We start from the raw sequence: 70057 nt of genomic DNA, 5'->3' as shown, positions 1-70057 counted from the left end.
GTCTCGGTACAATCCTAAACATCCACTAGTCCGATTACGTGGCTAATATGTCTGTTCTAGAACAAGCAACAGTTACAAGTATTGAGGCCGTGTTGTTGAGAACACAGCTGCGTTGGGCAGGGCACGTCTCAAGGATGAAGGACCAACCACCACCACCCTAAGATCCTGCTTTATGGTGAACTTGCCACCGGCTGCCACAAGAGAGCAGCCCCGAAGAGGAGATACAAGGACTCCCTGAAACAACATCTCAGCCTTGGCCATATTGATCAACACAACTGGTCTACTCTGGCCTCCAATTGGGAGGTCTGGAGACACACTGTCTATAACGCTGCTGATGCCTCTGAGAACTCACGCAGGATCACCCTTGAGGAGAAAAGACAATGCAGAAAGAATCGTGTCTTGCAGAATATACCACCTAAGGAGTCTTTCTGCTGTGCCTTTTGCAGTCGGACGTGTCTATCTCACATTGGCCTTTTTAGCCACCAGTGTGCTTGTAACAAACGTGGTTAGAGCCCTCCCCAAATCTTTGTTCGCGAAGCCGAGCCATGATGATGAGAATGGTGCAATGCCAATGTAATGTGGGCACAAGCTGCCACCACAGCAGAAAACACCCTTATATTCCATTCCCAGCACCTCCATTCGTCCACACCACAGGGATTTAGTTGGGACACCCCCCTTTGTGGTGACACTGGGCAGTGGCAGCTGTGTCTGCAGGACTTGGGATATGGCTGAGAACAGCCTGGAGTTTGTCTCCCGAAATAAGCGTGAGGGCTGCTGTGCTGGGTTCCAGGACCTTTCGCCTTCCCAGAGAAGGCTCTGCTTGGAAAAATACCAGCAGTGATTTTTGTGCTGATTTCCTTGCCTGAGCCCTAAATCAGCACTTGTCAGAAGCTTGAGCTCCATGCCTGTGCCGGGGATTGATGGAGCCAGCTGCCAGCAGGAATTACCAAGCAGCAAACTCAAGTCTGAAATCATTGGTTTAGGCCTCAGAGCGAGCTGAAATATTCAGGTGATTTATACAGGAGGAAATGGCTTTATGTCCTTTGCAACAAGAGTCCTGGATCCTGCCAAGAGACCTGCAAAATCTCGTGGTCTCAATCTTATGTTTGGTAAGGACAGCACCAGTTTAATGAATTTAAGCTCTGAATTCACCACTTTGATCGGTTTCATGGGTGAAATTCTGCCCTTGGTGGCAGATTTTGCCTAAATCTTTTTCACAGCAATACTTTACGCAGCCCATCCTTCTTTTATTCCAGTTTTTACATCTATTTTAGATATTGTCTTTGTGTCACACCCACAAAAAGCCTCTGCAGTGCCTGGATGAGGAGCAGGACCAGATGGAGAGGAGCTGTTTGGCTGTTCAGTAAAGCAGAGCTGGCTCCATTTGGAAAAGGACATCATGTGTCGCACACAAATAAATCCAGTTAATAAATCAGATGCCAGCAGATGATGCTCGGTAATTTGCAGCATCCTGGCTGGGATGAACTGATCCATCCCTGGAAAAAGGAGGATTAAAAACCATTTGTTGCACCAAAAGAACCACTGCAAGCTGAGTTCCCGTCTATTGCTTTGTACTGACTTTATTTTTAACACATTTTGATATTTAACAAGAAAATCACCTTTTTGTTGCTCCTGGTGCTTGTTTGTATCCCCAAGGTTTTGTTTGGTCAGAAAATATATGGACAGGGAAAAATAACATGAAAAAAAGACATTGCAGTTCAGTTTCAAAAGAATCCCTCAGTGCCCTGGGAAGATCAAACTCCCACTCATGCCATCGGGTTTATCTCCCTTGGATGTTCCACTTCCATCTGTTCCAGCAGTTGCTTTGACGTTTCTCATGTTCAAATGGAAAACGATGAAATGCAATTATTTGGATGAGCAGGTGGCCTCGGAGTCAGGAGTTGAGGGGTTTCCTTTTTTCTCTTTCTATGGCTTAAAAGCCGGTGCTTTCCTTCTCAAGGCCAGCTTGGACGTGCTTGGAGCAACCTGGGATAGTGGAAGGTTTCCCTGCCCATGGCAGGGGGTAGAACTGGAAGAGTTTTAAGAACCCGTCCAACCCAAGCTATTCTGGGATTCTATGATTACTGGATGTCCCTTTGCTTGGGACACCTGCATGCCTGTCCCTGTCCCTGCTTCCATAACCTTGTCCTTGCCCACCTCCTCCTGGATTGCCCCAAGGTCACACAGGAGCCATCTGTGACACTGAATTTCTTCCCTGCTCCAGCCTCAAGCATTTCACAACCCACAGATATTTCAGGAAGAGAAAGACACTAACAAATCCATCTCCCAAAAATCCCAGACCTCTCTGGGTTCTGGGCATAGGGACCAGGTACCATGAGGGCACCACTGAAGAATGCTCCAGCCTGTGAAGCACCACATGATAAAAAAACTGTGCAAACAACTTTGAGTAGAAATGCACTTTTTGGACAGGGCTGGTGCCCGACCTGCCAGGAAAAATGGTGTTATCCCAAGGGAACAGTGTCATTAGCTCATTTCCATCAGCACAGGGAGCAGGCAGTTCCAATACAAGTGAGATCAGTCAGTGTGGGGCACCCCATGGGCATCCCATCTCTTTGGATGGACCAGCATCCCAGCTGGTAGCACAGCAGGGGCATCAGGTGCAGGGATTTAGGCAGGAAACTCTTTCTTAAGCTTAGGAAAAGCTGAGGTTTCTGGCAGGTTCCCGAGACATTCGGTTTGTCCCACAGCTCTCCACTGTATAAATTGTGGAATTAGTCAAACATGAAACCAGAGCAATAGGCCAAAGGCAGAGCTGGCAGCTGGGAGGTCGAGTTTAACTCCTTGCAAGCTTATCCAAGCCAGGCCTTCTGAGGAGAGAAAGGTGGGGAAGGGGGGAACAAAAGAGAGGGGAGCCCAGGGAAATGAGGATGGAAATAACCCGCAAAGGAATAGGGATGGAACAGCAAGAAAATGAAGAATTTGGTCCAGAGACTGAATAGTGGGAAGCATCTGCGAAGCAAGGCAGTCTGAGCCAACATCTCTCTGGGAATCGTGTCCCAGGTGGGTGCCACCAGACCTGGCACTGCTCCTGGGTGATACTGGGTGCTGTCCCACTCACTCCTAGGGCCTCAGCTCTGCTGCCCTGCCAGGGGGAGGATGTTTCTGTATCCAAGTCCGATATCATTGCTGGAGATGCAGTTGTGCTTTTCATGATCAGGACCATGCACTGGGTTGACCTCCAGTGTTTTCCTGTCATATGGTTTGTATTAGCTGACTCATTGTTTATGGCCAGGTTTCAGGGGCCTTTGGTGGGGCCAAGATGTAAAAAAAAAAATCATCTGTGCTGGGCACAGAGGGTGATTGTCTGCAGAGCATTAGGGTGATGTGAGATAGGCAGGAAAGCACATTTTTCCTGGGAGTCTTGGAGAAACCTGTGATTTTTCATAGAGAATTTCTTATGTACTGCAGGTAGCCCCTGGGACTGAGGGGATAAACAGATTCTCAGCACTGGAAACCTTATCTCCATCCTCCCAACTCTTGTTTTCTCTCACCAGTCATCCAGACGTGCTGGGGATAGAAGTCAGATGTGGTCTGAGCAGACATGAGGAATTCAAGTGGGGAAAATCATACCACGTGGATGAAGCAGGAATTTGGGAACAGAGATGTTCTGTACTGGCATTGCCGCCGCCTCCTCCACCTCAGGGTTATCTAGTAAGGGAGGGCCCCGTCCTTTAATCAGATGCCCCCCAAGCTCAGCAGTGGGGAATCTGGGGTTTTATCAACCTCATCAACCCAGGATTTCTCCTTTTGGCCACACAAAGCATCAAGTCACAGTTCTTGGTGGTGCAACCTTCCCAACAACAGACACACTCCTGGTGGTCATTCCCTGAAGCCTGGTGGGATTCTAGGTAGGGTTTTGCTGAACAGGCCCACTCCTGTCTGTAGCAGCTGGAGGTTTATTCCTCCTGGAGTGAGTGACCTCAGCTGTGGCTGAGGGCTATAGAGGACGTCAGGTCCATGTCCAGATGTCTACAGGGTCTGTGGGTGTTTAGATTGAAGATTCCTTCTGACCCAAATCCTGTTCCCATTAAAATTTGCAGGAGGTTTCTGTTGACTTCACCATGCACCAAACACCAAAAATTCAATAAATGCAGCTGTTGTCACTGATTGCCCCACAACCTGGTGGCATGAGGCTCCTAAATAACCAGGGAGGCTGAGGCTGTCACCCCCTAAAACTGCTGTAACCTGTGGAAGGGCCTTGCCTTCACTCCTCGGTGTACAAACATGCACCACCAAACCTGAGCATCACTGATAAGTTAATACTGGCTGACTAAGACCCAGTTTGGGTTTGGCTTATGACAGAAACAAGGGTAAAGTAGCAAAATTCAGATCAGACCCATATTTTGGCTCTGAACTGCAACATGGAGTTGTTCCCAGTAATGTGCCTTCTTGCAAACCATCCATGAGTCCTGGTCCAGAGCAAAGGGCTTGGCAGCACTGCCAGAGTCCTTGAGCATCATGTTGTGTCTTCCATCGTGCTCATCCCTTCCTGATGGAGCAGCAGTGTGAGCTCCCTGTGCCTCTGCTGCCCTTTGCCACCCCAGAGAGATCTGTTCCTGTTCTGGAAGATGTCTCGAGTACATTGAGCTCTTTCGTTTCACAGAAATTTCACAGAATATTCTGAGTTTGGAAGGGACCCACAAGGATCATGAAGTCCAACTCAACTTCTTATCAAGTTTTAATATTCAATACTGGTGCTTGGCAACTAAAAAGCACAAGGTGTGCTGGAATGGGATGAAGATGGAGAGGGTTAAAAACCACAAGTGAAGTACTTTTGGGTCATCTTTACGTCCTTGACTCCCCTGCCACCGCTCCACGCTGCTCTGTGCCACCCGGAGCTCAGAGCTGACAATATCCATTGAGTGTCTGAGGAGCTCATGCCAAGGGAGAGGGTCATGCTGACATTCCACAGTGTCACCAGGCCCTGATCCACCCTTGAAAATGCCTCACACAATGCCCAGACTGTTCCTGCTGGCACATCATTGCACCGATACGGCATCGTCAGACCATCAGCAGCACAAAAAGGGGTTTATGGTGGTGGGGCACAGGCGTTCCTTTCTCGGGGCCATGGACATCATTGATTTATTCCCTTTTCTCACTGGAAACAAAATGCCCTTTAAAAATAAAGCAAAAGAGCGGAACTGGCTCTGCCTTGGGTCTGAATACCACCCGTCCCCCCTCGTGTGGCCTCTCTGGAGGGTGCTCTGCCCGTGCTGATAATCCTGGCTCGCGCTGGCCCAGCCCCCAGGGAGAAGGGAATTAGCACTTCATATTTCTTTAGGAGCAGAATTCCAGCCAGACACATCCAGGCTACTGCTGTCCCATGCTGAAATTCCTCCTGCTCCTCTCAAGCAGCCCCTGGGTTTTGTCTGAACCCTTTTCCCTTCCAACATCGGCATCACCCCGAAAATCTCCCTCCTCCTGGGAGCTCGTTAGCAGAATGTGAGGAATTGGGACAAGGTAAAATACTGAGGAGAGCTTAGGTCACAACATAAACCCTCCTGACCATGAAATTTGGGCAAAGTTTCCAAAGGGCTGGCTCCTATTGGGGTCTCCATCCTCCAGCATCATCCTCGGGGTCATTCAGGGGCTTTGTCCTGGGTTGTTGTTTGGTTGTGCTTGTTTTTTGGAACTTGAATACCACATTATTTTTATACAAGCCTGTTTCCTAAGCATGCCCTATAAAATCTTCAAGTGATGTCTCCTCTCCCTGCCCCTTCTTCCCCAAGTAAATATTTTTAGGTCTCATAAACACAAGCCATTAAGCACTCGAGAGTGAAAAGCAAAGCTCTGGGGAGGCACTGCTATAGGGGCAAACCTTCTTTGTTAAAGCACAACCCAAAATTATCCCCTTATGAGGGGGTTCCTGCACTTCCAGAGGCTCAGCACCTCCAGAGGTTCAGCCCTTCTGGCTGGACTCCGTGGTGTGGGTTTGGGACCCACCAAATGCTCAACTTGGTCCCTTCTCCCCTCCATGGGGAGCTGGGAGAAGGCAAAGCTCTACAAAGAAGATGCTAAACTGGGATTTTTTCAAAGGAAACCTAAAGGAATGAGCCAGCCAGAGGTCAGGAGGTTGAAGCAATCCCCAGAATCTCACAGAGCATGGAAGACTCTCATCCCTAGCCTTAATTCTCCTAAGCCTTTGATGGATACTCTGCAAGGATGCTTTGCTACCACTTGACCTTGGATCATGTGCTTTGATCACAGAATCCCTACATCCCTCACCAAATGTTCCTAAACTTAGTGGAAAATTCAACCTTTCCCACTCCCCTCCTGCCCCCCCAAGTCAAAATGTCCAAAGCTGGGGAAATCTGAGCAGCCCCATGCTTTCTGTGTGTCATGCTGGAGGCCAGCACCCTGATTTTATACAAATTGCACAAGGGACCACAAAGGACATAAATAAATTCCCTGAAAGAATTGCTCAGAGCAATCGAGGGAGAAACGCTATCCAGTTCCCAGGTCTCAGCATTTGACCCGGGTTGTGCAATGAACTGGGATTGTACTAATGAGTGCAAGATGTCCCCAGCAAAGGGGCATCCAGAAGAGGCTGGAGTGAGCTAGCAGTGCCGGGAAACGACACTGGGAAAGCCTTTGATGGGAGCAGAGATGACACTGGCTTGGATGCAAGAGTCCTTGGAAGAAGGAAGGGGGTGAGGACGTGGGTTTAGGACAAAAGCAGCTTTCTCTGGATTGTTGGGGTCTGCTCTGTGGGACTCAGGGGAGTTGTGCAGAGCTGGACTCACCAAGGCAAGGGTTAGTGTCCCGGGCTGGAAGAGGCTTAGTGGCACAGCTTAAATGGAGCAGGATTGGAGCTGGGCTCTGGTCCAAGGTCCAGGGCAAGGCAGGACTCTTGAGTTTCCCAAGCTGCCCAAATCTCCTGGGTTCGCAGCTTTGCAGCCTCCCGAGACCACATTCCCATGATGGATTTCCAGCTTCCCCAAAGGGCCCAAAGCCTATCTGCTGCACAGCCTCCTTCTCAGGCTATTTGTGATATTTGGATTTCTGAAGAAATCAGTGAACAAGGAGGAATTTCTCCCTACTTTGAGGCTTCTGTTTCCTTCCTCCGTGGGGAACCTCCATCAATCTCACCTCTCACAATCCACTGTCCACAAAAGCCTCCTGCTGGGAAACTGTCCTGGTGCCATCAAGTGGAATCAGACCTGCTTTCCTCCTCCACCAGGCATTTATAGGATTTGTTGGGATGTGATTTACACAATTTAGGAAAACATGCATTTTTTGAGCTCCTCTAATCTCTTAAGCAGGAGCACCCCAATTTGTGGTTGCATGTCTAGACTTTTTCCATTAATATTCCTTTCCCTCCTGCTTTTCTCCTACACCCGGACTTCCACCTTTACAGGGGGAATAGTGTCGTCTAGGAAGATTTGTGAGCTTTGCTTTCCAAAGGGAAAGGGATGCTGAGCACCTTTTCTAACCCAGTAGCTGAGCCCTCAAACGTAACTTTCCCTCTCTTCCAACCCTGAGATGGGATAGGTCTCATTGCCAACTGGTGTAAATGGGGGGTGACATCAACTGGGAAGGATATTCCTCTCCCTCCTGCATGATAAAATCCATATATCATCCTCCTGCACCATTTATTTACCTTTCTGTTTTATGTGACACATGGATTCATGAATTCCAGGCTGTGGACTGGGTTTGCTGTGCCTGCTCTGAGGTGATGTCAGACTTGAGAGGAGGGGATTTTAGCTTGTCCTGAGTCATAACTAACCCACACACATCCATTCTTCTGTCAAGTGGGTTTTAAACAAGCCTGATGTGAGTAAACATGGAAGTGCAGACTGGGGAGCTGGTACAAACACTCCCAGCTACCTGGATTATCCCAGGCAGATGTACCTGTTTCGCAGGCAGGGATCACAGAATCACAGAAACACAGAATATGCTCAGTTGGAAGGGACCCACAAGGGTCATCAAGTCCAACTCCTGGCCATCCCCAAGAGTCACACCCTGTGCCCCAGAGGATCAGCCAAACGATCCTTGAGCTCTGGCAGCCTTGGTGCTGTGCCCACTGCCCTGAGGAGCCTGTTCAGTGCCCAACCACCCTCTGAGGAAGAACCTTTTCCTGAGATCCAACCTGACCCTGCCCTGACACAGCTCCAGCCATTCCATGGGGTCCTGTCCCTTGTCCCCCCAGAGCAGAGCTCAGTGCCTGCCCCTCCTCTGCCCCTCCCCAGGAAGTTGTAACTGCAATGAGGTCTCCCCTCAGTCTCCTCCAAGACGATGAAGTAAAAGGCGAGCAAGGAGGGAAAGATGATGTGGCCTCTCGAGCTGGTCCTTCTCGGTGGGCAAGACACAGGTTTTGGGATGCAGGAGGAGCAGTGCAGCTGGAGCATCCTCAGACCCACTCCCCTGTGCCTGTACCTTGTTTGGCTCCAATTCAGCACGGAGCTAAAAGCTGGTCTGTAGCTGCCCATCAGGAGCTGAGGGAAAAGGGCATTCAGCACCTCTAGAGCTGTAAGAGCCAGGTCATAAACATTTCCCAATGTGCTGGGGAGGGGGAGGGAGCCGTGGGACTGGGATCTGTACTCTGGCCCGTGACTGCAACAAAGAATGAGTATGAGAGATTTGACTATATGAGGAGAATGGAGGAAAAAAATCTAGTGAGATTAGGGATTGCAGGAAGAGGTGGCAGCTGTGTCTGATTCTGTCAGTTCATGTACATTCATGACAGCCTTGTCCCACTGCTGATTTGAGGAATCCATGAAATCTGACAGGTGCTTTTTTCTGTTCTCAGCTGCATTGAAGGATTCTTACCTGAATATTGTTACTATGAACCCCATAGTACGGCCTGTGGAAAGTCACAAAGATGATTGGGGGTCTGAAGCATCTCTCTTATGAGGAGAGACTGTGAGATCTGGGCCTGTTTAGTCTGGAGAAGACTGAGAGGGGATCCCATCAATCCATATAAATATCTCAAAGGTGGGTGCCAAGAGGATGGTATCAGACTCTTTTCAGTGGTGCCCAGCAACAGGACAAGGAGCAATGGCCATAAATTAAATCACAAGAAGTTCCGCCTCAACATGAGGCAGAACTTCTTTAAGCTGGCGGTGGCAGAGCACTGGAACAGCTGCCCAGGGAGGGCATGGAGTCTCCCTCTCTGAAGACATTCCAAACCCACTTGGATGTATTTCTGTGTCACCTGCTCTGGGTGACGCTGCCTTGGCAGGGGGGTCATCTCCAGAGGTCCCTTCCAACCCCAACCATTCTGTGATTTTGTGTGATTCAAATCACCCATGGGATGTGCAGGGACGGAAATCACCTTTGCAGGGAATGCTGCAGGGTTTTGGGAGGGGCTATTTATTATCTGTTGGAGCTGTGGCACGTGTAGGAAAGCAGCCATGATCCTGAAATAATGTTATCTTAGCAAAGGGCTTTGTTATGGTTGTTGGCTTCCTCCAGGAGCCTTTTTGATCTGGGAAAGCAACAGGCCCAAGGAGGCAGGAAGTTTTTCATTATTGGCTCCGAGGAGTTTGGAGATGAGAGATGAGGGGGAAAGGCACAAATCCACTGCCCCGGGAAAGAAAAATATGGGATTGCTCTTTGGTGGGATGGGAAAATGCCTTGGAAATAGTGGCTGCATCCAGAGCAAGATTTTTGCTCTATTTGCATTGTATTATTATATATAATTGTATATTATTGTTATATATTTTATATACTATACATTGTATACTGTATCTATTATGTATAATACATTATATATTATTATTATTTAAAATAATAAAGTTGTTATTGTTGGAGTTGTTGTTCTGATTATTATTGTATTATTTGGACTTGTGGGTCTTTTGGTTCCCTTCCAACACAGAAAATTCAGTGATGCTATGATTATGATTCTATTATCATTGTGTTGCATTATTAAATATTATTATAAATATTACATAGCACCTTTATATATGCTATATAGTATCTATAACATGGTATTGTCAGCTTCCACGCCACAGACACAATCAGGACCTGCAGCCTGGACGTGACAACAGGGTGCATCAGGAATTTCTCAGTGTCTTGAGGTGCACCCACCAACCTGATATTTTTTTTCCCATTTGGGGAAGAACAAAAGTGTAAATTCTTTTGTGATATTTGTGCACTTTTTTTTAATGTCTTTTTTTATTTGTGATTTTGTTTTTTGCTGCAGGATCTCTTTTTTTTAAGAGGCACCCACTTAAATGACTTGAAAGAGGAGTTTTTGTGCATCCCTTGCAGCTGGACCATCTCTGATACAGCCAAGCAATGTGATTTCTTGTAAATAGACATTTGCTCACAGTGCAAACCCGAGCCCTAAAACAACTCCAATGGGTTTGGAGTCTTTCCAGCAGGAGTAACCATGGCTTGAACAGGGATTGAGAGCAACCATGGCTTGAACAGGGATTGAGACTCTGCAGCCTGGATTTGAGCAAGAGCTAAGGTTTGATTCTGGGTTTAGAGGTTGTTTGGCACAACAATCTACAGCCAGGGGAGGAGAAAGGGTATATATCTATGTATTTATATATCTATATGTGTAGATGAACCAATTTGAGGGAGAAAAAGCCAGTGGAAAAGACTAAAAGGTGACTAAAAGGGATGGAAATAGCAGTACATGGGATGCAGAATGAGAAGGTCCCATCCCATGGGGGTTTCGCCCTCATACAAGCAAATTGAAATATCTCACTGCTGCTGCATGAAGGATTTACCCCCAAAGATTTGGGCTCTCTACCCACAATAAGGAGGATTTAAAGCCTTGTCCTAGATGTCTGTGCTCACATCTCTCCCAGCTGGCAGTGCACTGCTGGCATCCATCAGTGGAGTCCCATATCCCCCACCCATCTGTCCCTCCTTTCCAGACTCTTCACACCACAAGGGGAATGTTGTCAGGGTTTTTGTTCTCTTATTCCCACTCCAGCTTTATCAGTTGGTTATTTATCTGGGTTTATTGCTTTCCTCGTTCGTTCTGTCGTTTCATTTACTCAGTCCCCCAGGCTGCTGAAGTGAGGCACTGAAAAAGAAAATATAGGACAAATAATGATTATTTGCGTGTTCTCTGGAACAAGCCAAGAAAGTGTCTCCAGGGAGAGGGTGGGATTCGCCTCTGTTTGTTTCTTCAGAGGCAATATTAAATGGAAAAATGTGGAAAGGCGGCTGGAAGAGTTAACCCTTGGATGGAGCCACGTCTCCATACCATGGAGGAGGCTGAGAGCCCCCAGCAGCTGAGAGGAGACAGACGATAGATCAGAAACAGGTTCCCTAAAGCTTTTGGTTCCCCATCAGCAGAAACAATGGAAAAATAAAAGGCAAGAGGAATCCCTGGCAGCGAGCAGAGCAAAGCCCTGCAATCTGGGCAAAGCCAAGGGTAGGGTGATTCCTTTCCCGTATAAATTCACCTCTCCCAGGAAAAATATATATCCCTCCAATGGTATTGTTGAGTGAATCCCACATGGATTTGGTCAGCAATTTCCAGGGCAGGGTGTGGAGGAGTGTGGCACGTGCCGGGGCTGGGTAGGATGCTCAGCTCAGCATCACCCTGGGGACCAAGGACCGCCCCATGTGCCTTCCCCAGGGGCAGCTCCAAGGAAAATATTTGGATATCCCTCACTTTGTACCAGGCTTCAGTTTTTCTTTACTAGAAGGAAACAAAGCATTGACTCCTGCACATGCGACACACTGCTTAAGGCAAACTTTGCTTTTTCAGGTCCAAATAGGAAACATGGGTTGTGACTGGAAAGCCAACACTTCCATCAACCATTTGGATGCATTAAGAACCAAAATCCCTAAAGCTTTTCTAACAGCATGTAATTGGAAATGTGAGGAAGGAGGGAATGATGGAGGGAGAGAGAAGAAGAAAGGAAGGAAGAAAGGAAGGAAGGAAGGAATTATGCAGATTCATTTATACTGGAAACAGACTTTTTTATAAATAAAGAACAGCTTAAATGCTTTATAATTATGTGCTTCATCTTTCATTCAAGACATCATGTCCTTGCTCTTGAGGAGATGGTCCTAAGGACAGGAAGAGGCAGATATGTCCTCTCTTCCTCAAAAGTAGAAAAAAATAAGCTTAGAAGAGACTGAGCCACAGCTCTCCTTTTCAAAAAACCACACATTTCAAACTGTTTTATACACCCCAAAAATGTACAGTGGGAACAACATAAAAGGGATTTTCCTTTCCTCCCCATCCCATTTTGGCAGCCCCTCAGGAGACGGTGTAGCTACGCAGGCAGCGACTCATGGAGGGGCTCTGACTGTTCTGAGATGCTCCAGGGATGTGGAAAAAGTTTAAAAACCCAAGATTCAGGTGGAATAACATCTGCTTTGCCTTAGCATTTCCTTCTTGAGGTTTCCCTTGTTTTCCTTCTTTCTCCTCGTTTCCTTTTCACTCTCTCCTTTTTCTCCTGCCTTTGGGAGAGAACGGCCCAGCCCAGGTTCTCCCTGCCTTTCAGTGTCCGTCCTCCTCCATGTTTGTTTTTCTGCCCAGTATTTCCTCACCCTGAGGGTAAGTGCTGAAGGCTGGGGGTTAATGGGCAACTTGGGAAAACTGTGATCAAGGCCATCCCTTGCCCTGGTAACCACAAGCAAGACACTGAACCTCAGACCCTGCTTCTCCCTAAATCCTGGAGGCATCTGAAGATGGATGAAGACTTGGCCTTTAGTTTCCCTAATTTCACTTCACATCTAATGTGGGGATATTGCCTTTTCCCCCAAATTCCCTGGGGTTTATTTAAGATTTCTGGATAGACCAGTTTTAAGTAGACTCATTCTACTCCTTACTCATCATGCTGCTGCTCCTTCCTCTCCATCCCTGGTGCAGATGTCCTTCCCTACCTCTCACGCCTGGGTTTCTATAGGATATGGGGCTGCTTCTGGAAAACATATGTTGTGGAAAACACAGTGATAATTAACTATCTCTGTCGTGGTGATTCCCTGTAGTGACCAGAATTTTAGGGAAGATGTTTTTATACTCTCCAGAGCCTGGATGCCGTGCTTTGAAAACATTCTGAATGATACAGAGCTGCAGAAAAGGTCGACAGAGAATATTAGTAAGAGAAAACCTTCTTCTATGAGGTGGGGAGGGATATTTTTAGGATATTTTCTCCTTTCTGTGCACCTCAAAGGCTTTGGTTCAGCCTCCATGTAAACTTGCAGCTTTGCTTACAGGCTGTATCAAGCAGGGAGGTGCTGAGGTCCTGGCTCAAAATGAAGACCATGCTTAAGGGCTGAGAAAAAATGTGCAGTATTTAAATAAAAATAGCAATTAAACACTAAAATGTGGCCCTGAGTGCCTCAATGGCTCAGAGGCAGTGTTGCTTATCCAGCTCTGGCCGTGCCCAGTGCTTGGGCCACCTGAAAGTGTCTCAGATGTTCTGGTGAATCTCCATGGTCTCTACTTTTTAATTTAGAGTAAAAAGCAGCTGTTACTGCAAATAATTACCCTTACATCTGTATTACACACAATGTTGTTCCCTTACAACTCCAAAACACAGTTCCTTGAGGGCTTATATTTCCAGGGTTGTCAATCCAACACCTTTCACCAGCGCTAAATTCATTTACAAGTGGGGAGAAAATAAAAATGTGTAAAATATAATCAAGCCACATTAAATAACCATTTGGGAGCCCAGGCTGGCTTGGCTGAACTTGATATTAATTAGGCTAAATCCAAAGGCAGCACCTTCCCCAGGAGTCAGCTGGAAAGCTTCAATTTCCAAGGGTTTTACCTAGTTAAGGATTATAATCTTTAACAGCTGCCTGATTTACTCAACTCATTCCCTGGGAGATGCTGACACCATCAAACACCATCTTGCTCCTTCTGCCATCACTTCTCCAAGGATTATGCATTTATGGGAGTGAGAATATTTGAGGGAGACCTCTAAAAAAATAAAATCCTGCCCCTCCTGCTGGTCAATAAGGAGGTGGGAGCTTTCTTGCCGTAAATCCACGAGCTTTGCTTGCCAGATTAGCGTTGGCCAGATAAATTTGGCACTGAGAGTCTTGTATAATTAGGAAAAAAAACAAAAACAAAAACCCCCCAAAACCCAAAAATAACCCAAACCAACAGAAATGCTTGTGGGAACGTGTCAGTTTGCTGGCTGGGAGGACAACAGGGGAAGTTTAGTCTGCTGCAAAGGGTCAGCATTGCCAGGGGGTCAGCATTGCCGGGGCTTGGCATCCCTTCCCAGCCTGTCCCATGCTGGAGCTAGGCTCCAACCCCATCAGAAAAGCCGCTCAAGCCTTCCCTGAGTGCCTGACCCAGAGTTCAGATCATTCTCAGAGGTGCCAGAGTGGGAAAAAGGCCTTTTCTGCTTGGAGAGCAGGATTTTTCCTGCCAGACTCAGGAAGAACCGTGGTTATCGCAGTGTCGGCGCCAGGAGAGGTGTTGGAGAAAAGCAGGGAGAGGGTCAGGGGTCTCCCACTCCTGCTCCATGTCAGCATCTTGTTTTACATCCCCCAGCCCAAGTGAACGTTCCCATTTTCCCAGGCACAGCAGAGCCCTTCCCAGTTTATTTCTCCTCCTGGTAGAGGTTTCCTGCAGGACATGTGTTATCAATTAGATCCATTCAATGTACGTCTGGTTTTGCTTTTGTCTCCTGGCAAAGGCCAGTAATTAGAATTATTATTAACAGTAATGGCAATTATATATATATATATATATATATATATATATATATATATATATAAAAAGCAAGGCAGTATCCCAGTCTTAGGGAGCTGATCCACAGCCATGTCAAAGCCCTGGACCAGATCAAAAAATGAGGCAGGAGCGTTTCCCTCACCTTTGATAGCTTCTCGCCATTATTGCACTCCAGGTAATCTTTATTTTTAATCTTTTTTTTTTTTTTTTCCAAACTTCTTGATTTTCAGCATAGAGCAAATGAAAACAAGCAGATTTGCAACCAGTCCCAGAGGCAGGATTGAGGGTGTGATCTGCCCGAGCCATCTCCAGTGCTCCAGCTCAGCCAGGGATGGGTTTGGACCACAATGGAGACTCCTGGGCATGACTTCTTGGCCTGAGGGGATGAATGTTATGCTCATTGCTCTATTAGACCATTCTCCACCTTCATTTCCCTTGTTGTTTTTAACCCCAGTTTAACAGCAGCAAAGCTGAGGTTTTGAAGTTCCAGATTTTCTCCATATTTAGGATGGATGAAGGATTCAGGTGAAGATTCAGTGTTCCCCAAAGAGAAAAGCAAGCAGCTCAGCCTTTTATTAGATATCGGAGAATCCAAAGAAGTTGGATTCTGCCACAGTGAAGATTCCCCTCCCCACAGTGAAGGGAAGAAACACACAAAAACTTTCAGTGCTGGAAAACAAGGAACCCTGAGAACCACCAATGGGAGCATCTCATGACACTGGGAAAAGCCACCCCTTCCCCAGTGACACAGTATATGATGCTCCATGTCATTCTTCTTGTACCAGGAGCCTATTCCTGTGGTTTCAGGCCTAATATGGATGCAGAACATCACCTGTGTCATCTACTTGCTGCCAGGTGTCAGTGTTTGTCTCAGCCCCATTAAGTCACCATAAGCTTTCCCCGTTTAAACCAGCCTTCCCTTTGAGTAGGTGTTTCTGGCACCGGGGTTGAGGACTTTTCCTTTCTTTTTGGGTAAATACTTGGGGCTTGGCGTTTTTTTGTCTCTCTGAGTGATTTTTAAGGGCATCTGGTTAAAAATGTGGCTGTCACCTGGTGCTGGAGGAGCCAAGGTGATGGTTTTAACTTGGTTTTCTGCTCCTGAATAGATACATGAGGGGAAAGCTATGGCTGTGCTGGGTGGAAATCTCCCTCTCTGTTCCCAGTAAAGCTGTTTGCAGTATGGGATATATTGGGGTTGAAAGTGAGCTTTATTGTGGGGGGAGGCACATGCAATGAATCCTTGAAGGAGCTGGTGAGGGGGAAGGTGCTCAGTCGTGTCGTGTTTGCTTCTTTATAATGGGATATTAGGGAGAAATTCTTCCTTGTGAGTGTGGGGAGGCCCTGGCACAGGTTGCCCACAGAAGCTGTGACTGCCCCATCCCTGGAAGTGTCCAAGGCCAGGTTGGATGGGGCTTGGAACAATCTGGTCTAGTGGAAGGTGTCCCTGCCATGGCAGTGGGTGGAACGAGATGATCTTTTAGTTCACTTCCATCCCAAACCATTCTGTGATAACGGAAAGCAAAGTGAGCTTGCCCCCCAATAAAACACACGAAATTTGCCAAATCAGTACAACATAACAGAGAAATAAGTTGCATTTGCTGGGGGAAAATAAAATCCCAGGCAATCTGCTGAGAGCTGGAGGGGGCGACATCAGGCAGCCCTGAGCTGATGTGTCCCAGTAAAAGGGCCCCAGGGGAACAGGGAAAGAGGGCTCTGACTCAGGGAGGGTGTGCTGGGAATTTCAAGAGAAACACACAGCCATGGTTGTTCCAGGATGTGAGAGTGCTGCTTCAGTTTACATCAATCCTTTTAACTCTGTATTCTCTGACAAAAGAAGAGCCTGATTTCAGCAAACCAGACTTGTTCATTTAACATTCTGCTGGTGGTGACTGTTGGGGATCCTTCAGCTTGGGTTTCTTTTTTACCAACAACAAATCCTATAACAGAATCAAGTCAGAATAAACCTGTTGGGCTTTCAAAGGTGTTGTTTTGTTCTTCAATTAATGAGCCAAGGCTTTAAAAGGTTGGGTTCCCAATAAGACTTGAAATGCCCTGCAGCCACCAAATAATAACTGTGGCAGGACCATGTGCCACCGGGAAGCAGGTGTAATTTTAAATACAGTTTTATTTCAGGTTGCTATTGATGCACAAACAGCAGAGATCAAGGTTCAGTATACATGGTATACACAAAGCAGCCAGTTCCATTGGCATCTCCGTCCTTTTGCTGTACTCAGCAAAAGAACCTCACACAAGGAATCCCTGCCCTCCCCGGGATCAAGGGTGACAATTGCTTGGTGGCTTGGAAACCAGCTGTGGGATGGCAAGACACTAAAGTGCAGCTCCTCAGAGCTCTGTCCCCAAAGGAAAGCATGGCAGGCTCGGCGGGAAAACTCTCCAAAAATGGATGGTATGCGCACGGGAATGGAGACCTGGGAGGGATTTCCTAAGAATGTTAAATCCTCTTCCCTGCTGTGCAGAGCAACCACAACATCTGCTCCTGGCTCTGTGGAGCAGTGTGCAGACGCAAAATATTATTGTGTTGAAAAAGGAATTACATCAATCCAGGGAGGATGGGCCCACAAACATTGTCATATGTAGTTTGTGAAGCCAGTGGAAAGATCCAGCAAGGGAACCCTCATGCCACCACTGTCCTGACTGTTGTCATCCTTCTTATCTTGCCCACAGCTGGAGACCTTTGGGAGCCAACCAAGGGGCATTTCCACACTGCACCTCCATGGGACTGAGCAAGATAAGGTCCAAGCCTTTACCTGCTGAGACAGCATCTTCTGCCTACCCAAAATCTGTGTCTCATCCATAAAATCCCTTTCTGATGATCCCAAAACTGTGTAGGTCAACCCAGATGCTCTGGCTTGCTCCCAGTCACAGCTAATTTAATTAAGAAGCACCTTCATCAGTGATGAAGCAAAAAATTAAATGGTCCCTGCTTGTTTCATCTTGGCAAGAGACCTAAACAATGGTGAAACGGTTTTTGGAGGGAGGTAAAACAGCCTCTGACCACAATGGGCACAACCACCAGAGGTACAGAATAACCACTTGCACAAGACTCTGGAGTGAGAAAGTGGTTGTAGATGCTCTGCAGCAGTAAGAGGCTCAACATTCCCTCTTTTCCTGCACTACTGAACTCTACTGAGTCTCTTTGCCCCCAGGAGGGCCTGAAACCCAAATTAATCTTCCCTTTCTGCAGCTCAAAAGCAATGCCAGGCAGTTACCCCAGCTCTGCTAGAGCTCAGGATATCTCAGGGGGGCTTAACACAGAGGAAAAACATCCCAACCTGGCCCAAAGGTCAGAGGGCAGTGGGATGTCTGGGCATGGCATACTGGTCTCATTAAGCATCAAGCACCATTTCCAGAGTGGAATGAAGCACCAGTGACTGCTGGGGCTGTGTCTGACCCTGTGGTACTACAGTACAGTTGCTTGTTGCTTTTTTACAATGACAGCTCAAACCTCAGGTCCACAGTGATCCCTTTTAACCCTGAAAGCCTTCAGGTGGGCAGGTTACAAACTGCCCTAAACTGGGGTGTCAAGGAGCATCCGGATGCTCACAGAGCCCCATCCCAAAGCACCTTAGAAAACCCTCAGGCAGGTGAGATCCCACTGGGAACAACACCGGCCCTGCTACGCAAGGTTTCCATCCATCAGGAGAGGAGGAAGGAGGTTAAAGAAATACAGAGTTAAGCACCATAAAATTTACACTGGTCAGGTCATAAACATGACGAGAGAACAAAAATAAAGCCACCACCTTCCAGCCTGGCCTGGGGACGCTGCTGGGACCATAAAGTCACCACCAGCGAGCCCTGGAGCCCTCAGTCCCAGCACCTTGTCAGTCATTGCATTGGTAAAATCCTTCTGATCCCGCTTAGCACGAGTGTTGAGGGAGTCAGGGGAGAGGGGAGGTAGGCTTGGCCCTGGGAAGGTGGGGAGGGGCTTCAACTGTGCAATTTAGGGGCATCTCCCTGCCTGTACATAGATCCATCTCTGGCAGTGATGATGCTCCTCGTTTCCATCTGTCCCCCCAACTCCCATTGCCTCCACTGGTGGTTTCCGTGTCAATCAGTGGCTTCGAGGTAGCTGTTCATTCCTGCTCTGTCTCTGAGAGACTTGGTTGGCAAAAGCCCTCTCTCCCAGGTGTGTGGGGTGTCCCAACACCTAGCTCCTTTTTTTGTCCCTGTTTTTTCTTACTTTTCCCCCCATTTGCTATGTGCTATGGACATCTCCCCATCTCCCAACCCCTGGCTGCTGCTCAGCTGCACCCAGCTAGAGGAACACCGTGCCCTTCCTCCCAGACACCCCTTGACCTGCTCAGCACGGCCTCAAGGTGCAGAAATCCAGCTCCTGCGGCTTCCTCCGAAAATTGCAACTCTCCCGGGGTAGGAGGCGCCCAGTCGGGACCAAACATTTCAACGCCCGTCTCTTGAAGCCCCGGCCGCAGCTCTTGGAGCAGGGAGACCAAGGTCCAGCTTCCCAAGCCGGGCAGGGCTCCCCACAGAGCCGGACGTCAGGGGGTCTCTGCGCCGCGTCGCACTCAGCAGCCGGTTGCCCGTAGGAATCGCGACAGGCCACTGAGCGCTTCTGCAGCCCATCGCCGCAGGTGACGGAACAGGCCTCCCAACCACCTGCCGCCCACTTGTAGGAGGGACGTTTGTAGCTTGGTCTCCCGCCATCCAGGCGGTTGGACAGGCTGAGCACACTGTTGTTGAGGTCTGGTGGGGTCTTGCCCTCCTTCTTGTAGGAGGCCTTGTCCTCCTTGCTCTCCTTGGGGAGGTAGAAGGAGTAGCGTACCCGAGGAGGGGTCATCTTCCCCACAGAGAGCACCTCCAGAGTCAGGGGTTCCTGGATGGGCTTGAAGGCTTGGAGGCTCTCGATGGCGGTGCCGGTGCCGCTGTAGCGCAGGACACTGCCCTTCACCATCAGGTCTCTCTCCACGGCCGAGACGATGAAGTGGCCATTCAGGAGGTACTTGCCCTGCGCATTCTTCAGAGCCAGGTAGTTGTCATCGCTGATCAGCCCTTTGTAACCCCGCTGCCGGACATCGATGTTGGAGGCACCTGCAGGGATGACCACCACGAAGTTGTAGCCGTGCCTGGAAGAGAAGAGCAGTCAGGGCAAGACATCAGGGACATCATGCTACACATGACCTCAGCCCCCTGCAGCTACAGCCCTGAGATCCTCTCACCCCTACGGTTGTCTCCTCCTTCCCATGAAGGCCATTTTGAATCTCCTCCCTACACCGAGTTTTGTCAAGGCTAATGTTGCACAGATACAAGCAAGATGCTTCAGCTCAACAGTTCCAGGGATTAACTCCATCATCAGGAGCCAGTAGCACATTTAATGTGTCCTGCTTCTCCTTCAGAGCCAGCCCAGGTCTCCATGTAGTGATGTACATGAGCATTGGCAGATTTTACTTGGGATGGACTTATCCCCTATCATCCTCTTCATGACCTTCCTGCATCCCCCCCCCCAAAAGCACAGCTGGGTGTAGGGCAAGCACATGTGGTCACCAAACACTCACATGGGTTTGGTGAACAAGCCCGAGACTTTCTTGCAGCTCTTGTTGTCTCCTCCGCAGACACTGCATTTGTCGAACTTCTTCTTGGAGCCCAACTTCCCGTCACAGCCCGCCTTGATGCATTTGCCCTGGACACAGATGGAGGTGGAGTCCGGGGAACAAGGGGTACCATCCACAACCTGCACCAGGGTGAGCAAATCAAGCTGCTGCATTTCCTTCTGACACTCCCGAAACTTCCCCCCAACCCATCCAACAGGTCTGAGGAGATGCCAGCAGGCACCATGTCACCCTTTGCTCAGGCTCTGTTTTTCAGTCAGGATTTTTGGGGGTCTCTGAGAAGAGATGGATGAGGCTACATCCCTTTTCTGCTCTGTCTACAGAATTTCCTGTCCTTTCCGTTGCAGGGACACCATAACATCACCCCGCTCAGACCCATGTCCGGATGCCCACCCTGTCCTGCACATCGCTTCCCCAGCACCATAATTATCATCCTCTATTCCAGGACTGTGGGAATATCCCAGAGGCACCTTTACAAACCCAGAGGAAGACCCTCTATGGATCAACTCTAGCCCTGACGTAAAGCAGACACATACAGTTGATTCATAGCAGCCTAGTGGATTCCCCTCCTCTACCACCTCATCTAACACCATCCACTCACCAGACAAAGAAAATTCATTCTTTTCCAGACACACTGGAGTTATCCCACAGCCCAGGTGCTGACTCTGGGGGTCTCTCACCTACCTTGGGTGCCAGCACGTAGAAGTAGCCGGTGCCATTAGCCCGGCAGATGAGCTTGCACTTATCCCGGGGTGAGACTCCGGAGTATTTGGGGACCCAGGAGACAGAGGCAGTGAGGCGGTTGGTGCTGTGACTGTAGCCATTGAAAGCCTCACATTGCTCCTCACGGAAGCTCTTCCCTGGCACTGGAAAAAATAGAGATATGGGGCTGAGTACCAGCCTGGACCTCCAGCTCTGGTTTTATGGGGTTGTCACAGCTCAAGCTGAGCTCCAGCTCCTTACCTGCAGCAGGGCAGGGCTCCAGGTTGCAGGAGCGGTACTTGACGCGGATTCCCTCACAGTAGGAGCCCCCATTGGCCGGCACCGGGTCAGTGCATTCCCGCTTTGCCAGCTGCACCCCACCGCCGCACGTCCGGGAACACTGCCCGTAGGGAGCCCACTTGGCCCAGCCACCGTCCACCTGAGGGGATACAGGGGATGAGATGCTGCATCCCCTTCACCATCTCCATCCCTTCACCAGCAAAACCTCCAGCTGCCCCCAAACCTGCCCAGGGCTGACCAGAGCAGAGCAGCATCATCACTCTTTGAGAAATACCACAGAATCACAGAATGTGCTGAGTTGGAAGGGCCCCCCCCACAAGGATCATTGAGTCCAACCCTCAGCCCTGCACAGACCCATCCCCAAGAGTCACACCCTGTGCCTCAGAGGATCATCCAAACATTCCTGGAGCTCTGGCAGCCTTGGGGCCATGACCACTGCCCTGGGGAGCCTGGTCAGTGCCCGACCACCCTCTGGGGGAAGAACCTTTTTCTAAGATCCAACCTAAGCCTGCCCTGACACAACTCCAGGCCAATTCCTTGGGGTCCTGTCACTGGTCACACAGAGCAGAGCTCAGGGCCTGCCCCTCCTCCACCCCTCCCAAGGAAGTTGGAACTGCAGTGAGGTCTCCCCTCAGTCTCCTCTTCTCCAGCTGAACAGACCAAGTACCCTCAGCTGCTTCTCACACGGCTTCCCCTCATGGCCCATCTCCATCTTTGGACGCTCTCTAATGGCTTAATATCTTTCTTATATTCCAGTGCCCAAAACTGCCATAATATTCAAGGTGAGGCCGCACAGAGGATGTCCAGTTCATCCCACATCAGTCACCTCACGCTGGGTTCCCAGCACCAGGAGGTGGAGGAGTTGCTCAGCCAGCAGCCACTCGGAGCGACCCCATGGGATATTTTTGGGGCTCCTAGCACAGGTACTCACCCTGTACTTGCTGATGTTGTGCCTCTCCACGCAGGCTCCCTTCAGGCAGAAGCGCCCATCACCACAGCCAGTGCCATCGGCCCAGGGGAAGTGCCGGGTCTGGCACACGATCTGCCCACGTGCCTTACCCGTGCACCAGAGCTTGGCACAGTACTGCATGTAGGGGCAGGGCTTGGAGCCCACCCCGAAGGCCAGCTCACACTGCTGGTTCAGGCTGTAGCTTGTCCCTGGCAGGTCTTCGGGCAGTGGGATGGGTTTGGTGGGCTGGTCCAGCAAGCAGTCCCCTGCAGGAATGGAGAGGGAGAGAGGGTCTACCAGGTCCTGGGGGAGTTGTATGGACCAGTGTGGGGAGGAAGAGTGAGGGATGGCTGCTGGAAATTTGGCCAAAGCTATCCAGGTGCTAGCCCAGGGTTACCCTTGAGGTCAGCTGCATCCCAGACCCACGTGACTTCATCTCCTGGTGATGCTGTAGAGCTGTGCCAGCAGCCTCAGCACAGACGTCACTGCTGAAGGCACCCCAGCACCTAGGAAGCCTGGATGGTACAGAAATGCTGCCAAACTCCCCCTTTCCTTCTGAATTTGTTTGCAGAACCAGGAGAAGAACTGCTCTACAGCCCCTCATGTCTCCCAGTAAACACACCCAGAGATGGACCCTGCTCCCACAGGGCAGAGACACAGGTAAGAGGACGAGGGGCACAGGAGGGCTCACCGTGGCCACTGTCGAGGAAGTCAGTGATGATGGCAGCGCTGCAGGCTGACCAGGGGTTGGCCCGGTCGATCTGGATGAGGGTGGGGGACATCATGTGGTTGGTCTTCAGCCGGCCGAAGACCTCCTCACAGGCCTTCACATTGTCATGGGGCATGTTGAAGACGTGGCCTGGGGTTGCACAAAGGGGGCAGCATGAATAACCGTGCAGGCCAGGCAGAGCAGGGCCCCCACAGCTTCCTGCAACAGGGGAAACTGAGGCACGGAGTGGGGCAGACCCTTGCAAGGATTACAATGGCTGTGGGCAGCCCAGGAGAGCCAGTGAGCTTTCCAGTTCTTTCCCAGCTGCTTTGTGCATAAGGAAAGCACTCAGGAAAGGAAGGACAAGGGAAATTGCAAAAAGAAGGTGACTTCAGCACTCTCCCCCTTCCCTCCTCCTCCTCCTCCTCCCAGCTGTGCCCTCTGCCCGTTATTTCAGGATTTCTGAATCCTGGAAACCCACTGTGGTAGCAACCACAACAGCAAAGCCTTTTCCTTCCTCAGCTACCCTTTCCCACCTGGCTTGGGCGCAGTCTCGTGCCCCGAGGTGGAGTTTCCTGATCACCCAACACCGGTCATTGTCTCATCTTCCAGAAGATGAAACCAGGGTTATTTTGAGCCCTGCCAGCTCCTGGAATTCCTCCCAAGAAGGAGAGGAGAGCAGGGAGCCTTACCCAGCTCATGGGCGGTGGTGAAAGCTGAGGGCAGCCCATCGTCCTCGATGACAGAGCAACTGCGCTTGGGGTCACACATGGTGCCCACATCTGCCATCCCCAGAGTGTCACAGGTGGTGGCACCACATAGGTCCTGCCAGGTACAAAGGGTAGAGGTTAGTTCTGAGAACGGCACAGGTACTACAGTTCCCCATCCGCACCCCGTACCTGGTACCCCAAGGGGAGCTCCTGAGGGGGAGAAAGCACAAAGGGATGGGAATCACACCAGGATGCAGAGGCAGGAAATTTGAATCCTGACCCAGACCAGGCTGCAACGGTGTGTTTGTATTTAACCCTGGCACCAGGGGTGTGTCTAGCATCCTGCTGTGCCTTCAGCAACAGCTTTTCCCACCCAAACAGTTCCTCCAGCCAGGGTGGAGCTGGTTTCAGCACGGAGAAGCCAGTCTGGCTCCCATCTTCTTAAGTGTGAGCTCAAGGACCAGACCCAGGTGAGTGGATGGGAATACATCTGGCCTTGGACCCACAGCTGACCCACTTCCCAACCTCATTTCTCAACTTTTTCCTAGGAAGAAGAAGCCACTGGTCCAGGGCCAGAGGTTTCCAAGGCTAAAGGAAGTGCTTCTGCCTCTCCAAGACACTCCACAGCCATCCCTCAAGGAGCAAGCAAGAGGAATTAGCCCAGCCTTCCACCCCCAAACTGAGGACAGCCTGACCCCACACAGATGCTGCCAGGGGAGAGGATGGAAAGGATCTTGTTGTAGGTGAATCTGCCCTTCTCCAGGATCCAAAGGTGCTTGTGCAAATAAAAAGTCCATTTAAGACACACCATTGCTGCAGCTTGGTAATAACCTTGCCCTCAGGTGCTCCCTTCCCCTGCTGGGGTGCATCAGTGTTTTGAGAGGGCTAGAGCATCATCCCCATCCCTCAGTCCTGTCCCAAAGCTGCTGGGGGAGGCTACACGGGGTGCAGGGAGCTGCTTTCCACATGAAAAGAAAACGTAAGGGACTCAAGGGGCGCTTCCATGCTATAAATAAGTGTGATTCATGCTCAACGCTTGCCCAGCCAAAGAGCCTGGGCTGCTCAAAATCCTGCAGGAGCTGCTCTGCCAACATTTCCAGCAGGGTTTCCAAGCTGAAAGGCATTCCCGTGCAGGCAGGTTCAGCTGCGGGTAAATAACAGTCCTGATGACTTCAGAGAGCCCTGGCCAGGGCTGAGATGGCTTTAGCAGGAGACCTGAGGCACAGGCAAGACCGTGATCTTCAAAGAGGTGAAGAAATGCCTGGGTCTGGGCTGGTGGTGGAACACCCCATCATAGAAGTGGGTTCAGCACTTTGCTCTGCAACACTTTCCCCATCAGCTGGGACCCTGCTGCATCCCTGATCCCACCCCCTGCCTCAATGCTTGCAGGGACAAGCAGGTCCAAACCCACAGCCCCATACAGGGCCACCACCAGTGGGCATAGGGTGATTAATGGTGCTGACAAGCCCAGGCACAGGGTCCCCAGCCCCAAAACACCACCGAGAGCCAGTGCCATCACCATGCTGAGCTAACCCAGGGATGCAGCTGGCCCAGGCCCCCCCACCCATGCTCTCCCCAGCGCTAGGTGTTTGGGGGTAGGGAAGGTGCGTGGGGAGGGATGACAGAGCATCACGGGGACAAGGTGGCCGCTCTTTGAAGAGTTCCCTCACAGGCGCAGCAAGATTTTGGCTCCCGGTCTAACACCTGCACTGACACACTGACCCACTTCTGGCTCTGAACCTCACCAGCTGGGATACACGACAAGCAGCTCTTCACGGGGTTTGCCCTGATTCCCCCACCACAACCTCCTTGGGGCAGCCAAGGGACGCCAGGCATCTCTGGGCTTTAATGAGGGGTGCTGAGCCCCATAAAACACCTCCTCCAGCCTTGCTGGGCATAAGCCTGCTCAGGAGGAGAGGCAATGCAAGGATGGAGCTACAGAGGGGAGGAGAGAACTGGAAGAGGTTTAAGGCAGGAAAGTGTGCAGAGTGCCGGCTCTGCCTTTGCTCACCATCCCTGATATCCTCTGCTGCCAGCACAGACACGGGGAGGATGCTCAGTTCCCCAAAGGGCTGCAGACAACCTGCTGAATGCACCATCAGCACTCTCCTGACAGCTTGACTCTTCCTCTGTGGGACCTTCCAAGGCTTTTCCTCATCCCCTGTGAACTTCAAGATGTTCTCCAAGTCAGTTGGGGGGATCCTTGTGGCTTGTGCATTAATTCACCTACCCAGAGACCAGCTCATAAGCTCTCTCTCTCCCTTCCATGGAGGTTTCCTTGTGGGCATCCAAAGCAACTCCAAAAAGCTGAGCCTTGAGCTACAGCATTTCCAAACTCCCCTGCAGCATCTGCTACAGTGCAGTTCCTTCATGCAGCACCCCTTTGGTTTTACAGCACAGCAAAGATGTTCAGCAAACATCTGTTGGTCCAGGATGGGTGGGAAGAATGGCTGAGCTCTCTGCTGTGCTGTGCAAGAATATTTCCAAGAGGCAGGAGGGCAGCTGAAGGCTGGATGCTCTGCAGGACCCTCCAACAGCACCAGCTCAGGTGGCTCTGCACTCACCAGTTGATCAGGACTGAGCTCCCCAAAGGCAAATCCACCATCCAGCACAACTGATGTTGGGAGGGAGCAAAGCCAAGCAGGAAAGGACAGCCCCATTCATCAGCAACTCGTTGACATAACTGGAAACTGCCTATCAACTGGGCTGGAGGTGAAATTTGAGTCAGGGGCTTATGTAACAGCTTTTTGGCAGGGAGATAAGCTTCAAGGTTTCAGGGGACCACAGATGGATGCACTCAAGAAAGGCAGATGTCTCATCGATCGTGTGCCTGTGCACGGAGCTTGCTTTGGGATTTCAAGAATGGCTGGTTTAGCAATGTGTGAAAAACGCAGCCCAGCCATGATCGACAGCTTTTGGATCACTGGGACCGGCTCTGTCCCACCTGCGGCTCTGGTGACCTCACCAGGTTCCCACCAGAGATGGAGCTGGCTCATCCCTGCAGGGCTGTTAACAGTGTCCACTTCTTCAAGCCTCCCCATGTAGGCAGGAGCTGCTCCAGCAGCCGGGCTTTCAATCCTGCCTGTGCTCCTGCAGGATTCACAGCTGGCCCAGGGCAGGGGGACAAGAGGAAGGGAAGGACAAGGTCTTGCACGTCCTGCACAGCATCACTCCTGCTCCAGGGCCATTGTCAGCCTACACTGACCTCAGCCTAGGGACAGCTGAACTGAGCGGGATGTTATATCCTTCCCACTCAAAAGTGTTTGACTTGCAAAGATGTTTTGGGAATGGTCTCCCTGCCATTGAGGGGAGTGCCTGTCCCTAATCCAAAAACATCTCGGCAGGGCTAGTGAAAGGAGAAGTCTTTGCTGCCAAAGCCTGCTGCAGCCAGGGTAGGATGTTACTGTACTCTCCAAGCTGGGCTCATCCTCCTCCCATCCCATCAGTGATTTCGGGATGCAGGCACTGAATGTCCACGCTGGAACAGGACCACAAGGAAGGAGGAGCATTGGAAGTAGGTTGTTGGAGCAGTATCACCCAGTTTGTGGGGGTGGGAGGAGGCAGAGTTCATCCCACAGCCCACATTGCCTGCAGAGCCTGTGCCAAAGGAAGCTCAAAGCCCCTCTCCCTCCACAGGGATGTGTCCAGCCCACAGCAGACGTGGGGGACGCTTTCCCCCGTCCCCCCTCCCCTGTAGCACATGGCTGTAGCACTGGCTGAATCTCTGGTGCTTCACTTCCAGCCCTGAACCGGGTCCATGCAGCGCAGCCAGCGTGGAGGAGAGCTCCGGGTTCTCAGGAGGACCTCATGCATTAGTCAGAGGAAGCAGGGAGAGGTATTTTTCTTGGCAGGTGGCACCAGAAGCTCTTCCCAACTGGGGAGGGGGAAGCGGGGCCATGTTCCTCCTCTTCTGGGTTCAGACCCCTCATTTCAGAGTGGTGGCTGCTGGAAGCCAGAGCCGCAGGGCACTGGCTGCCAGGAGACGGGATGAAGCAGAAGGTTTCTCCCCGTGGGGCAACCTGTCTTTGGGCACCTCCTGGCCTCATTCACCCCCTGGCAGGGATTGTTCCAGACTGCTGGCCAAAACCTGCCCAGGGGACAGCAAGGGCTGGCTCCATGCCTCTGCTCCACCCCACCACAGCATCTGAGAGTGGGGGTTCCCTTGGGAAAGGGGAATCGGCCAGAAGCACAACCTCCTCCATCGTGCAGCACCACAGAGGTGGGGTGCAGATGGCAGAATGCCTTAGCACAGTGCAGGGCTCCTTGAAACGGGGGACAGTTCCTCCGGACCACCCCCCTGCACCCACCTGCTTGGTGAAGAGGATGGCGGTGTCCCAGTACTCGGGGTGCTTGTCGCTGACTTTGTTCCACTTCTTCTGCCAGGCGCAGAAGTTGCGGAGGGTAAGGGCAGCGTTGCTGGTGACCTTGGGCCCCTTGTCATCCTGCCCAATGAGGAGGAACTTGACCACGGAGATCTGAATGGGGTTACGGATGCTGGGGTGCTTGTAGAGGCGGGCGGCTGTGGCCATGAGGGTGAGCAGGTAGTGCTGGAGGTCATCTCCGTGGAACTTCACCATCGACTCGTCAGCCACCACCAACGTCTCCACGTAACGTGGCACCGAGGCAAAGCGCTTGGCCCGACCCCCTTTTCCCCCCGCCCGCCCCCGGTACTTGTCGAGCGCCTGCAGCACGCCAGGTGTGAGCCCGGAGCCCACGGCGCATCGGGATGCTCCAGACCCGACGGGGCGGCCGGGGCTGCGGCGCTGCAGGTGATGGACTCCTCCGGCCGCCCCCCCCGCCAGCGGGCTGATGAGGTACTCGGCTCCCCGGTAGCCGAAGGCCCCCCGGAGCCCCCCGCAAAGGCTGAGGGCGGCGAAGGACTCGCGGTCGGCGTTGACATCCCCTGAATAGAAGCAGTGGCGGAGAGCGGGGAGGGGCCGGCCGGCCGCCCCCAGGTAGTGAACGGCGAAGGAGGGCGCGATGAAACGGGCGTCGGGAGAGAGGTGGAGGTAGAAATCCTCCCCGAAAGCCGAGAGCTGGATCACCATTGCCTGCCCTCCCCGGGGGGGCTCGGCCGGCCCCCCCCTGAAATAAGCCGGCCCATTGATGTCGGGGTCCAGGCGGAGAGGGGTGACCAGCGCAGTGTCGGGGTCTGGGGGTCCCCCCGAGGGCAGGCTCAGCCCCGGGGCGCCCAACAGCAGCAGCGGCAGCAGCGGCAGCATCGTCCCGGCGGGCTCAGGCCGGCGGCATCGGGGTTCGGGGGAGGCGCGGGGGGAGAAAGCAGGACCCGGCCCCCCCCTTCCTCCCTCCTCTTCCTCCTGGACCCGCGGAAGCTGGAGGGAGCAGAGCGACCCCGCCAGTACCTGCCTTGCGGGGCGCGCCGGGGTTTTATAGTGTGGGAGCGGGGGGAGCGGGGCGCGGCTTGGCCCCGCCGCAGCCACTCCGGGGCGGGGGGCTGGGAGCGGAGGAGAGCTGAGCCGAGCGTGGCCGAGCGGGGCCGCCGGAGCAGCCGAGCGGGGCCGGGACAGGACCGCGCTCCGCCCGGGGCTGCCGCCACCTCCCTGGGGCGGGGCGGCGGGGGGGCGGCACCGCCGGGGGGGTGTGGAATGGTGGGAGAGGGTGGGGTGGGGTGGGGATGGGGTGGGGTGGGATGGGATGGGGGCTCGAGATGGCGTGGGATAGGGGGTGTGATGGGATGAGGGGAGATGGCGTGGGTGGTGGGACGGGATGAAATGGAATTAGGTGGGATGGGGGGCGCGGATGCGGTGAGATGCGATGAGGGGCTGGGGTGAGATGGGATGGGGGGTGGGATGGAATAGGTCGGAACGGAGTGGAACGGGATGGGGTTGGGTGGAATGCTATGGGGGCTCGAGATGGTGTGGGGTAGGGGTGGGATGAGATGGGGTGAGATGGGGTGGGTGGTGGGATGGAATAGAATGAGGTGGGATGGGGGGGTGGAATGTGGGAGGGTGGGAATGGGATAGGATTGGGGGAGGTGGGAGCAGGAGGGCTAGGCAATAGGATGGGATGGAGGGAGACCCTCTTCACTTTTATTCCTGCAGTTTAGAGGGGAACTCTGCAGCTCCCTAGGGATACTCCCATCTGCCACTCTCCCTCCTGCCACTCTGGTTGTTCTCGGTCCTGCTCTAAGCGATGGGAGAGGATGGAGTTCTGTGACCCCATGAGGGGAGGGGAGGGCAGGGGGGGTACTCTGGTTGCAACGGGGGTGTGCAGGGAAGATGAAATGTCAGAGAATCATTGAATCATGAAATAGTTTGGGTTGGAAAAGGACCTTTAAAGGTCAGCTAGTCCAGCCCCCCATCCTCTGCTCCGTGCTGGTATTTGGGACGGTTCAGTGTAGTGGAGGACCTGCTGTTTGGAAGCAGAGGGCTTAGTTCCCAGATTTATCTGGGAAGACATTAACATATGTTTTTCACAGCCTGGGTGATTTAGCAATGAGGGCTGGGCTGTGTTCCTTCATGCACCTCCAGACTTGCCAGCCCAGCTAAATGGTCCCTGTCTACAGATCAGGGGGACCCCAGAACTCTTCTTCCCAGGGAACCAGCTTTCATTGCATCCCTTGCTACTCCACCCCAGTCCCATTCAGTGGCTCCAGCTGTTGGGGCAAAGGTTATTTCCATTTCTGAGGAAGAGCTCAGCCTCTCTTCAACCCCAGGGTCACCAAAGGGAGCACTCCAGAAGCATTAACACCTGCAATATCCTCTCCTCTGAGACACCCAATGGAGTACATGGGAATTTCCCTATGCCCACCAGAGTGATCACCAGAACAGTGTCTGGAGGATGCTGGGGCAGCTGATGCTCTTGGGAGGTACAAAGATGTCACCATGGGTAGGATTTCTGGAAGCAGGACAGTTAAAAGAAGAGCAATGAAGAGTCCTCAGCAACCATCTATGGCTGAGGAACAGATTTATAGGCACCAATAACCCCCACAGGTTGGTTTAATGATAAAAGTAAGGCCTTTCATGGATAGGCTGGCTTTGATGTGATTTCAAGCCCCAGCAAAGGCTGCAGGCACAGCTTAGGAATGTGTGCATGTGTGAAATAAAAGCCAAGGCTGTTGCCTAAGAGGCAGAGCCCACAGCCTGGCTTGTTTTGATGCCAACATGTCCCTGTGCTGTGGTTTGCTTGGTCGCGTGCCTTGCAGCTGAACTTGTGACCCCAAATAACCAGCTGACTGCACTGGGTTGAGGGAATCAGGGATTTTGTCTGCTGGCCAAAGTGCAACATGGTCAGGGATGTGGATAAGATCTGTGGTAGTTTAGGCTAGGCCTTCCTTGGTGATCAGTTTGTAGCCAAGGAAGGGTCCAGATTTACCCAGTATTCCCTACGATTTTTACGTAAGCCAAACTATAAGAAGAAAGGAGGGAAGGCCTTCGCTCTCCTTCCTTCCGGCGGCTTGGAGGTGCAGGTTCCCTGCTGTTGAGTCTGCCGTGTTGGGGAGCAAGGCCTGGTAAGGCCTTGCTGACCTTGGGAGGCAGAGGTTGCCGGCGATCGTTCCAGAGCGACTCTCGGTTGTCCTAAGGAGAGTAGTGAGCTATTTCTTTGCTAACTTTTTTAGTTGCTAGATATTGGGCTACTAATCGGGATATATATATATTTTATTTTGGTTTTGTTCCTTTTCCCTTCCCCCTTCCCTTTGCCTTGTGAAATTGTATATATATTTCAATTGTATATACCTGTAACATAAATGTAAATATATTTATATATGTATTGCTTTATCTGTCTCTCTCTCGTTTCGGGTTTTCTTGGTTGTTTTTTTTTTCTCCCTCTTATCCCTGAGGTTTGGCGGGGGGGGGGGACGACTTCTTGTGGTAAGGTTTGAAGACTTGGCAGGGAGCCAGCTTCAAACCATATCAGATCACAAAGAGAAAATGGGCAGCACAGGGAGCAGAGGGGAAAGGGGAGAGGGACACAACCTTGAGCATCCTGAGGTGCCAGGAGGGAACTTCTTCCCTTGGCATTGCCCTGTTCAACAGCATGAGTTTATGCAGAGACAACAGCAGCATACAGGATGGCACATGGTCGCAGAGGTGCCACCAGGTACCTCAGCCGAGTTAGTCATTGCTGCCCTGAAGCTCCAGCCCCTCCATTTGGGACATCTCCAGCAGCAGAGGATGAGTCAAAGTGAACTGGCAGGACTTCATCTCCAGCCTGGAGAACATCTGATTGCCTCCTGATGGGGAAAGACAGGCAGAAAATGCAAGTGGTTTGGCTGTGCCTGAGCTGAGACCCGTTCCATCCTATCAGGCACAGGACTCACTGTGTCCCATGACAGTGACGCTGTGCCAGCATCCTTGGGGTGGAAGTGTAGGGATGGATCAGCTGCTCCATCACAGCCTCCCCAGTCCTCACTGTCTCTCTGAGCAGCTGGGAATCACCTACCCCAAGGTAGGTTGCTTTTTTTTCCAAACCAAGCCATCTGGTGCTTCATTTTCCTGCCCACGGTGAGTAGAAAAGCTGAGGAGTACGTGCAGGAATATTGCTCACCCTTTCCAGGCAGCTCCAGGGGGTACAGGAATGTCTCAGAGCACTCCAGACCAGAAGGGAGGCACATTTTTATTTTATTTTTCTCTAGCTCAAGGATGTGATGTGATTTTTTTTCTTTGAGGACCAACCAGCAGTTGTTTGCACCCCACAGCCCTTTACACCTTAAGGAAGAAGCTGGTCCAAGGTGGCACCTTGGTGTCACTCCATGTGGCTTTCCAGGTGTTCGGGGCTGCTCCTCACTCCTGTAGTTTGTCTGAATTTGATGGAAATGGGACGGATATAGGTGATTGGAAGGAGAGCACACCCTAAGCAGGGAATGGAGAAGGAAGATGCCTTTGAACCTCAGGGCAGCTACAGATAACAAGGTATATTAAGATATATAAGGTAAATTTGGCTCCTACTTTGATTTTTGCCTAGAAACCACTTTAAGGTAAAACTTATCTCACCCAGACCTACTCCATCACTCACCCTCATCTTGAAATATCAGTGCGAGATGGTTTACAGTGTGGATTCTCCTTCTCCCACCTTCCTCCTGCTTCATCCCAAGCATCTCCAGGAAACAATGACAAGTTATTTTCTTTCTTTTATTCACCATTGTGATACCAAGAGTCTGAGTTTAAAAATATAAGAAAAGAAACACACCTCCTCCTCCCCCAGACCTCACATATCCCCTGGATGTTTCAGTTCACCAAAGAAATAGTTTTAAATAGACCATCTGAAAATTTTAGGCCAAAGATTGAGTGCAAAGGTGGTTAAGGCAGGGAATAGCTGGAGTTTAGGCTCTTCACTTGACTTTGGTTGAAAGGTTGGCAGATCTAAAGCTTGGGCTCCCTCCCAAAAGTTCAGGCTGTGCTCTCCCAACTCCCCACCACATGGGCAGGAAGGAGGATCCTCTCCAGGGATTGAGGATGAGTCAAAGTGCATTGTTAGGCGGTTTTCCAGGAAAGAAAAGCTTGGAGAGAGAAATCTGGCTGTGTCTAGGTGAGGTTATTGAAGGTGAGATAGGCAAGAAACCTGAGCACATGGAGGACTTTGTAAGCTAAAACCTGCACCATCTTTGGTTCAGGAAGATGCTGGATTTAATTAGATTTGTTCTGGCTGGATGACGGGATGAGAGGTGGGCAAGATGCTCCTCCTGGGGTTTCCCATGTGGTTATTCTATGCAACAGGGATGGCAGCAGCACTTCAACCTTGTGGTAGAAAAGGATGTATGATTTAAACATCTTCAAGCACCTGTCTATGTGTGCCACCACAAAAATCAAACCAGCTTGCTCCCCACATGCAGAGGTGACACAGGAGAAGGATCCCTGTGTTTTGTGCATCTCTGCTGCCTTCTCACATGGTCCCAATACATACTGTCTCCACTAGAATCTCGCAGGGATTCCATATGGGAATAGCATGGTATGCTGAAAGAACCATAAAGCTTGATTTTGCCCAATTTCCATCCAGTATTGCAGGTCCTGGGGTTGCTGATTGTTCCTTTACCCTGAAAGCATTCAAAATTCCCCTCTCTCTTCACTCCTCTTGGTATTTAAGGCTCTCTCATGGTTTTTTTTCAATAGTGTTTTTCCAGGATGTTTTAAGGCAGCATGAGAAAATTTAGAGGAGCTTGATGGTGGTCCCACATATCCCAAGAAACAATATCACGGGATTCTGATCACCTTCAGCCTGGAGATTTATGACCCAGGACTCATAGCTCTGTATTGTTCCCACCTGAGACAGGATCCACCTGTGACTAATTCCCTTTATGGGATGATCATGGTGGGAATACAGGCACCAAAGACACATAAATTCACTGAGGGGGAAGCTACAGGTCTGGGTAAGCCTGAAAGTTTGTTTAAATGATGCACATCTGGAATAAACGTGGGAAGATGGAGACTCCCCAAGCCAGCTGCTGAGGATGCTCATCACTCAGGCAAACCATTATGAAATTCATTCGTTTTCATCAGCCCACAAACCATGTTAGAGTGCAAAATGGAGGAGGGGAGATTTTTTCTTCCAAAACCCACTATTTTCATTATAACTTGCCCTGTTTTTTTAGAGCTGTTTATGGGTTGGTCCATAGGAAAAGCAGCTCTAGGGCAGGTCTGGAGGTCTTTGTCAAATTCAGAGGGATTTAACGCCAGATCAGACACAGGTTTGGGGTTTGAGGAAGGACCAGGTGATCTTAGGAGGATCTTTTCGTTGATGTGCTGGTCTCAGGATACTTTGGAAGCTTCAAGGCCCATCTTAGAAGCAGCTCTCCAGGGAGGAGATTGCGGTGCTGGAATTAGGACTTGGCCCTTAACTTTGGAAAGCCATAAACCTGCTTCCCTTACAACCACATCTGGACACAACTGGAGCTACAAACCCACCCTGAAGCAAGGTTGCCCTCTGGTGCCACCTCCTTGCTCTGTAAATCCAGGTATGAAGCAGAATTAAATCCAGGTATGAAATGGAATTGAAGGCATTACAAATGATGGTGTTACAAATCAAAATACAATTAAAAATAGAGAAAAAATATGGGAAAAAGAGAAAAAACCTAAAGATGGTTTAGAAATCAGAGATGGAATCCTTTCAAATAATATAAAATCAAATTAATTAATCAAATTAATGACCATGGCTCTCGACGTTTCCAGCATCAAGGGCACCAAGTATTTCATCAACATCTGATAAACCGAGACCCAGCCTGGATGTCCCTGCCTCCTAAAAATCTGCTTTTCCCATGTTTCAGGGATCCAGGAGAATCAGTGTTTGCCCAGCACCATTCTCAGAGCTGCCAAACCTCCTGTGCTGTTGATGCACCATCTCCAGGGATGAGCTGCTGCACGGGGGGGGGGGGAGGGGGTAGGGTTAGGGTTAGGGTTGTGCCAAATATTGCCCTGAAGGGGAAGAAAACCCCGGGTTCTATGGGGTACTTAGGGTTTGGAGGCACCAAACCCTAAATCACCACCACTTTTAAGGCAGGGAGGCCCTCTCGTGGCTGTGACCATGCAGTGGGAAGGGGCTAGGCAGCGATTACTGATTCATACTGACACATTTGCTGTTTAATTCACTCACTGGCTCCAAATCAAGCCCAAATTTCCCCTTTCCCTGGAAACCTCAGGCCAGCAACCATTTTCCTGACTCCCACTTGTCAAACTTTGCAGGTAGGATGGTTTCACTGAACATAACTTGGCTGGACACTGATTTAAAACCCAGCTGCTTTGCTGGGAGAGATTTCCTCCCACCTCCTTACTTTAAAAGGAAAACTAGTGGAAGTGCTTGTTTTAACATCAGGTGGTGTTTAAGGTGGCTGCAGAACCACTTCGCTCTCTCAGAAAATTTCCAGGGATGGACTTAGGGTTTCCCACAGCAGCGTAGGGCGGCACTGACACCTAGTGGTCTCATTTTTGGGGACTACAGTTGCTTCAGTGATAGCTCAAATAATTCTCCCAAGTGTTTTCCCTGGGCTGAGGGCAAGTGGGAATACCTAAAACTCAGACTGACACTCAAAGTTTGGATGTGAACCCGTTTTCAGAGCAAGGAGGTGACAACAAAACACCTCAGAGACCCCCGACTCCCTGCTGCTGAGCAGGAACAGCAAATGCAACGTAGGGCTCATCCTGGCAGCCCAAAGTCCCTTGGGAAACGGGTGTTCGGCGGCGGGAACCCTTCGGGAAGGGTGCAGGAGGGACGTGCCCCCTGCCTGGCTTTGCAGAGCTGGGGACACACAGAGGGGAGCGGGGCAGACGTTTTCAAGCTGTTCGATCAAAAGGGTCTTTAAATCACACTGACTGGGGAGTTAATGGCTTTCACATGCTCAGACAGCCCCTAGAAGAGAGAGGAGGACAAAGTTTGGTGACAGCGCGTCCTGCAAGGGGTTAAGAAGCAGGAACCCCAACAAGCCTTGGGGTGCCTCGTCCTCTGTAGGGAGGAGATGCAGAGGTGCAGCCAGGTGAGGTTTTACTCCCTCCCAGCGTGTCTTCGAGCTGGTTTGTAACGAGCCGACGAGGCTGCAAGAAATTCCAGCTACTGTTAGCAGAACGAGCTGCTAATGAAAACCAGCGGTGCCTCCAAGCTAGGATGCAAGCACGTCCTCCCAGATCAAAGATGCAGCTCCGGGAGCGGAAAGCCAAGAATAAATTACATCCTGTCGCTCGCAGCCTTACCTGTCCTAGTTCAGAGCAGGGGCACTCCTCCCTGACTCCCCTCCTGTGGGAAGGCAAAGCCCGAGGGCATTCTGGCACCTTCAGTGGGGTGTGGGGTTGGAGGAAGGCAGAGTCAGGGCTCACTATTGGGTTCTGCGCTTTCTTTCTGGTATTAAAACACGAAGTATGTTTTCTCCCCGGCCCCGTGAAGCTGCAGAGGGAGGAAAATCCACGCTTGGCAACGGGAAGAAGCGGTTCCAGCTGCAGGACAGGAGGGGGCTGTACACATTGGATACACGTTGGATACACAGCCGTGGGGAGATATCCTATACCAAACTACACAGTGCCTGGGGGTGCTTTCCCCTCTCCCTGCAGTGTTCTGGCCACCCAACATCTGAATTGGAAGTGTCCCCCTCCACATCTGTATTACTGTCCCCCACAAGCATCCGAAACTACTTTTAATTATTATTTCCTCCCCTCCTCCGGGCACAAAACCCACGCATTAAAAAAGGAGTAACCAGAGCCTTGGCCCCAGGGCAGCTTCTATTTAGAGCCAAGGCTGTGTGTTTACTATATAGGTAGGGACGTGGCTTTTAAGTGGAGATAATAATAGAGAGAAAGATGTAAATACATCCCGGAGTAAAGGGAGAGCAGCCTTTAACCCTGTGCCTCGTTACTCAGCCCTGGCCAGACTTTGGTTTCCCAGGAATCCTGAGGTGCCAAATGCTGGATCTTTTCAGGGTTAGGCTGAGGGGAAAAAAAACCTCAGCGTGGAGGAGCAGTTCCTTGGGTTGCATCCACAGCAGGGTTAAAGGAGCACAAGCCTGGTCCTGTGTGCTATTCCCTGTAAAATGTTTCAAAAATCAGAGTATGGAGCAGGATAGGACCCACAACCCCCAGTCTGCAGCAAACACATCCTGAGATATTCCAGTGCTGCACAAAGGGTACTCCAGAGGCCAGGAATCTCATGAACTAATGGGGAAGGAGGGCTTAAGAGGAAAGAAGGAGTAATATATACGTAGTTATTTCCCTGTAAGTGATTTCCCTTTCTCCGTGACAGCCAGTTGTTCCCTGGGGCTGAGCGGGTTCCCAGCCAGGGACAGAGTGTTTCCGCCCTTCTTATGGTGTTTGCCACGCTGAGCACACAGTAGCTACCTGGATTTACAGCCTGAGACTTTGATATTCCTGTAGGATTTTCCCTCACTGCAAGGGAACATGAATGGGAATTAAAACTCAATCTGAAAGGGGGTGAATGAAGAGTTTGTAAATGAAGTCGCACAACACACACTGAGAAACAAAACCAACAGAAACAAGGCAACATGAGAGCTGGCTGCGTTATTTTATTCTCATAGGTATTTTGCAGAAGTCTTATTTAGCCCATTGCCTTGTTCCAGCTGGAGGAAACCCCATGTGGATCCAGCTGTTGGTTCGAGGCATGGAAACTCCTTGTACATGTGTCCCTGTTGGAGTTTTCCCCGGGGGCCCAAAGCCCTCTCTGTCCCTGGCTATGGGAAGGACATGGGAACCTCCGGAGGCACCTTCTGAAACAAGATGTTCTCCAGCTGGCAAGGGCCGGGTGCTTTCCAACTGGGAAGGGATACTGAGGGAAATGGGAGAGGAATTAGCCCCCAGGTTTCCCCCCCCCCCCCCCGAGCCTGGGCAGGATCAGACCCGGGCGGGAAGAGCTGGGCCTGCAGAAGGGGTTAATGCTGGAAGAGCAACAGGCTGGAGCTGACACTCGGAGGCAGGCGGGGCTGCCTGCGTCTGATTGGCCTCAAATCGCATCCAAAAGTGGGTTGTTGGGGTTTTTTTCTTCCCCCCCCCCCCCCCCCGCTTCGTCGTCGTCTTTTTTTTTTCCTTGTTTTTTTTTTTTTTTGTGTGTGTGGGTTTTTTTTCTCTGCTTCTTCTTCTTTTCTTCTTCTTCTTTTTTTTTTTTCTTTTCGCCGCTTTTTTTTTTTCTCTTTCAGTTCTCCTCCTCCCCCAGGCTCCGGCTGGCAGGGGAGGGGAGTGGGGAGAACAGCGAGAGATCAAAAATAAACCTCTTATGTCAAAGCCGGGGGGAGAAAGTATAAATACAGCGGGCTCGGCGGCCGGCGAGGAGGCTGCGGGGGAGAGCCCGGGGGGTTCGGGGCCTTGCGGGAATGGGGCGGCGGACGCTGCTGGGGGGCCGGGCCCCTCTCCACCTGCTGCTGCTGTGCCACGCGTGGGCGCTGCCGCCACCGCCCCCGCGGGACGCGCAGCCAGTGCTGCCCGCCCGCCTGCCCGCGCCGTCGGGGCAGCTGGCCCTGCGCCTGGCCGCCTTCGGCCGCGCTGTCGTCCTCCGCCTCCGCCCCGACAACGCGTTCCTGGCCCCCCGCCTCCGCCTCCAGCGCCTGGGGGGCCGCCGCCCGCCGCCGCCCCCGCCGCGCCGGGGCTGCTTCTACGCGGGCGCCGTCGAGGGGAGCCCCGAGGCACCCGCCGTGCTCAGCCGCTGCGGCGGGAGCGGCTTCCGCGCCGCTTTCCTTCTCGACGGGGCGGCCTACGAGCTGCAGCCGCTCGGGCACTCCCAGCCCGGGCCGCCCTGGACGCGCCCGCACCGGCTGCGGCGCCGCGCGGCCCCAACGGGAGCGCGTCCCGCCGGGAGCGGCCGCGGGGCCGGGGGGCCGCGCCGCAGGGCCAGGCGGTTCGTGTCCCAGGCGCGCTACGTGGAGACGCTGTTGGTGGCTGATGCCTCCATGGTGCGGTTCTACGGGGAGGACGTGGAGGTAAGGGCTGGCGGTGTCCTCTGTCCCCCTGCCCTGCATCCCGCTGTCCCCTCCTGTCCCCGTCCCCACCACTCCTCCATCCTCATTCATCCCTCCATCTTCTGATCTCGCTGCCCCTCCTTCCCCTCCATCCCTCCGTCTTCCATCCTTCCCGCCCCGCATCCTGTGTCCCTTCCTGTCCCCATCCCAGCGTCCTCTCTGCCTTCTGCCATCTACATTCCTGTAGCCCCCGCTGCCTCTGTCCCCTCCATCCCCTTCAATGCTCCATCCCCCCTGCACACACATCCCTTCATCCCCTTCATCTCTCTGTCCCCTCCTGTTCCTATACCCCTTGCCTCTCCGCCTCCTTCATCCCCTCAACCTCTCCATCCCCTTCCTGTCCCCCCCTTGCCTGCCTTCTACCGGGTCCTCCCTCGTCCTCCCAATCCCCTCAGCCCTGGGACACCAGGGATCACCTTGGGTGAGCAAGTAGAGGGACAGGGTGCGGGGACCTTGGCTTTTTTCCCACCTTCCTTTGCTGTGTAGGGACTGTAAATCTCCGAGGCAAAGGCTGCAGGGTTGATCTGTGGGGTTCAGTCAATGTTTGGGGACCGTTTCCCAGACCCAACGAGCCTGTGTGTGCACAGGCTGGGCACCGTCGTCATGTCCTGTCAGTCTGGTGCCCCCAAAGAGGAGAGACAGAGGGAGTTAATGCCTGTCCTGCTACGAGGAAAAAGCGGCACTGCAAAGTGATGGGTTTCACTCTCTTCTGGATGGGAGCCGGGGCCAAATAGTAAATAAACCAAGGGCTGAGTAATGCACAGTCCTGCTCCTGAGCCACCTGTTAGCACCGAGCAGATGGAGGAACAGCTCTTTGCCTCAGCCACCAGTGCCAAGAATTCCCCCTCTCCTTAAAAGTTCTCTCTTGTGGAGACCCCAGGAGCGGAGACTGTGGTGCCTCAGCCCCCCGCACCCACCTCCAGGGCTGTTGATGAGCCTTCTTCATTAGCACCAGGTTGTTTTCCATGCCTCTGGCAAAGTCAGCTCCCTACCCCAACCCTACAGGGATGGGTTGTTTGGGTCCAAATTCAGGTTTGTTCGGTCTGAAACGTTCTGGGGTCTTTGCAGGAGATAATTGTGCACCAAAACCGCTCGTCCTCTGCAGTGGGCTGGCAGAGGAGGCCAGGAAGCTGGAGGTCAGCAGGAGCGGTCAGGCAGCTGAAACCAGGGGCTCTGCCACTTCTGCCGGCTTTATCCTTCCCCTGGGGGCTTCTCTGCTCCTAACAAAGCAGTGTTTTAATTCCAGCCCTGCTCAGGCCAGGCTGGACCTTGAGAAGTGCTAAATCGTAGGGCTCCAGCTGATTTCAGCTGCTCAGCATCACTCAGGTTTCAGTGCATCTACTGCAGCTAGCTGGGCACCTAATAGTTTTAAAGCAACACCCGAGGGTGTGACTCCTGTTACAAATAAAGTGATACATTTGGGGTGGGGGAAATCCTGATAATGCCCAGCTTGAACTCGGGAAAAAAGTAACAACCCTCTGGGTAAATCTGGGAAGGCAGAAGGAGGATGAACTGCACATGAACATAACAGAGGGGCTGCAAGGCTAGTACCCTGCCCCAGTTTGGCTGCTCCAACCCTAGGCTGGGTAATGCTGCCTCCCAGCTCCCTCCTTAGTCATCAGAGAGCCTCCAGCGTGCTTGACTCCCATTTCCCCATCATTTCTTTGCCCCCAGGAGCAATATTTTTGCATCATCTCTCAAGAATGGGAAGAAAACCTTTGCAGGTCTTGTCTTGGATGAACAGAGCAATGTTTACTATTTTGGAGAAAACTTCTACCAGCTCTCATGTAGCAGTTAAAAAAAAAAAAGCCACCTGCTGTGTTTCTGTGTCTTTCGTTCTCAAGAACAAAAATGCACAGTCACTGCTGCTAAGTCAGGAGACAAAATAGCCATCTCAACTTCTCCCTAAATACCTACGTTTTTGGGGCCAAAAAAAGCAATGGCATATGCTCGTAAGATTTTAGAGAGCTGACTAGGAGATGCCCAGGGAGCAGAAATGGTGAGTCAGAAGAAACCATATTATATAATGAGTTTTCTTCCTGTAACCACACTTCAGTTACCAAATATTTATTAAACGTCACCAGCATCGTTTGTATTCCCAGTTATTTTCTTGCATAAGCTGTAACAGCTCGAGCAGAAGAGCCAACATAACATGCACTCAAGCATTGCAAGTTACAATCAATATGCTGTTGTTGGGAAAATGCTGTTAATGGTTTATTTCTAATCAATTTGAGCCTTATAGCTCAGCTGTTAACCTAATTTAGATAATAAGAGCTTAATGCTACCTCCGTCAATACTTGTATGTAAACCAGGAGGGGATGGTGAAGTGAGAGCAGAACTAGACTTGAAATTTAGGGGTTTAGTCATTCTTTTGGCTTGATGATTTGCAGGGGATGGGGTATTTTAGGGGGCATTAATAGCAGGACAGTGCTAAGCACTAAATCCTGTGAGGATGTGGCAGGATGTAGCCTGCAGTGATTGGGAAGAGCCCACTTATATAGGTATGGGAGTGAGGCTTCAGGCTGGACACATGAGTTATCCTTCTTGTTTTTCCTGCAGAGAACCCAAAATGCTTGGAAAAGAAAAGGACTGTGAGCATTACTACCAGAATTAAGTGGGGGTTTTGGCAGGGGAAGCTGAGGCTAGAGGCATGCAGAAGGGGTGAGCACCTGCAGCTGGGCTGCACTTGCAGGGATGTTCTCCGTGGCTCAGGGATGTTCTGCCTAGACACCTCAAACACCAGGCAGTTCCAAAAACCAGTCACAGCATCCCCAGCCAATTGGCAACCAGATGGGATTCCTGTGGTGGGATTTCTCCAGTCTCTTGGGTGCAGATGGGACGCATTTCCAAGCTTTCTTCTGCAAACACGATGGCTGCAATCCCCTTTCCTTTCCCGTCTTGCAAGTGAGGAATCTGCCATCCCTGACTCCAAGAGTTGGTAATGACTGAGGACCAGGGCAGAATCAGATCACTCTGGCTAAGCCGGGGTTCCTCGCTGACTCCTGTGTTTTTTCCAGGCAGATTTACGAGTTTTTAGGAGTGCTGTTGCAATCCCTTCCCTCTCAGAGCAGACAGATGCTGGAGTGCATGGCATGGGGCACTGCCAGGGTCCTGCTGCTGGCTCTCCCACTGTCAAAGTGATCCTGGAGGTAAATCCAAAGCTACCCCAGAGCCTCAGGACACCCCTCCTGTCTAGCTCCTCCACTTGCTTTGGGATATTTTGCAGCTTGAGTGGGTAAATTCACTTAATCCCTTGACAAAAGGAGCCAACCCCTCCTGAGGCCGTCCCAAAGGCAACCTGGGTGGGATTAAAGGGGATCTTTGCAAAGGGGGACCTGTGGTGGTAATGCCATCAGCCAGCTTTTCCTCTGGGATTTGTCCCCTGGGTGTGACCCCGAGCCTGCATACACTTTGGTGCCAGGGGTTGAAGGACCAGGCAGCTTCCCTAAATATTGCTCTGGCTGATACACTCACGTCACACTGGGATGTTGAACAGCTGCTGTGTTACAGGGGTTTGGAATGAAATAGGCAGCATGAAAGGAGCTGGCTCCCACTGGAGCAACCCAAACTGCAGTGTTCCTGCCCTGGGCTGCTCTCTGGATGGGGTTTTACTCCGTCCGTGCCTCTGGAGAGGTGCTGAAAGTCTGCATGTGCCTCAGTTTCCCCTGCCCCAAACAGGGATAATGGCTGCTTTTGCAGTCCAGCAAAGAGAGAAAGGAAGGTGGGAAAAAAACCCCTATGGCAAAGAGAACAGGGATGGGCAGGGAACTAGGAAGGCAGGAGGGCAGCCAGGCACATGGGCAGGCTGGCAAGGTGGCTCTGTCTCCCCTGGCTTGCCCCCCATTTCCTTTGGCTTCCTTCCACATTTTTGCAAGGGAATTCTTGGCCTCCAACCACAGGAGAAGGCTGGAAGGGCAGCTGGCAGCCCCTGGGTGCCCGAGCCAGGGGGTGGCACACAGACAGTGCTTTGGGGAGAGGGACTGCCTGGAATGTTTTTACCAGTGGTTTTTTAAAAACTGGGCAGCATCTGACCATTGGTTTGCTTCCTTCCATCTGTCTGTGCTCCGGAAACTGCTCATTTCTTTCCTCTTTTCCCTCTCTGCAGAAATTCTGGCTTCTAGGGAGAAAAAGGAGGGGAAAAACCAAACCAAATCCAATCAACAAACAATCCTGCAGCCCCAGGTTGGGTTGAACGTTGATCCCTTCACACTGTTGGAGGGAGGTTGTGCTGGGGTGTTCCACGGGTGCTCCCTGCCATCCTGTTCTGGGATCCAGTGATATTACATTGTTCTGTGCATACCACAGTAATACTGTCTGTGTAGGAGCAGTTTCACCCACCAAAGTAATGATAATAATTAAAAATAAACCCCACAGTTTGGGGATCTCTGTAGACTTCAGCTTCTGAGTGGTTCCCACGAAGGGGAATGTAAGCAGAGGTTTTGCAAGACCCTATATGAGAAAGTGGAATCCTTCAATGTTCTGAGGTTAAAAGCAACCACTTCAGTTCCCCTCGCTCTGATTTGTATTTATTTTTCCCTTCACTATCCCTCTGCCTGTGCTGTTTGCTGCTGGAAGGTTCCTGTAGGGCAGTACCTCACTCAGGGCTCTCCCAGACCCAGCAGCGCTGTGGTAGGAGGGATTTTGGAGCTGCTGTGGTGCAGGTGTGTCAGAAAAAAGGCATCCCTCCTCATTTTTGGGCAGGGGGTGGGTGATGGAATGGGTGGAATTTGATCTTCTTGAGAGCAGTAGGAACCAAGGATTGCAGCTGGGGAGAAACAAGGTAGGAGCTTTTGTGGGAACATCACCCTGCATAGTGCCTGGACACCTGGGGCAGAGGAGGGATGCTCCGTGACCCTCTCTGGCTCACACTGGTGTTCCCTCCCCCCAGAGCAGGTAAGAGGCTGATTTTCCAGCTGTGTTTACCAGCTGGACAGAAATCCTGCCAAGATCTCCCTGGATTCTGGTTGGAAATGGCAGGGAAGCTCCTTGTGCCTGTGGGCTGCAGTGCCTTGCAAGGAGGCAGAAACCAGTCTGTTTGCAGCTCTGGGCTCCCCAAACCTGACCCAAAATGCTGCCCTGAATCTGATCCCAACACCCATATCCACAGCCTCCGTGGTGGGAAGGAAACGTTGGAGAGGGCACATTCCTTCCTAGGTGGCTTATCAAGCCAGAGCCTGTTTGCAGAGGCACAGGGAGGTTGGGATGAGTGGGATTCAGCTCATCCACAGCATTTGTTGGCCAAAAGTGCTCAGTTGGCCTCTCCTGAGCCCTGGGGATCCCATAATTTGCTTTTGGCCATGATTCCAAACCCTTGGCCGAGCAGCCATGCAGGTGGATTGCTGCTCTCCCTGGAGCAGTCGGGGTCCATCTGAAACCCAACCAATGCCTGCACAGGCCAGGGATGGGTATAAATAGACACCAGATGGTGGAACAAGTGAATTTGACCTTTTAATCTACACTAAAGAGCTGTTTGTTCAGTTCGCTTTCCATCTTCCCTTTCCAGACACAGGGAAGATGGGTGGATGTTTTCCAAGTCCCTCTGTTCCTACTGCCAAAAGAGTTTCTTATACCTCTGAGGATGTACCTCTGAGGATGTGAGGGTCAGTGTCCCAGGGGATTTGTGATAGGAACTGAGAGCTCCCAGGTAAAAACTGGGAAAACCTGTAATAGGTTAGAAAAAGATACAGCTGGATTTATTCCCTTGGAAATGAGTGATGATTCCATGATGCACAGCTCCAGCACAGCATCCTTCTAGATCTTCAGGGGCTTAATTTTAGGAAGGGTTTGTGATATTTTTAGGAAGGATCCCAATGGATTTCCCCTAGAGGGTAAACAGTTCCCCCAGCTCATGGAGCAGCCACTTGTGGGGATCTCGCCTGGGTTTCTTGCCTTGGCGGTGACTTTTCCGTGACATTTGTTGCGTGTTTGGGGCTGGGATGTGAGTCATGTCAGGGAGATCTGGCCAGTCTAAATAAACCAGTCTATTCCCTGCTCCCATCAGCCTCCCTGGGGCCTGCCCTTGGATAATGAGCTGGGGAGTACTTGGGATACATCTTGCTGAAATGAAACATCTGTTTACGTGGAGCTGCCAGTGATGGGATAAAATGTGGCAGAATAATTTAAAATAGCCACAAGTGCCCTGGGGAAGAAGCAAATATGCTGTATCTCCCTCAACATCTCCCTTATTTGCTAAGAAAATGGCATTTTGTGTCTAAGAAAGTGGCATTGTCCTGGCAGTATTGTGATGGATGAGCACACAGAGCACTCTGCTCAGGGAATGGTGAATTTTGGGTGAAACTTGGCCATCAGAGAGAGCTCCCATTGAGTCCTTCAAGTTTAATTAGGCTCCGAATTGAGACCGCAGGGTGTAATCTGTCTGGGGAGGAGAGAAGCCACTTTCTCTTTCCCAACACTATGTTGTGTAATAGGTGCATTTTTTTCTCCTGACTCGGGGCTGTGAGCAGTGCCAAGCAGAGGAGGAATTTCGATGCTCCGATAAGATGTTTACATCAGCGTAAACATCACTGGCGCAGTTGACATATGAAGTAATCCCTGGTCACCCCAGTCTGCAAGCAGGGGATGCCGCGGGGCAAAGACTTGGCTGCCAAAGTATTTTGGGCCCAGTTTGTCACCAAGGATGTCGGGTTCAAACGCTGTGACCAGCACCAGTGGTTTTGCAACAGTGAAATGTTATCTGTGAAGTGTTTCCCACCCCAGGGCGGCGAGGGCAGGGTTAATGCTTTGGAGAATATGCAGGGAACTCTCCAGAACGAAGGTTTTCCATAAGAAAGTTCCTCCCTAGGGATTTCTGGGTGCAAAGGGCATAGCAGGTAAGACACAGTAGCTGGAGAAGGGGATGCAGGGATGGGCTTGTGCTGCCTATCCCTTCTGCTGTTAGAGGGTAACATCACTTTAGGAAGGCAGCACTGAGTCCATCAACTTGTGCTCTGGATGTGGTGGGCTTCATAAATGAGGCTGATTTCTCCTTTCTGAGCAAAAAAAAGAGCTCCAAAACAAAGGTTTTATCCAGGCTCTGCCTGCCCCTCTCCTTCCCTGCAGAACCACGTCCTGACCCTGATGTCCATGGCTGCTCACATCTACAAGCACCCTAGCCTGAAAAACTCCATTAACCTGGTGGTGGTGAAGGTGCTGGTGGTGGAGGAGGCAGCAGCGGGGCCAGAGGTGTCAGACAATGGAGGGCTTACCCTGAGGAACTTCTGCAGTTGGCAGCAAAGGTTCAACCCGCTGAGTGACCGGCACCCAGAGCACTATGACACGGCCATCCTGCTCACCAGACAGGTCAGCATTCCTGGGGAGTGCTCTGGGCGGTAGAGGGGTCAAGGTGTCCATGGAGGGAGAGAAGAGGGTTGACCATGGAGGTTGATGCCCCACCATGCAAAAAATGGAGATTGCAGCAAAGCAGTTGCAGGGGGATGGTTTCATTTGGGGTGCAGACCACCAGTGGGTTGCCCACAGAGATGTTGGAGCTGAACGTGGGAGTCCTTCACCCTACCTGACCCCCTCACCCTGCCTGACCCCCTTGGTGCTGCTCACAAACAGGACTTCTGTGGACACCAAAGCTGCGACACGCTGGGAGTGGCAGATATTGGCACCATGTGCGACCGCAACAAGAGCTGCTCGGTGATCGAGGATGAGGGCCTGCAGGCAGCCTACACCCTGGCTCATGAACTGGGTAACACATCCCTTCCCGAGGGGGAGTCTGATTTTTCCAGCCCTGCTGCTGGGAGGGGTTGTAGCACAGCACAGCCCAGCACCACCATCTCCCAGCTGGGGACCACCTGCCAGACCTTGGGCAGTTGTGGGGAGCTTCTGGCACTGGTAGAAGCTGGTTTGCAGCAGCAAAGGCTGTTAGAAGTACCCAAATTGTTGTAAATTGGTGCATTTACTCTGGTTCTGGAAGAGTTTCTGCACTGAAGGGGTTGTCAAGCATTGGAAGGGGCTGCCCTGGGAGGTGGTGGAGTCCCCATCCCTGGAGATCTTCAAGGAACAACTGGATGTGGCACTCAGTGCTCTGGTCTAGTGACAAGGTGGTGATCAGTCAAAGGCTGGACTTGTTGATCTTGGAGGTCTTTTCCAACCTTAATGATTTCATGATTTACCTGTTGTGATGAGCTCAGATGTGGAATCAAGCACATATCTCCCTTGGTTTGTCATTCCTGCACTGACTAATTTTTTCCTAGAGAAGCTGTGGCTGCCCCATGCCTGGAAGTGCTCAAGGCCAGGCTGGACAGGGCTTGGGCCAACCTGGTCTAGTGAAAGGTGTCCCTGCCCATGGCAGGGGGTGGAACAAGATGAGCTTTAGGTTTTTTCTAACCCAAACCATTTTTGGATTGTATGAATTTGTGCTGCTTTGGCCAGCATACAATGGGCCATACCACTGAGATGGAGCAAGCAGGTTTTTATTCGTTTTGATTTATGGAAGCAAATGGCTTTTGCAGCAATAGAAGCTGTTTGGTACCTTATTGATGCTCCCAGCTGCCCAGGAGTTGGGCTGAGGGGGCTGCAGCTCTCTGATGCTGGGGGGCTGCACTCACAGTGCCCTCTGCTCCCCAGGCCATGTGCTCAGCATGCCCCATGATGACTCCAAGAACTGCGAGCGGCTCTTTGGACCCCTTGGTGAGCACCATATGATGGCTGCTCTCTTCATCCACTTGAACAAGACCCAGCCCTGGTCTCCCTGCAGCGCCATGTACCTCACCGAGTTCCTGGATGGAGGGCATGGTAAGCCTCAGCTCAGCAGCCTCAGCACTCAAAACCACCTTTTCATTAATTGTTCAGGCTCTCTGCAACACCTGGAGGGGCATGTGGGGTGAAGGGAGAGTCAAACCAGACCTCAGAGGAGGCTGGGGGTGCCCTGCTTGGTGCAGTCATGGTCCCTGATGGTCCAACTCCAGTCTAATTCCTGAACTTTTCCCAGGTGACTGCCTGCTGGACGCCCCAGCTGAGGCCCTGTCCCTGCCTGCCGAGCTGCCCGGTCAAAGAGCCCTGTACAGCCTGGACCAGCAATGCCAGCAGATCTTCGGGAAGGACTTCCAGCACTGCCCCAACACCACAGAGCAGGACGTCTGTGCCCAGCTCTGGTGCAGGACGGGCAGTGGGGAGCCCCTCTGCCACACCAAGAACGGCAGCTTGCCCTGGGCTGACGGGACACCCTGCAAAGCCGACGGGCTGTGCTGGGACGGGCGCTGTGTGCCACAGGATGCCCTGAAACCCCAGGTAATGGGGGATTGGGGAATGATTGCCTGGGGCTTACCCTTTGGGATTCCCAAACCTCTGACCCCAGCCCTGCCATCTCCTTGACTGGCTTTGGATTTGGCTGCTTTATTTCTGGATGTCTCTCCTTCATTAATTTTTATTACCGGCAAGTCCAGGTCGTAAATTCTGCTGCTGAGGTACGGACGAGTCTGACCCAGAACAAGCAGTGCAGATCTGCAATTAAATCATCACTTTTTGCCCTGCTGGGGGAATTAGCAGCGGTTTCAGAGTCGGTCAGCAGAGGACTTAAAGCCCAGCTTAACTTTAAGCACACGAACAGACTGATAGAAGTCAGTATTAGCTTCGTATGTGCCAAAGTACTTTTCTGGATCAGGGCTGGGCGGAGATTTTAGTGTTGCTCCAGACCTTTGCTCACCCTGGGACTGAGCAGCTGGGCATGGACAAGCTCAGAGTGGATCAATAACTTTCTCGTGGCCTCTTGCAGCCGGCGGTGGACGGCGGCTGGGGCCCCTGGAGCCCCTGGGGCTCCTGCTCGCGGAGCTGCGGTGGAGGCGTCCAGTTCTCCCACCGGCACTGCGACAGCCCCAAGCCCCAGCATGGTGGGAGCTACTGCGAGGGCCAGAGGACCAAGTACCAGTCCTGCCACACTGAGGAGTGCCCACCAGATGGTAAGGAGTGCCCGCCAAATACACGCTCACCTCCCACTCCTGCTCCTCCAGAATACATCACCAGGGATTGCTCTACTCTTCCTTGAATATTCATATTTGGGGGTGCAACAGCCTTCTGCTGGGGGCTGTGACCCTCTCTGACTGGGCGGAGAGTGTGTGGGATCTCTTCTCTGTGATAACCCTCCTCTGCATGCTCACCACATGCTCCTCAGCTCACTCCTCCTCTCCTCAGCTCGCTTCTGCATCTCTCTGATGGCCAAGGACAGTGGTTCCTGCTGGCTTCCCACAGTTTTGAGTCATATTTCTCCTTCCCTTTCAGGGAAGAGCTTTCGGGAGCAGCAGTGTGAGAAGTACAACAGCTACAATTTCACGGATCTGGAAGGGAATCGCCTGGAGTGGGTTCCCAAGTATGCAGGAGTGTCCCCTCGGGACCGGTGCAAGCTCTTCTGCAGAGCCCGAGGGAGGAGTGAGTTCAAAGTCTTTGAGGCCAAAGTAAGATACCTGGTGATTGGAATCACCCCTGTGTACCCCATTTCAGAACTCGTCCACTAATTGCTGCTCTACATCCTTCTTTCCCAGGTGATTGATGGGACGCTGTGTGGCCCGGAGACCCTCTCCATCTGTGTTCACGGGCAGTGCATCAAGGCTGGTTGTGATCACATCGTTGGGTCCTCCAAGAAGCTGGACAAGTGTGGGGTGTGTGGTGGTAATGGCTCCACGTGCAGGAAAATATCCGGCTCGCTCAACAGATCCAAGTAAGGCACCAGGGAGAAGGACTCTGCAGGGATAGGTTGGGGAAGAAAAAACAGCATCCCCTCTCATTCTCCTCTTTTATGGCTGAAGTGCTAGACAGACTAGGAATAGTAGGACTCTGTGCCAGCCCCCTCAGCCGGGTGGCATTGCAAGAGCCTGGGCTCCTCCCCAGACTCCAGGGCTTACACTGTTTGTTTCAGGGCAGCTTTACACAAGCCAAGTTGAGTTTATTTCCTAAAGTAATAACTAATACGATGGGCTCAGAAGACCACTGCGCATAAATGTGCTGCCCAGAGGAGTTTACAATGCACATTTCACCCCTGTGCAGGGAGTTGGACACATCTTCAAGGGCTGACATGTGATATAAATAGTTCAAAACTTTCCCCTGGGTTTGGGGGTGAATTGGAATCCTGGGTCATGGGCATTGAGGACACTTCCCTCATCCAGCGTCCCTGTCGCTTTGCCAAAGAGCAGAAGTTAAGGCTTTTGTTGGAAGGATTGTAACAAAAGCCCAGCGCATCCAATTCCATGTGGAGAGTTGACTCACGCAGGCAAACTAGATTTCCTAAATGGTTTCCTTCAAGGGAACTAGCTGAAATGGGGCTTCCACCCTCCTATGAATTGTTTGCGGTTGACTAAAGGGAGATTAGTGCAGGAGCTACAGCCAAGAAGAGATCCCATTAAGATCAGGGTGAGGGAGGCCAGGATGACGGAGAACAGAGTTTGACTCAAAAGCTTTTTTCCAAAATACTCTGAACCTAATTACTGACCGCAGCATCCACCATAGGGACGCATGGAAAGCTGTCCTGGGGCCCCGCAGTGTCACAGTGCTGAGGGCACCAGTGCTGAAGCCTTGCGGGTGCTATCTCCAGAGCTCCAGGGATAGGGTCTGGCTGGCTTTGCAGGGAAATGCTTCCCTGGCATGGGAATGCCCTCTGTGTCCTCCAATGGGATTGCTTCCACAATGTAGTGGTGGCTGCAAAAGCCTTCCAAAGATGCTGAGGGTGCAGATGCTCTCTCCTATTCTGCTGTTCTATATCTATACCTTCAGCCTCACCAGTGACACGCTTTCACAAATACTTCACCCATTTCCAAAGGAAAGGAGCAAGGGGAATTTTCCACTAAGGCTGGTTGCCATGTGGCTGTTCATTTGATTTCATTGCTCATTTTCCCATCTAATTCAGTGAAATCTCCCAGCTGAGCTCACATCTGGCGCATCCGCAATATCTCTGGCTCTGGAGTGCTCGGGGTTATGGAGAGATGGGTTCAGAGCCATGATCCCAAGTGCTATTCACTACGTGGGTCTTCTCTTTATAAGTCTTGGAAAATAAGTGTCCCTTTGCTCCGTGCAGATATGGCTACAACGACATCATCACCATCCCAGCCGGAGCCACCAACATCGACATCAAGCAGCGCAGCCACCGCGGGGTCCGGCACGATGGGAATTACCTGGCCCTGAGGACCCTCGAGGGCAAGTACCTGCTGAACGGAGACTTTGCCATCTCAGCCATGGAGCAGGACATCCTCATTAAGGGAACCATCCTGAAATACAGCGGCTCTATGACAACCCTGGAGAGGCTGCAGAGCTTCCGACAGCTCCCGGAGCCCTTGACTGTACAGCTGCTGACCATCGCCAGCGAGGTCTTCCCACCAAAAGTCAAGTACACCTTCTTCATCCCCAAGGACGTCCCATTCAGCAAGCAGAAGGGCAAAGAGAAGAAGTCGGCCAACATCATCCGCCCAATGCTGAACTCCCAGTGGGTCCTGGGTGACTGGTCCGAGTGCTCCAAGACGTGCGGCGCCGGCTGGCAGCGGCGGACAGTGGATTGCCGGGATGTGGAGGGTCAAATCTCCTCCACCTGCGACAAATCCCTCAAACCTGAGGACATAAAGCCCTGTGGAGACATGCCGTGCCCTCTCTGGCGTCTGGGCCCCTGGTCTCCCTGCTCCCAAACTTGTGGTGAGGGTGTGCGGACGCGCAATGCCTCTTGCATCGATTACACCGGGAAAATCACTGCCCCGGAGAAATGCAGCTCTCCAGGGCCACCACCAGCCACAGCCGCCTGTGTCCTGCAGCAGTGCTGAGCCACGCCAGAATTCGCGGAACCAAGGATGCCCTGGGATCCCACCATGCCAGGGCAGGACAGCAAGGGTGCCGTAGGCTTGTTTGCCAGACAACCAACCACTCTCCGGTGGTTCATCCTCACCCCATTGATGTCTACCTCAGAGTGGGGAATAATGGCGGCAAAATGAGGAGGAATCACTTCTTTTTCTTTCTTTCTTCCTTTCTCTCTGGCTGGCTGCTCACAGGCAAGTTGTAATTTAAAGGGAAAAATAAGCATAGGATGTTTCCGAAGAGCTGTCGCTGAACATGGTTGCAGATTCCTTTTGGGAGGTTCACTGGGAGAAAATGTGGAGCCCGGGTTTGCCATCACCCTGTCCCAGCTGCAGGTCAAGGAGGTCCAGGGTGGGTGGCTTTGCTGATAAAATTGGGATCCCTGTGCAAAAGGCGTGGAATGGGTTGCTGTCCCCTCCCTGCAGCAGCGTGGGTGTCCTTGAGCATGAGAAGTGTTTTATCAGCTGTGGGTTAACTTGGGAGATAAATTGCTTGTTTGGATGGGAGCAGGAATAAGCTGAGGACGAGATCCTGGCATGAGTTAGGCAGGAGAACAGGTGAGGTGTTCATGGTGGTTTCTGCTAAAATTATAATCTACAAACTGACAAACCTCTGTCTCCGAACACCCCCCACATCTGCAGAGTTATTCCTAGAGCTGCTACCCCACCCATGTCCCCATTTCCCCATCTTTAAAACCAAGGCTTAATTACACCTGATCTGGTTTACAGGGCTGCTGTGAGGATTATTTAATTGCTAATTCTGCAGTGCTCTGACTGTGAAATGCCCATTGCAATATCCCATTCCTTCTCTGGAGCGGACACTGGTGTGCCAGCCTTTCCTCTCCCATCCTTTGCTTTCAGACCCCTGCAGGCTCATTTTTTTTCATCTCTGCTTGAATTTTGGAGTTAATTTGCTAACCTGGCTTGCAATAGGATAAGCCCAGGACCTGTAGATAATGCCAGAGGTCACTGATGCCACTCTCCACCTCTGCTTTCCCGGGATATTGAAGTTGCTCAGATCTGACGCCAGCTCCAGCCTTCCTTGAGCAATTCTCAGTCCAAAACCGAGCCTGGCGAGGCTGGAGCTCTTCTTTCACAGCAGGAAGCAACCAGATGCCTTTCCCCAGCCTGGCTTCTGCCTGGCCCCAGCACGGAGGCTGCTCAGCCCCTGAACTTTGCCCTTTCCAAAGTGATCTATGTTCTGGCAGCAGCCGGTGCCTGGGGAGCGGGGATGGAATTTGGGAAGGTTTTGATATCACGAGCAATTTGGTGTCTCCAGGCTCCTCTCTCGTACCCTTCCTTGGCTTCCCTTTTGGCAGCAAAATGTTGAATTTCCAGCGGGATCTGCCTTTTTCTCATAGGAAGGGGAGGAGGGCTGGAATGTCTGAGCTTCCCCATTTATAATTACAGAGAGAACCTTTTTACCTGAGCTAAGCTCGTGTGAGACCCTTTCTTCACTGTCCAGGCAGGAATGGGATGGAATGGGATCCCCTAAAGCCATGCCTGAAAATATGAAATACTCCTGTTTTATCTCCCATAGATGATTCCTGTCAAAACCAAGAGAGCCCAGGATTGAGGGTACTGAGGGCTTGGCTCTGTTTCTTTAGGGAAGGAAGGAAAACTAAAGGCCAGATGCAGGGTTTAGATGCAGGGCTGTTTGGGCTGTGGTTCAGATCTACCTTCGGGCAGTGTTCTGTGTCTGCTAATTAATCTCCAGGAATTTAAGCTCTAACAAATAGCTGGATGTTAAAGTCATGTAGGGTTGCAGGGTTATTTTCTTTTCCCCCTTTGAGTCTATGAGGCTTCTAACTCCAAGCCAGCATGTGTCTCCTCTCCAGTGTAACAACCAGCATTTAGGACAGGGCAGGAATATCAGCCTGAGCCAGTGCCAAGGAAATTGTCTGTATTTGTCACACAGGAGTCATGCATGCCGAGGGTCTCTTCCAGTTTTTTTTATAATCCCCGAGCTTCCTAAGAACTCCCTGTTGCGGGCAAATCCTGCTGGTTTTCCAGTGAGGAGGAGGAGGATGGGGACCCTGCTCGGTTGAGGTGTGGGATCTGGGTGATGGTAAGTGGGATTCTTGCCTTAGGCTTCCGTAGAAACACGAACCTTTATGCTGATTTAAGTCAAAGAGGTTATATACTAGGATATATATATATATATGTATATATATGTTTCCCTTCAGTGAAGGATTGTAGCAATGTACTGAGCCTCTTGGGTTAGGTATTTATTATAAGTTTCTTTTTTGTTTTGTACAGTAACTGTCTGGAAAGGAGGAAAAAAAAAAACCACGAAAAAAGAGAGAAAAAATAAAAAGACCGTGTTTTAACATGCTGCTCCTACATCCCCTCTCCAAAAGCTGCAGTGGGGTAGAGAAGGGATGTCTTTGCTCATCGTTTAACCTCTCTGGTCTTTGGTGTCTCCCTCCTCCCTGGAGCACCAACCGAACTGTGTGAGCATAACAAATCCAACCAAAATTAAGCTTGGGACTTGCATTTTAAGGGGAGGGGAAAAAAATTATAATTTTTCAGGTTTTAGCCTCTTGTTTGTATTTGGTTTTAATTTTGAAAACAGTCTGTTTGTGGTTCTACCTTTTCCCTTTCAATAAAGGATTTCCTGCCTTTTATCTCTTCGCATTTGTCTCTATTTGCACTTTTCTCAGGATATAGTATTTTTATCTCTATCCCAGAAGCAATAACTTAAATATCCTTTTTCCTTGTCTTATTGAGCCTTAAATAAATGGTTCATTCAGTTTTAAGATGCTGAATGAAAATACATGAGCGAATAGACAAAACCCACAAGCAAAAATTATTCCACTGAAATTGTGAATCATCTGTTTTGTAGTTGCCTTGTGAGTACCTCCCTCCTCTCTCTACATGTACAGTGTATCTCTAAATACATATTATAGAATTCTGTTATGTATTATATTCTTTTATTATATCATACTGTTTTATAATAATACATTCTATTATATATTCTATGTTATATATTTTCTTCTATATATTCTATTATTCTGTATATTCTATAAATTCTATTATATATGAATTCTGTGGTTCTATGCTAATATTATATCTATATATACGTGATGTAATAGGTACATGATACATCATATATTTTATAGATACATAACATATAGAAAGTATATCACTTTATGCATATAGATAATTCTTGTACTTACTAGGAGGACATACAGCCTAAACAGGGCTATATCTATATATAAATCATATATATTATAGATACATATGCATACTATATATATATGACAGAAATCATATAGGTTATTTATACACAGAGATAATTCTTGTACTTCGTAGGAGGAAATATAGCCTAAACAGGGCTAAACCAGAGGGGATGTTGACTCCTTGGCTTAACTATGTAACAGCTATAGGCAGTGGGAATTTGGTGCTGTCTCTCTATAGGTTGACTTCTGAAACAACAGGAGGGCTGGAATTTGGGATTTGGCAATGGAGACTTTGGAGCCATTTCATTGGAATAAGCATGAGCTTGTTACAGGGTAATTTGGATGCCTGTAACCCTGGCCTAGGAGAAAGCCCAGCCTAACATCGAATAGCAGCTGTGGTTTATTTTCTATACATTGGGGATTTCCATGCACTGATGGAGCAGGAAAAAGATCCTGCAGAGGCTGCCTGTGTTCACCCCTGTGGGAGGGCAAGGGAAAGGGTTAAGGGCCGTGTCCCCATGTCCACGGGCACAGTGACTCCTGCCACCCTATATATAACCAGGTGTGACATTCATTTCACATGACTTCCCCTGGTGCCCGGACAGCCCCTGGGGTTCAGCTCATTAAGGTGACAGCCTGCCCAGCTTTTCCCCCACATTTCTACTCTGTTGTTTTGTTGGGTTGGAGTTGAATAATTGGAATTTCAAACAGTGCCAAAGGCTTCGGGATATTACCAGGCTGGGGAAAAGCCCTTAATTAATTATAGCAACATAACCATCATCATTTAACTTTTTAGAAAAGAATAGTGGGATAAGAAAGCAAACTGTGGGACAAGAAGTTAATCTTATGGGAAGTTCTTTGTCACCATATTCACAGTTGTACCCCAGAGGCAATGGAAACCAGAGGGCAGAAATGCATCTCTGTAGTTCCATCAGGGGGAAATTATTTACAGACTGGATCCTCCCAGCCTGTGCTACACATAATGCTACTCCCCAGTTGGGGGTAATTATATTTTATGGGCATATTTCCTCTTATAAGGCACTTTCAGAGGATGTAGGATGCCTGAGGCTGCTCCCCCAGGCATGAGCATCACCAGGTATGTGTTGAAAGGGTGGTTTCGTACCCTCTTCCAGCCTTATTTTGCTAGAGTTTGCAAGGCTCACCTCATAAAGCACCCTCCTCAGCTCTGGGCTGGATTTATTATCCCTGGACTGAAGTGACCACAGTCTCCCAGCAAGGTCACACCAGCACCTGCTGCTCCAGCCACAAATCTATCCTTATTTCTGTTGGGAACATCCTTCCTGACATGTCCTAGAACCATGATGTCCCTTTTCTGCCATTATCCCATGCTCAGCTCATCCATCGTGGTCTTGCAACTCCTCTGCTCTGGTAGATCACTCTTTTTCCATACAGACACCTGTCAAATTTATCTTCAGGTGACCAAGCAACTGGTCTGGTTCCTTGGCATTTTAGAGGGTCTAAATTGCTGTTGCAATTCAAAGCATTTTAGAAAACAGGTTTCTCTCCTAAACTCCTGCTTCAGCTTCCTCCCCTGCTAACCAGCATGCTTCAACCCGCAGGACTACACTTATTGAGGGCCAGGCAAAGCATTCACAGGCCTGGAGAGGACATAAATCCTCCCAATGCCAGGAGAAAATCAGGAGTTTCTGAAGAGAGGAGTCAGCAGGATTGAGCTAAAGCTGATTAACTGAGCCCTGGAGCAACAGGCATGAGGATGCAGAAGAGACAGTTCCTGCTCTCCAGTGGTAACTCGGGAGTAGGCAGCAAGCCCTCGAGGGTGGGAGCAAAGAGGTTTTTCCTCTGGAGCTGATGGGGTCAGGGAGGGAATGCTGTGCAGGGAAGGTGTCATTTGCTTTGGGTGTTAATGGATGCATCCTGCCAGGAGCAGGCTTCCAGCAGCAAAGGATTTGCTCCAAGAGCAACTGAAGAACAGGAAAACACACCCTACAGGCTGCAAAAAGAGGATAAACCAGCTTCCAGCCAGGAGTTGCACCTTCTGGTTCCTTGAATGGGGATAACAAGAGAGAGATTTGAGGGTTAAAGAAAGGGGCCACCCCCTAGGGATGGATGGGAGAAGTACCTGGGTGGATGGGAAATCAGGATTTGTTTAGACAGACAAAGGAGACTTTAAGGGGATGGCACAGCCTCTACTCATGCTGCAGATGGGAACCCTTTTGAAAGCTTTCTCCCGGTGTTTTATATCCATCAAATTCCAGGTAGTTCAGGAAGGAACTCCTGAGCTCCCTCTCTGTTCCAACAAAGGGGTGGCAGATGCACAAACCAGCTCTACCACTGAATTACTCAGGGTTTATGTTGGTGTTGCTCCACCTATGTCCACAAATCAATCCCAGGATATTCTAAAATGTGTGTAAGAGCAAAACTCATCACCGGGAAAATACCGGGAGTCTGTATTTTGGCATTTCCTTGCAACACCTCTCACTGAGGAACTGCAACTCCATGGAAAAAGCAGAGTAATAAAGGACAACCCAGTAGCTTGGGAAACCTGAGCATGTGGAAATCAATACAGCTCCTTCCCTGGTTTATGCCAGCAAATGGCATGGATCTGGGAATCACTGGAGAACCTCTCCAGGTATTGAGGGCTAATAAACTGTTATTAGTAAACAGCCTTTCCTGCTGCAGGGAGAAGAAACTGAGATTGGAGCCAGGCTGAGGAGGCTGATGTGCCCCTCCATGATGATGATATGTAGAGTGCTCTGATCCCAAACCTACCAGCTTTCCTGCATCCAGGAATGATCAGTTTATTAATGAATGAATTCCTTAAAAAGAAAGTCAGTGGTCCTTCATTTTGAAGTTTTACGGTTTATTTCCAGGCCTCATGGAGCAGGTTTAAAGGCTGGTGGTATGAATGCCTTACTTGGAAGATGTGAGGGCGCAGGCCACACTGAATTTCATGTCTTCCAGACATGAATTTAGGTAGTTTGGACCTGATTTCCCTTGTGTCCTGCTCAGAGCAAGACTCAAGCTAGATACAAGCACGTGTAACAACCCACAGCACTGACCAAGCGTCTCTGCTGCTCCCACCTGATGCTTTATTCCTGAAATGGTTACAAATCATCATTTTGAAACCATTTTAAAGACGCAACAACCACATCTACAGAGCCAGTGAGAAAAGGCAAATCTGATTCTGCATCTACAGGAACCAGCATTGGCTCTTGGTTGATTTAGATCACTCCATCTACAACAGTTTCACCATCAAACACTCCTTGACTGAGACTTTTCAGAGCATTTTGAAGGTGAGGGATGGCAGCCTTAGGTTGTTGTATTAATCCTCTGCGATTCAGGAGTTACCATGGATAGCCAGGAGCAGATTTCCTTGAAAATTATGTCTTATGAAAGTGGAAACAACCCCTGCACACATATAATAGGCTGAAATCAGCTCTATTTTACTCCTGCTTTACACAGGAGTTGCAACAGGAGGCTGCTGTGTATCAGGGTTGCAATACAGATCCCTGGGAATATAAAGCCAAGATAAGAGGAAGTGAAAGGGAATTAAGCAGAGTCCAACTCTCCACTCTGATTCTCCTCCCAGTTTTGCAAGGAATCATCTAAATGAATCCCAGAGTTTTCACAACAGTGCAAGGGAAGTTTGGCCTCTTCTTTTCTTTTTGTCGTGACTGTTCCAGGGACTGGTTTTAGATTTTTTCCTGCTGATTAACATTTTTGGACCGTGGCTGTTCAGTCTCTCTTCTGCTTCAATTCACTGAGTGCTCACCACAAAAAACCCCAAACACAACAAAAACCCCACTGCAAAACAAGGCTTCGAGGAAGGGGTTCTGTTAATCCCATCAGATTAAACTGATTTTAGCCCGAGTTAGTGTAGATTTGGGCCAAATTATCGGGGGGGGGGGGGATTAATGAGAGACTCATTAACTGTAAAGTTCATTGGGAGAGATGCAAACTGGAGGTGGTTTACATGGTTTTGGGACTCTTGTTTTCCCACTGTTTGGGTGCACTGGGACCCCATTACCCCCCATTAAGGTGCACTGGGACCCTATTACCCCCATGCTGGTACACCCACAGGACCCTGTTACCCCACTATGTGGCACTAGGACCGCTTTCCCCCCATTGAGGTCCACTAGGGATCCATTACTCCCTATTATGGAGCACTGAGACTCCTCTCCCCCCACTGCAGTGCTCCATAATAGGATGTTCACTTGGACCCCATTACCCCTCACTAAGGTGCACTAGGACACCGTCCCCCACTGTTACACAGCCCCGGCCTCCCCACTCCCGGTTCCCATTCACAGTCCCCATCCCCCCATTCCCGGTTCCCATTCAAATTCCCCATCTCCCCATTCCCGGTTCCCATCCCCCCCATTTTCATTCCCGGTTCCCATTCACAGTCCCCATCCTCCCATTCCCGGTTCCCATCCCCCCCATTCCCATTCCCAGTTCCCATTTTGGTCCCTATTCCCGGTTCCCGTCCCCCCATTCTCAGTCCCCGTTCCCAGTTCCCATCCCCCCATTCCCGGTTCCTAGTCCCGATCCCCGTTCCCATTCCCCCATTCCCAGTCCCCATTGTCCCATTCCCGGTTCCCACCTCCCCGTTCCCAGTTCTCATTCCCGGTTCCCGTTCCCCGTTCCCATTCCCGGTTCCCGGTCCCAGTCCCCCTTCCCCCATTCCCGTTCCTGGTTTCCGTTCCCGGTTCCCATCCCCCTATTCCCGTTCCCGGACTCCGTCCCTGGTTCCCATCCCCTGTTCTCGGTTCTCGTTCCCGGTTCCCAAGTCCCGGTCCCGGTTCCCGTTCCCATCCCCCCATTCCCGGTCCCCCCGCCGGCCAGTGCCGCTCCGTGCGCACGCGCGAGGCCCCGCCCCCGGCGGCGCGGTGCATTGTGGGACACAAACAAAGTGCCCGGGCGGGCGCGCGCGGGAGCTCTGCCGGCGGCGCGCGCTCCCCCCGCCCCCCGTGCACGCGCAGCGCGCGCGCCCCTCACGCCCCTCGCGCGGGGGGGTCGCGCGCCCCCCCCCGCCCCCCGCGCGCCACCCGAGGGGGAGGCGGAGGCCTCCGCCCCCCCCCAAATCCCAAATATCCCGCTCGTCCCGCCGCCTCCCGGCCCCACCGTCATGGCCCCCAGATAGTGGCCCGGCCTCACAGACCGCCCGCAGGTAACCGGGAAGCGCGGCCGGGCCTGGGGCGGGAGGGGGGCGGTCGGTGGCGCGGCGGCCGCAGGTTCCCCTCAGGGCCGGGGGGCGGGAGGGCTCCGGCCCCGGCCCCGGCCCCTCTCCCCTCTCATTCTCGTCCCCTGCCGGTGTTTCCCGGCCGTACCCCGCGGCCCCGGGGCTGCGCTCGCCCCCCGGGGGATCCCGTTGCGCGCTGCACAGCCCGGGTGTCCCCCTCCCGCGGGGCCGTGTCACCCTCGCGCCGCACCACAGGGTTCCCGCGGCGAGGGTGTCCCCTCCCTCCGGGGGTGTCCCCTGTGCCAGTGTTTGGGGGTGTCACCTTCCTCCGGGGGTGTTCTCTGCCCCTTGTGCAAGTGTTTGCCCCTCCGGGGGTATGCCGTGCCCTTGTACCGGTGTTTAGGTGTGTCCCCTGCCCCGTGTCCCACTGTTTGGGGGTGTCACCTCCCTCCGGGAATGTTTCCTGCCTCTGTGTCTGTGTTTGGGGGTGTCCCCTGCCCCCTGTCCCGGTGTCACCCCTCCTTGGGTGTCCCCTACCCTGAGGGGTGACTGCCCAGGCCCGTGGGTGCACATCAAACCTGTAGTTCCAGGGCGTATGAGGGGCAGTTGTGTTGTTTCCTGCATCCCAACGGGATACCTGCTGCCTCCACTGCAGCTTATGGGAGGAATTAGAGGGATTCCCACGAGTTGTTGGGCAGAGCCTGCTGTTCTTGTGTTGTTGGTTGGTTTTTTTCCTACAACAGCCCCTTCTGCACATTCTTTAGTGCCCATCTGCTGGGTTCTGCTGTGCTGCCTCTGTGGCCATGCACCTGCCCAGACCTGCTCTGTGTTTTTCTGCTCTCCTTCCACCTATCCAGAATTACATTGCTATAGAGACATAAACATTGGCAGATTTTGGGAGGGTATAATCTGCTTCTTGCTTGCCCAGAGCCTGTTGCCTCTCTTTCCCACACAGTACCTCACAAAATCTGCTATCCCCGTTTCCATGTAAAGGTGAAATCAACATCATGCTTGACCTCCAGAGCCTGTTAAATCCTCCACTCCATGAGGCTCCTACCTGTCTACAAAAAGCTGCTGAGTTTTTCCCCACCCAAGGAGACGTATCCTCCTCCAGAGCCCGAGGGATGACTCCTCCAGCCTATCTCCTGTGCTGTGGAGCCTGTTCTGCCCACTGATGAAGGATGTGTGTCTCCTCCTCCACACATACACGAGGGTTATCCCACTGATTTCCTGCCAAAAGCTGGTGCATCCCATGTTGTGTATGTTTGTACACCTCAGGAAGGTGCAGTCAGTGTTTCACCAGTAGCCTTTGGGACAGGCAGGCATTTCTCCTTCATACTTCCAGGGAGAAGGTTCCCACTTTGTCCTTTCATGTCTCAGATGTTCCCAGAGATGCCCTGTGGCAGCTGTTCCGGGTCCTGCCCCCAGCTCTTCCCTGCTGCATGTGCCAGGGAGGTCAGCCCTGTACCCACCCCACCGCTTGTCTCTTCTTGGCTGCCTGTTCCACCTTTCATGGCTGAGATTCCCACCTTTTGCCTTCCTGGTCCCTGTTGATCCTGCACTGTGATATTATCAGGTTAAGCCTACCTTGGTTTTCACTTTGGCTTTGAGGTTTTCTTTGCTGAACAGTCCACCAGAGTAAAATCAAGTAGCCTTTGTACTGCCCGGGTATCTGCAGATCCCACAGGTCTAAAATACCATCACTTTCTCTTTTTCTGGTCATATACATAATTTGTCCATTCCCGGACCTTTTCTGAGACCTCCGAGCCCCTTCCAGTGCCTAAAGGAGGCACTCCAGGCACTCCAGCTCCAAGAGAGATAGAGGGGGACTTTGGACAAGGCCATGGAGTGACAGTTCAAGGGGGAATGGTTTCCCACTACCAGAGGGCAGGGTTAGATGGGATATTGGGAAGGAATTGTTCCCTGGGAGGGTGGTGAGGCCCTGGCACAGGTTGCCCAGAGAAGCTGTGGCTGCCCCATCCCTGGAAGTGTCCACGGCCAGGTTGGACAGGGCTTGGGGCATCGTGGGCTAGTGGAAGGTGTCCCTGCCCATGGCAGGGGAGTTGGACAAGATAATCTTTAAGGCCTCTTCCAACCCAAACCATCCTGGGATGTTTCTAGAAGTCTCCTGCTTTTATAGTTTTCCTCAACTGAGGCCCTTGGTTTGCTGTACCCACGTCGGGAGTTTCTCAGGTTTCCTTGTTACATGTTTGCCCCTGCTTTCCTTCTGTGCTTTTGCTTGGCACGAGGCTTTTCCTTTTCCCTTTCAAAATTTTTATTTTATTTTCCTTGGGGTGTATCCCCCAAGTAGCCACCTGGCAGCTCTTCCTGAGGTGCAGGTCTCCCAGTTCCCGTCCTGAGCTGATCCCTGGCTCCCAGCTGAGTATTTCTATAGACAAGGTGATGTGTTGTTTGTCACATGTGGGACACACCTATGACACTGCTCTGTCGACCCTGCAAGATGATGCTGAGTGGGAATGACTCCTGTGCAGGCAGGTCACAGACCGGCATCCAGGAGCCTTTGGGGTATTTTGAGTGCAATGTGTTTTTTTTCTGCCATGGAGGTCTCTTACTTGATGTCTACATGTGACTCAGGTCTGAGTTGTGATGCACCTGAGGACCTTACCTGGGTTTAAGTACAGCTATTTAAGGAGGTGGAACTGAACCTGAGAACTCAGACATGGCTCTCCCAGTGTAAATGCTGCCATTGATATCAAACTGTTTATTCCAGAAACCAGTTACAATGCTCTAAGTATCTCTCCCTGGAGACTACTTGTATTTAAACAGCTGGTTTTAATCTGAAGCTTTAATTGGTGCAAACACTCCAAGCAGTCCCTTTCCAGGGGGAGGGAATTTCCAGCCCTAGTTTAGTCTCCCCAGGTGGGTGTTGCAGGGATGCTGACTTGTCAGGAGAGAGGATCACACTGGATTTGTTTACAGGGTGAGAGAATTCCTGTTTCTGTGACTGAGGCTTGGAGGGGGGAGAGTGTCCTTATGTATTCCTTGCTCGGTGCGTAAGAGGAGTAGTGAGCGAGTGAAACTGAATCCTTGCCATGTTTGTTGCAACAGGAGGTTAATCATAAACTCTGGCACTTTCCAAAGGGGTGGTTTCATTCTGTGGTGTCTGTAGGGAATTGTGCTGTTCAGAGGGTCTGGTCAGCTGTTTGCCAAGAGGATCAAAAGCAAATACAGCTTCCCCCTGACTGAGGTTGAACAAGCACCTAAACATTGGTTTTGGTTGTATCCCATGACTTGCTGAAAGTATTTTTAAGTCCTCGTGAATGAATGTGTGGTGCCTGTGGCGTGCGAGGTGTTCGTATAACCAGGACCAAGTCTTGGGTTCTTCACACTTGTGTGAGTTATTTCACCGGCCTTGGCCATTACATCTGGTAAACTTCTTTTTCAGTGGGCTCAGAGAATGTCTGAGTGTATGGGAGAACATCTGGTGGTATATCTCCAGATATATCACTCCTTTTAGCATTGTAATCCACTAGTTTAAACAAGAAGAAAGTCAAACTGTGACAAAGCAGTGATGCTTCTGCTGGCACATGACAAGGAAGGAGATGTCTCCTGACGTAGAAGGGGTTGTCTGTTGACATTTTTCTCCCTCTCCCAGTTATAAGTAGGTTATCCCTGCTCAAATTATGCAACTGTGCAGACAGCCAGACTTCAGGAATTCCAAATGCTTCAATGTGTCAAGTACTGCCTTCTAAATGAAATGCCACAGTTGCAGAGCCTGTTCACAGTCTGTCACTTCAAATACAACAATGGCGTGTGGCTGAGAAGGGGCAGCAGCTTAATTGCTCCTTCCCTTGGGGAAGTGTTGTGTGAGATTGCAGGAGCCAAACCGGTTGGGAGAGGTGCCTCTACCTGTGACAGCATTTCCATATGGAAGTCAGTAGTTATAAGCAGAAAAAAAAATCCTAAAAACATTGATTTCTGTAACAAATTGAAACTCCTCACTCTTTGTGGCTGCGGCTGTTGCCTCCAAGATGCAGTTTCCAGCATCCAGATCTAATTAAATAGTTGTGTGCTTACTGCTAAGTAAATATTGGAGTCCATTACTCTTAACTTGCCTTGGAGATCAAATTGATTCTTCTAATGGTTTCACTGGATGAAAGCAAATGTACTGGGATTTGTGCAAGGTGCCTAAATGAAATGGTGGGGGTAGGAAAAGAGCTGCAAACCCGATAAAATGGGATGACAGGAACTGTAAACGCTCAGCTTTTAATTTAATTCTTACATTCCAATTAATCAAGTTAAGGAAGGGACTTAAACTGTGCATTATTTGTCGATAGCGTGTTTTTAATGCATTCCAATTCAGGGCTGGTGAAATAATTATTTCACATGAACAGGTTTATCAGAGCACGGGAATGATGGGATAATAAGGACTGCAAAAAGTGTGTTGGGCTCAGCATGTGGTGTGTGACAGTGGCCAGGAGTAAATCATTAGGGGAAGAGTGGAGGAGCAAACACAGACAGCTCAGTCATGTCCCCTCTGCATCTACTGCACTTTGGGGTTTATTATTTGGGGTGATTTGACCACATTATTTGTTTGCCTGCTCTACACAAGAAGGCTGAATAAAAGCATTTCAGAGCATGAAGAGATGCTTTCTAAAAGGACACTTTGTACCTCATCTGTGATAACTTTATAAACATTTACTGTGTGTAATGTTTTATATTCAGAAGTACAAGTGAGCATAGTAATTGTAGTGAGAGATATTTTAGTGGAAATATGGTTAGAGCTACTGAAGAAGATCTGAGTTTATAAATACAGCTACAGATGGTGCTTGATAAAGCATTTTGTATTTGGATATTACCAAGAGTGTGTTATGGAAAAACTACAATTTCAGTGATACTTACCAGAGTTAAATCTGTTGGAAGGTGTTGGAAGCATGAAGATGCCATGTCCTGTGGAGACCTAAGAGTCCTGGAAATTACTAGTACATTTGGGAATAACTGCTGAGTTAAGGGAAAGTTGGTCCCATGTTAGGGACAGATATTGACAATGTTGGAGCTCTGTGGGCTGACAGTTTCTGCAGTCTTCTGTCTTTGTTTTGGGGTTTTTAAGTGGATAAATGCCCCTGTTATGAAATACCTACTGTGAGAAGTTTCTGTGAAATGTTACATTTAAAAAACCCCACAAAACTCTCCTTGGATATGGTTCTGCCAGCCCAGCATTGTCCATACAAGGGCAGGCAGCTGCAGCCTGTGGAGTCGCTGCTCACCTGATAACATGATTTGTAGATAAATACAAGGATTTTTAGTTTAGGGGCCAAGAAGAGCTCCTTTTAGGCATTTATCTGCATAAATGAGTCATTAGGAAAATAAAGGGTACACGTAGTGCTGAAAGGGTGATGACACAACCACATTCCTGCCTTGCTTGAGCTTGTTCAGGATTCTTTATAGCTGCTTCCGTTGGGAAGGTGGCTGTTGTTTATATGTCTGTGACACCTTGACTAGCTGGCAGCAGTCCATGCCGTCTGGATTATCCCTCCCTGCCTTTTCTCCTCTGCAGATTGCATGGGATGGGAGGCTTTGCCGTGATCTCTCCCCTCTGCTCTTCACTCAGGTTTTTTGTCGGTGTTGCTTCCAGCACTTGAGGTGTTAATGGGGCTGGGGTGCTGCGGGGAGAGTTGAGATTTGCATTGCACTGCACAAAAATTCATTATTTATAGTTAACGTGGATTTCATTGCAGTATAACACTTCCTTGTTAATCTGGAATAAAAGCGAGAGAGAAACTGCCATTTTTTGTAATCCTACAAGAATGTTTTGGTGTGAGTTACAAAACCCATGCCATTTTGCCTGATATTTCTTCCATATTCTAGCACCAAAAAGGGCTTGGAAATTTTTACTTTCATGACTAATTTAGGAGGCTGACTTGAGTAGTCTTTCATGTATATTTTTCCCGAGTTTATATCGATATGCTTTTCTGAGAGTGAAGACTGAAATGCAGTAGGTAGCCATGGTAAAACAAGAAAAAATAGCTTTCTGGAATTAGTTTAAACCAGCAGGTTGCTGCCACGTGACAAAGGAAAGTACTTTATGGATATTTTTGGCAATTTGCAGTACTTAAAAGAATTTAATTTTCGATTGTATGTTTTTTGCTGCTTTTAAAGGCCAAGGATTATAAAACTGAAACCTTGCTTTTTATTACACAGAGTGGGAAGCAGTCATGAAACGTCTTTTCTACACTGAGAAATTTGGGGAAAATTTAACCTGAGTTTGCACGGAGGTGAAAGTGTAAAGGAGTTACTGAGATCACGTAAAAATGATGCATGAAAACTGCCATTGTTAAATTTGAATGTGTGCCTCAGGGATTGTAACACATCAGTCCTATCATCTGATTACATTCTGAGGCACTTCCATGTGTAAGGATACAATGCCGACTATGAATTCACTTGTTGCTTTTATTCTAGTAAAAAAAGCCTTAAATGGAGATTTGTTTCATATGTTGATGACACAAACATCTTACTTTCAGGACAGATCTGGTAGTTTGATCATGTGCTTTTTTGGAGAGCTGATGAAAAACAAAGTACAGGACAGTGAATCTGCTGTGAAATGTCCCAAAACACTCTGTCCAGTGAAGTTCATACATTAATTTTATTATGAGAATAAAGGTAATTCAGTGTGGAACAGGCCTTTTAGCAACTACTGCTCATGTTGTTAAACGAGCCTCAGTTTTAAGTACTGTCAGAAAATTTGCTTTTATGTGTTACATGGAGCACTAATGTGAGATTCCTACAATGCAACGTTGAAAGTGCTGGAGGCTGGGGAAGGTGGCATTTATCTGGTTTGCTTATTCAACCATGTGAAAGCTATATCAGGCACATAAACTTTATACCCTGCACTGCAGCTTCAGAAAGGCAACAAGTTAAATCTGAGTCCTTTGAAATAGTGAATGGTAATACTCTGTTCTCCCAAAGAGGCGACTTCAAATGATCGCACCAAAACTCCAACAACTCTGTCAAGGCTGGGAAAACAAGACAATTCTCCCAGATAAAGTTTCCTTCAGAGTCTGGCTGTTGCATGAAACACAGATTTTGTTGGAGCCAGCAATTTGAGTTATGTAGGAAGGTACAGAGCCTTAAAAATGACATTTATCTTAATTATGTATCTGTAAATGGTCTCAAAGAACATCGTGTTGCATAAAAGTGGCCAGTGGCATCAGATCAATTTACATACAGCACTACTGTCCTGCCCTGATTATTGTAATCTCTGCTTTTAATTAGATCCTGAGATTAAGAGCTGTCATGCTGATCAGTGAACTTAATGTATACCCTCTCAGTTCTGGCTGGAACGTGGTTGGTAAAGTCACATGCTCTGAAAAGATCTATGTTTACTTTGCAGAGACGTTAAGGGGGAGCTGCCCAGAAAAGGAAAATAAACCAAAAACCCCCCTTGAGAATCTTTCAGGAGGTGAAAATACATATTGACAAATACCTGATCAAAATGAGGCATTGCAATAGGCTGGTGGTTCTGGGGGCCTTTTGGTTGGCTGTAATTTAATAGTGTGGAGATCTTGCTCCCAAGTTACTTTTAACTCATTGGCTTCCAGTTTACAGCTCAAGTCCATTATTAGCTCCTTAATATATCATGTCAAATGTTAATTTCAAACTGATGGATTTCTCATGAAGTTCCTTCTGTTCCCAGGATGCCAGTTCTCAGTCATTTATTTTATGCATTGTGCTTAACCTTTTCATCAACATTTTTGAGCCAGTGTCTCGGAGATCTTTGCTATAGCAAGTCCTTATGGCACTTCCCGGGTGAACTCTTTAACCTGTTAGTTCACATGAGTTACTTTCTTTCAGCCAGCTCCTTAGCTTCAGTTTGTCTCTTCATCTCCTTGTTCTCACTAATAGCTCTAGATCATGTTATTAAAACATTTTAATTAAGGTTCATCATAGCCGGCATTTCCTCTTTTTCTGAAAAATACATTATCAAGTTTGAGATAAAGACTTTAACTTCAGTAAACACAGGTGGTGTCCCATTTTCTGTTTGTTTCTTATTCTTAATTCTTTTTTCTTCAGATTGTTTTTATTTCACCACATTTCTGCAGTGTATACAACAGCTATAATCATATATCTTTGAGATGAAAACATCTCAATATTTTTAAATAATCAGACCTTGTACACTAAATATTTGAGAGAAGAAATTATCACAGTGTTAATGTTGCCAAGCTTTTTTTGCAGGTGTGTATTAAAAAATGAGACAGTCTTTGAACAATCCTGCATCTTGTGTTGCACTGACACCTTTTCCCTGAGAACTCAAATACCAGTGTTAATCACAGCAGTGTCTAATGGAAACACTTTAGATTGACTTCTAATGAAAGGAGTGGTAGCATGTTTTACACACCTACAGCGTGATCCTTAATCTGCAAGTTTTATCTGGGCCAGGAGTTGTAGCTGTGCTTTAATCTTCCTGCTGTGTTAATCCAACATACTCAGTGTCATGTACAGAGCTCCAGGTTGTCTGAAATTCCAGCTCTGTCACACTTCCACAGTTATGAATGTCCTGGTTTATCTGTGTATTGGTTATCAGCTGCAGATACCACAACTCTCATTTGCCTGAGACATAACTGATGTGCAGTTCCTGACATAAAAAGAGAGGTTTGCAGTAGGATTAAATTCTCCTACCACTTTGAGATCAATCAGGAGAAAGTCTTGCAGGCCCCTTCCTGTAGGCAATATATGCAGGATGATGAGGGACAAGAATAATCTGGAAGCATCACTTGCATAAGAAAATGACAAGCCAGACATGTTGCACATCATGTTTGATGTAGAACAGCAATTCCTGAAAAATAGTGATAGTTTGACAAATGGTTTTCAACTTTTTCTTTGCTATGGCATCCCAGTACCAGAACAATAGCTCTGTGATGTGTTTATGTTGGATTTAATATTCTAAAATAAAAGTAGTAGACATGTACACCTCTTTCTCATTACATGAGAAACATGTTTTGGGGTTTTTTCTACTTTTATATGCTGAGGGAGCCTATAAAAGACAGCATGAGGATGTCTTTGGTCATCTCAGTCTGGAAACTACTCTTTTTATTGGAGCTTTACAGTTTAGACAACTGAGATATTTTGAACTGAGCAAGTCATTCTGATTTGTTCTTGGGCTGCATTGCTTTAACAGCAGGTGTCGTGCTTAATATCCATGGTGTAAAAATACTAAAGTTCTGCAAAAACAAGGAGGAAGTAGAAGCACATGCTAAAGGTGCTGTTGGCCTTCTGGCAAGGAGAAGTTGAAAATGAAGTGTCAGAAAGGTGCAGAACTGGATTTCAAGAACGGTGCCGTTCCCTGTCCTGCCAGGCAGCACAGATTCATGAATCATAGAATCCTGGGATGGTTTGGGTTGGAAGGGGCCTTAAAGCCCATCTCATTCCATCCCGCTGCCATGGGCAGGGACACCTTCCACTAGCCCAGGTTGCTCCAAGCCCTGTCCAGTCTGGCCTTGGACACTTCCAGGGATGGGGCAGCTGCAGCTTCTCTGGGCAACCTGTGCCAGGGCCTCACCACCCTCACAGAGAGGAATTTTTTCCTAATATCCAAATCTGACCCTACTCTCTGTCAGTCTCAAGCCACTCCCTCTTGTCCTGTCACTCCAGACCCCTGTAAATAGTCTCTCTCCATCTTTCTTGTCAGCCCCTTCAGGCACTGGCAGGGCATAGTTAGGTCACCCTGAAGCCTTCCCTTTTTCAGGCTGAACGATCCCAATTCGCTCAGCCTTTCAGACTGAAAAGGGTCTTTCCAACCTAAATATTGTATGATTTGCAGGACAAGGTTAGTGTTGAGTCACCACAGGGGTCTCAGTGTCTAAGGGTACTTTGACTTCCCACAGGCCCCTTCTATTCTGCTCAGATGAGCTGAGTCAAGACAACCAAGCTCAGGGGATGTGTCCTGAGGGTAGTGGCAGGTGAGGGATGAGCTACTGAAGTTCTGAATCACTGTGCATTCCA

At 50.3% G+C, this 70057-nt stretch overlaps 2 protein-coding genes across 3 annotated transcripts; one reads left to right on the top strand and one right to left on the bottom strand.

The window, feature by feature from the left end:
• Positions 1 to 16733: 16733 nt before the first annotated feature.
• On the bottom strand, positions 16734 to 28938 carry ADAMTS15 (ADAM metallopeptidase with thrombospondin type 1 motif 15). Of its 2 annotated transcripts, XM_032709690.1 has the most exons (8): positions 27889 to 28938; positions 23564 to 23696; positions 22854 to 23021; positions 22145 to 22428; positions 21175 to 21352; positions 20896 to 21077; positions 20158 to 20333; positions 16734 to 19728 (listed from the first exon to the last, which is right to left on the bottom strand). In XM_032709690.1, the coding sequence occupies exons 1-8, from the start codon at positions 28801 to 28803 to the stop codon at positions 18948 to 18950; spliced, it is 2817 nt and encodes a 938-aa protein (XP_032565581.1). In that variant the 5' UTR covers positions 28804 to 28938; the 3' UTR covers positions 16734 to 18947. The 2 variants fall into 2 exon arrangements, with proteins under 2 accessions (XP_032565581.1, XP_032565582.1); XM_032709691.1 differs by lacking the exon at positions 22854 to 23021 and having other exon boundaries at positions 27889 to 28828.
• A 9401-nt stretch (positions 28939 to 38339) lies between these two features.
• ADAMTS8 (ADAM metallopeptidase with thrombospondin type 1 motif 8) lies at positions 38340 to 54381 on the top strand. Its single transcript, XM_032709646.1, has 9 exons — positions 38340 to 38942; positions 46041 to 46280; positions 46542 to 46674; positions 47556 to 47723; positions 47920 to 48218; positions 48703 to 48886; positions 49206 to 49378; positions 49466 to 49641; positions 50992 to 54381. The coding sequence occupies exons 1-9, from the start codon at positions 38340 to 38342 to the stop codon at positions 51722 to 51724; spliced, it is 2709 nt and encodes a 902-aa protein (XP_032565537.1). The 3' UTR covers positions 51725 to 54381.
• The last annotated feature ends 15676 nt before the right edge of the window (positions 54382 to 70057 follow it).

The sequence above is a fragment of the Chiroxiphia lanceolata genome, chromosome 23 (assembly GCF_009829145.1).
Source record: "Chiroxiphia lanceolata isolate bChiLan1 chromosome 23, bChiLan1.pri, whole genome shotgun sequence".
Taxonomy (NCBI): domain Eukaryota; kingdom Metazoa; phylum Chordata; class Aves; order Passeriformes; family Pipridae; genus Chiroxiphia; species Chiroxiphia lanceolata.
This window is presented reverse-complemented; position numbering and strand designations above follow the sequence as displayed.

Bases quoted from the DNA above. Each gene is read 5' to 3' on its own strand.
- ADAMTS8 (XM_032709646.1), top strand. From the start codon at position 38,340: ATGGGGCGGCGGACGCTGCTGGGGGGCCGGGCCCCTCTCCACCTGCTG. The intron at 38,943-46,040 runs GTAAGGGCTGGC...CCTTCCCTGCAG, and splicing joins TCTACGGGGAGGACGTGGAG to AACCACGTCCTGACCCTGAT. The intron at 48,887-49,205 runs GTAAGGAGTGCC...CTTCCCTTTCAG, and splicing joins TGAGGAGTGCCCACCAGATG to GGAAGAGCTTTCGGGAGCAG.
- ADAMTS15 (XM_032709690.1), bottom strand. From the start codon at position 28,803: ATGCTGCCGCTGCTGCCGCTGCTGCTGTTGGGCGCCCCGGGGCTGAGC. The intron at 22,429-22,853 runs GTGAGCCCTCCT...CCATTCCTGCAG, and splicing joins CTTCCTCGACAGTGGCCACG to GGGACTGCTTGCTGGACCAG. The intron at 21,353-22,144 runs GTGAGTACCTGT...GTATCCCCTCAG, and splicing joins ACAACATCAGCAAGTACAGG to GTGGACGGTGGCTGGGCCAA.